Source organism: Pongo abelii, chromosome 2, assembly GCF_028885655.2.
Source record: "Pongo abelii isolate AG06213 chromosome 2, NHGRI_mPonAbe1-v2.0_pri, whole genome shotgun sequence".
Lineage (NCBI taxonomy): Eukaryota > Metazoa > Chordata > Mammalia > Primates > Hominidae > Pongo > Pongo abelii.
The window spans coordinates 190,275,006-190,347,094 of NC_085928.1; the positions used below are offsets into that span (position 1 = coordinate 190,275,006).

The 72,089-nt window shown below is 37.5% G+C and overlaps 1 pseudogene; it reads left to right on the plus strand.

The window, feature by feature from the left end:
• Positions 1–21,278: 21,278 nt before the first annotated feature.
• LOC100462554 (ralA-binding protein 1-like) lies at positions 21,279–47,769 on the plus strand (annotated as a pseudogene).
• Positions 47,770–72,089: the final 24,320 nt, after the last annotated feature.

A 72,089-nucleotide genomic window follows, 5' to 3' on the forward strand; every position in this document is an offset into this window, starting at 1 on the left:
CAGGCCATGGTGGTCTTCTCGTTCATCTTTGAAAAGTCTGTGCTTATTTCCACCATAAGGCCTTTACATTTGTTAGTCCCTCTGCCAGGCACACACTTCCCCAAGGTCTTTGCAGAGTTGATTCCTTTCAATTCATTCCTTCTCACTGTCACATCTTCACAGACATGCTCCTGACTACCAGAAATATTCCTCCTTCGCCTCTCGTCATCTTCTGTTTCCTCCTGCTTATTTTTCTTCACTGCACCTTCACTACCTCACTTCTATTGAATATTCATTTACTTGTAATCTGTCTCCCCTAGTGAACTCCACTGAAGGCAGGGACTTCATTCACTGTTCCACCCCTAATGCTTACAGAGTTCCTGCACAATATTTTCAAGTTATAAAGTAATACTTTATAATTAGAAGTAAAATACATGCTTTTGATTAAGCATGAACCAAAACCCCAATTACAGACTAAGAACACTCTGCAAAGTGCAGATTTAACAAGGGGAAAGAACGAGCTGTCAGGAGAACTGAGAAGTTAAATGAAGAAAGTGAAAGTTGAGCCGAGCTTGACCTGAAACAAGGCATTACAGAAGCTAAGGAGAAGAGGAGAAATAATGAGAGAAGGAAAGTAAGACTGAAATTAAAAATACGAAGTTCACTGAGGCCAGCTTCAGTATCACATAGTACCAGAGAAGAACAAATCCTGTAACTAGCCTTGGAGAGAGGTTTGGTACTGGGCACAGTGCTGCCAAGGTTATTACTTTGTAACTGAGCTTTGGGGACTATTTAATGATGATGGCAGGCAGTATGTTGAAAGGTTGGCTGCAGGGAGCACCTGAGATAGAAAGTGAACAGCAAAGTGCATGAGATAATGTGGCTTATATTTGGTAATTGTACAAGTGAAAGATTGAAATATTTATTGTTTAGAAATTTTAAACAGAACAGGCACATGAGACAGGGACCCAAACTGTTTTTAAAGACCAGGTTTACCAGAATCTAAAATGAGGTTAATTTTAGAATATTCACAAAAAAATTCAAAGACAGATGAACTGGCAAAGGGAGGAGGACAAGACAGGGGGTTCTCATGCATATGCCTACCGACTTGACCATCGCTGTGCAAATGGTGTTGTGAGGGGAAAATAAGGAATCTGAAAATAGAATCAGAAATATTGCTCACTCATCCCCCCAACACACACAAACACAGACTCATACAAACTGCGTGACACAGATGAATATGTCTATATGGAACCAATCAAAGGTCTCTTGATATTCATTTGATAGCCCAGTGAATTCAAAGCCAGAATCCCTGGGTTCTAGAACAGGTCAGATCACCAATTAATTGAGTGGCCTTATGTGTCATTTCACTCCTCTAACCCACTTTCACATGGGTAAAATGAGAGGGTTTAATTAGATCATTCCTAAAGTCCATTCCAATTCTAATAATCCTTGTTCCATAACCAGTGGCACTGATTTGGGATAGGTAAACTAAATTATAACTGTAACATAGCTACTAAAGATTGATTCATTCAGGGCCGGGTGCAGTGGCTCACACCTGTAATCCCAGCACTTTGGGAGGCCAAGGTGGGTGGATCACTTGAGCCCAGGAGTTCGAGACCAGCCTGGGCAAAATGGTGAAACCCCATCTCTACAAAAAAAAATACAAAAAATTTAGTCAGGCAAGGTCATGTAGACCTGTAGTTCTAGCTACTCACAAGGCTGAGGCAGGAGGATAGATTGGGCGTGGGAAGTTGAGGTGGCAGTGAGCCAAGAATGGGCCACTACACTCATCCTGGGTGACAGTGCAAGACCTTGTCTCCAAAAAAAAAAAAAAGATTGACTGTTTGTTCTACTTGTAGTTAATCAAATATCATTTATTCTTCATTCAACAAACATTTATCGAGTAACTACTATATGCCGAGTACCACTCCAGGAGTTTCAACAGGGATTAGGGAAAAGTCCCTGCCCTTAAAGAATTCAGTAATAATCTTGTGTCAAAGTTCAAGACCAGCTTGTGCAATATAGTAAGATCTCATCTCTACAAAATTTTTTTTTAAAAAAAATTAGCTGGGCGTGGTGGTGTGTGCCTCTGGTGCCAGCTACTTGGGAGGCTGAGGTGGGAGGATCACTTGAGTTTGGGAGGCTAAGGTTGCAGTGGGCAGTGATTGCACCACATCACTCTGCCTGGGCAATGGAGTGAGGTACTGTCTCCAAAAAAAAAAAAAAAAAAAAAAAAAAAACACAACAACAACAACTCTGTATCAGAGTTTTGACACTGTTGTTTTTAAAGGTTAATTTGTCTTCAGGGCTTTGATAAGACTCATTTGGTCAACATAAATAGGCTCATTCATTTGCTAAGGTTTATGTGTATGTATTTGTATCTTTGTTCTCATGGAGATCAGGCTGGAATTTTTTTCTGCAAAGTTTGTAGACATATGTACATAAAGTATGTATACACAAATATACATCTCCATGTTTTTGCAAGTCACTGTAGTCTGTCAATTGTGCTAATAATGATAAACACAGTTCATAGCTTAGTCCCACCAGTTGACTCACAGGTCTTTAGCCTCCATTAGGTTCCACACTTGGCCTTGGACCAAGAGAGACTACTGCTTGTGCATACAACTTCAAGAAGTCTCTGCGTGCACATTGAGGTGAGCCTGCTGGGTGGCTCACACTGACCACAGCCTTTTCCCAGCCTTAAACGTGCATTAGCCTCTCTTAGGGGTCTTTAGTTTTGATTCTGATGTCCATTTATTGGAGAATGAGGTCATTTCTCATTCTTTTCTCCCTTTGAGGATGGTCTCCATCACTTAGAGCTTCTTTTAACAGTCCTCTCTGGAAATTTATCTTCTCATTCTACTGATTTGCCACCTATTCTTAGCATTCACTCACTCAGTTTTGCCAAGACTTTATGATTCACTTTGAAGCTTTTATTATCAGAAAGATATCCAAACAAGGCTACTTTGGTTATGGAATTTATGCCTTTTTTTTAAGGAATAGAGAAAGACAGCAAAAAGGGGCCTGTATTATCTTTTTTTTTTTTTTTTTGAGATGGAGTCTCTCTCTGTTGCCCAGGGTGGAGTGCAATGGTACGATCTCAGTTCACTGCAACCTCTGCTTCCTGGGTTCAAGCGATTCCCCTGCCTCAGCCTCCCAAGTAGCTGAGATTACAGGTGTGCACCACCACACTCAGATGATTTTTGTATTTTTAGTAGAGACGGGGTTTCACCATGTTGGCCAGGCTGGTCTCGAACTCCTGACCTCAGGTGATTCACCCACCTCAGCCTCCCAAAGTCCCAAAGTGCTGGGATTACAGGTGTGAGCTACCGGCCCAGCCGGGCTATATTCGTTAACAACAACCTGCTAAAGCAAAAACTCACACTCATTTAGGATCTAGATGGTCATTTCTTCCTCCTTTGTGCTACCTAGTAACCCAGAAATGTGTGTTTTATAGAGAAATCTAAAATAAAATTTTTAAAAATAATTATAATCTGTTTCACTTAAAAATATACAAAAACTAGATAACAGGTGAATTATTATTCCAGTATAAATTATATTTTCCTTATTATTTTGTGAGAGATGCTTAAAATAGCATTCTCTACCGGCAGACATGAAAATGTGCTGCTCAGATCTGCTTTCAAGGAAGGACTTGCTGTCCACTTTCAGGGAATGTGGCCAGCAGACAGCCTCTATCCATTGCCCCTTCAAGATCTGCATCAGCCACAGAGAGCTGAGGCGGTATTATTCCCAGGGCTACCCTTATTCAATGACTGGACAAGATAGGGGTATAAGAGGATGACCTTTTTAGCCCAAGGTGGAACACTCCGATGGGCTCAGAAATGAGGATTCAGGTCATGCTACCAGGTAAGCTGTGGAGAACAGCAGAAGTAGTAGCTGAGAGGACTCTGGGAAGTTGAGTAGAGGAAGGAGATGAGTACCAGCCATTGCCCTGAGACCAACTTTAGCTATGGCAGCTACAGCTTATACTACTACCTTTGCTTTTCTAAGTGTCTCTAAATAAAAGAGGTCCACTAGAGTCCCAGGGGATCTAATACCACAATATATGTAGAGAAGAAGATCCAGGGAGTTTAAGGGGTAGACTGTAATAGAAAATGTGCTACCCAGATCTTCCTTCAAGGAATAAGGATCTGCCCAGCCGCAGGAAGCAACTGATATCAATCAGCCTCCAATCACTGGCTTCTTCAGAGTTTTCCTTAACAGCAGAGAACCAGGGCCTCATTCTTCCTGAGTGGCTGGTATCCAATGACTGAGCAAAGTAGAGCAATATGTGGCTGGCCCTCTCAGCCAAGTGCTGGTCAGTGTTTGCTCTAGAGCTCCCATAGAGTGGACAGAAGCCTTGCCAACCTTGAATCATGGTCTGAACTCTCCTCTTGCCCAATCCTGTTCTTTCCCATTCTCTTCCTGTCATAGACATTTTGCTTGCCTATCTCCATCTCAGCATCTGCTTCCAGGGAACACAATTTGTGACACTCTTCTCTCTCACACATGACAACGCCTCTTACTTTGCCACTTCAACTGTTATCCTAGAGGACCAGGGAATGGGCAGAACACCTGGGCCATCAGCCCAGGTGTCTGACAGTCAGTCTGAGGAGCTGGAAAAGGCAGGAATAAAATTATTTCAATGCTTTTTCACTTTTCATCTCAGTTCCCAGTCAGAGGTACCAACATTGATGGCATGGAAGATTTTGATGGTCTGATGTACGCCTTACTGCTTAAGGTAATAGGCAAATCTTTAATAACAAATCCAATTTTAGATGTTGTGAGGGTACTGGTTGGCTAATTAAATTTTACCGTAAATCCTTTAGTGAAGAAAATAATGGCCTTTTAATCTGTTTTACAAATATAGATTTTCATATCTCAGAATTAAATAAATTATATTTTAAAAAAACTAAAATAAAGTAGCTATTTTGATTAATGCTACCTAGAGACTTAGAAAGGGGACAGTAAGAACGCTACTCTTACCATTATCCAAAAATATGTATATATTTGAATATTTGCACTTCCACTTAACACTCTCTCCACATTGAAGATGACCATTCCTTCCTCTTTTCCAACCTTTAAACCATCCCCCACTCCCATCTCTATCTCTGGCTTCTACTCCTTTTAATCAAGCTTAGTCTTGTCCTCCTTAGACTGACACACAGAATTCTGAAGACTGACTTAGAGTGCTGGCTTTGCCCCAGGATCAGGGCAAGGAGGAGGGCAGCCAAGCTAGCTGGTTCAGCACTTCTGCAGCATAGCTGAGAACCACACAGATGGAGCAGAGCTTCTATCCCTCAGGCCTTTCCACGTGTTCACAAAACATTCCAAGTGAGGGCTGAGAAGTCTTATCTCCTCTCTTCGTGTTTATTCCTTCATCCGTATATTGAGGACATTCATAGGCAAAAGCTTCCTGTGAAGCTTAAATGAGATGGCAAATATAAGAGTCCAGCACAATGCCCAGCACATCAACCTGCTAAAAACAATGGCTATGTGTGTTCATATATATTTGTTCACTCATTTCTGCCCCTCTATCAGGAATGTATATAGGTATAATGAATGCTTTTATTTAAGCCCACATACCTGCTGCAACTAGCACAGTAAAAGAGAGGGCATCCTTTCAGAGGCAGGATTTCCTAATGGACTAAAGCTGTTTCATCCTCACTGCTCTGCAGTAAAACTGTCCCCCACCCCTGGAGGTTCCAAGCTTTCCATTACAATACTCCACGGTGCCCCCAGTTCTACAGGGAGAGTAAAAAGTACTCAAATAGCCCACACTAACTCTCTTTAAATAAAAACCACCACAAAAACAAAAAACCTTCATAGCCTTTGAGAGTTTCGATGGCACCTACTGTAATCAAATACACAAAATAAGAGGTTATCAGTTTGTAAAATCTAGTAACTATATATTTTTATTTGCCATTGATTATTTACTATATGCCAGGAACAGTGCACTTTACATGCATTCTTTCAATTCATCTGCCTTATAACTCTGTGAGGTAAAGGAGTGGATATTTAGAGAAGTTATATAACTAGCACGAACGTAACTGGTCAGCAGCAGACTTACTGTAAAGTTAATAGAGCTTAGGCTCTAGTTCCTTCACTTGCAGGAGTCCCTTCTAAGGCCCTGCAAGAAGCCCTAGCATCATGTTCACATGGTAGTATGTTTGAACTAAATTTGCAAAAGCTAGATATTTTAACAGAAATCAGTGAAGGCTGTTTTCTCTTTTCATTCCAACTTCCTCACCATCACACTCCCCCTCATGGCATTGGAGTGGTTGGTCATGGATATTTTGGGGAGATGACTAAGGGCTAGTTGAATTGAGGATACGTTTAGTTGGGGTTTAGTGGCGTACTTATATTTGGTTAAGTCATCACTAGCCACTCCAGTGTAGGCATTCACTGTGTCAGCTCATCTGGCATCATGGTATGGATGCAGGTCCAGAAGTTGGATCACAAAATGGATCTGACCTGCACAGCCAGCACTGGGAGTATCCAAGTAATAGAGGAAAGACAAGGTTTAAAGTGTGTGGAGTCAAAAGCTAGTCTATGGAAAATGCTCCTTCCAAATCTTACTGTTCACATATAGAGGGAGTTTAACCCAGGTTTTTCCAAATTCTGCAACAATTCTAAAAATCATTACCAATAATGATCTATGGAACCAAAAGACACTTTTCTAAACAGTCATTTTAAAAAGATTATACCAACTATGCTAGAGGAGGGACTGAATCATCTTTCTATTCTTACAATAGAAAATGATATTGCAAAATCGTTGTCATATGAAGAGGTGACTTAAGGATTTGCTGGCAAAAAATGCAGAAAAGAATGCATTATACAAGTTATACAGCATATATAACTGTCAAGCAATTAGTCAATTAAAATATTGTTATTTTTCTGAATATTGGGATATTCTGGGTGTTTGTTAGCTTTTATATTTCTTATAAATTTCATTTTACTTTCTTTTTTTAAAATACAAATTTATATTTGCTCCTAATTTTAGTTTTATATTTTGCATTATTTTTCTTAAAAGAAAGCTTCTAAAATTTGATCAATGCCTGCAGCTAAGTAGCAGAGTCAGAATTCAAACCCAGGACTGTCTGATTTCAAACTACTCCTTGCTACAGTATTTTCTTCTCATTTGTTTGTAGCTTAGTTCTAGTGCTCCCCTATCATCTCTTCCATGATCCTCTGCTCTCCCTTTTCATTGAAATCCCTTCCCAATTGCCAGACAACATTATTCGATTGATTCTTTTTATCTTCTTCACTGAATAAAGTGGTGACCAAGAGGTCACCAATAACAATTCCATTTCCTTGACAATTTTCTCCTCTGGAGGTGATTCCTTATGCCATTTTTCAAAATTCCTAAAACCAGGATAGTAAGTCCCTTGCTTTCGACACCATTCCCATGCACAGCTAACCTCCAGAACAATGTCCTATCTTCTTCAAATATTTTAGCATTTCTCTCATGGGGTCCTTTACAGCTATGTTCCTTAGGAATTTTACCATCTTCCATTCCTGGCCTCATAGGACCTTGACCTTCTCAGTACATATAGCCTTCATCTATACTCCATTTGAGCTCTTCATAGGCATGACTACATCTTGCAACTTGACATCCCTCAAAATAGCTGTGCATCCAAGATCTATAAAACTAAAATTTCCCTTCTCCAAGCCTAGGATCTTTTTCATTCTTCAATTTTCTTAAAGCTAGTGATTACCTACTTAGAAAAGAGCAGTAATCTGGTTCCTCTTGTTCCAGGGTGGGCTCTTGCTACCTCAAATCTATTAAATCCTAAATTTACTTGGCATTTAAAGTCGTATACATTTGTCTACCTATTATATTCTCCAAAGAACTTTTTCTGCATTTTTTCTCTTTCTTAAAAATTGTCCTACTAGTATTCACTTCCTGAAAAAAAATCTTAGCTTCTACTTTACAGGAAACATAGAGGGTGACATTCAGCTGGTCTTGTCTTTCCTTCAGAACAGTTTGACTTCACAAGCTTTCATTTATCCTGTTCATCTCAAAGAAAGACATTCCTTTCCAGGGCATCCCTTTAAGTGTGACCTCATCCCTTCCTGTGCCACTCCACACTTTCTGACACCTTATGCCATCATTATTTTTGTATTTTCTATCATTCTTTCTCCCTGGGTCCTTTCCCTAATCTAGACTGTGCTTTCTATCAGTTACTTGAAATAATTAACCAACTTTCAGTGACATCCTCTAGGATTAAAGGTCTAACTTGGGCCCCATGAATGTCAATTTTTCCAATCTGAATTAAAGATCAAGAGGGATGCATATATGTTAAGGGAGACTTCAACAAAGTTCCAGAGTGCAGAGGAACACAGAAACCTATTTCAATTTCAAGAAAACCTGTACTGGGGTAAGTAGTAGAGATTTCTCCAAGGTAGGGATGGTTGTCTCTACCAATTTTTAGGTTTCAGGGACACATAGCTGGGTCATCAGGAAAGAGGGCACCAAAGCAGCTGCACAATTTCCTCACTGAGAAATATTACCCATGCCTGTTCAGCCAAAGTACATAAACCCCTTTTCAGGAAAAGAGTAGGGGCAGGAACAGGAGCAGCACTATGCACAGGTGTCCCAGACTTAGCAGAATACTCTTGTATTGATATACCATTTTGTAAAAAGGTGAAGAACTGGAAGAACATTTGAGACTTATCTGGTCCAGAAGTGACCATCAACCTATGCTGGTCACAGTTGATAATCCTTCTTTGGCCTGCACTGTGTTTTTTATAAAAGTTGTACCAACACAGAAAAATCTGAAAAGTTCACATAATATGAGATTTCAGTTTTCAGGGAATATTGGGAGACTTGACAATCTGAACTTCAGCATGGGAACCATGGGAACCATTGGTTGGATCTAAGCAATAGCTTCCCATTTAGAAGAGGTGTGTGCTACTCAGTTTATCATCATCCCAATCATTCATTCAGTAGGCACTGGCACCTGAGCTTACAGCTTCTGACTTACTCCAATCTCCTGATGTTATAAATGATAGAACCAAAACCGAGAGGGTTTACATAGTCACTCCAAGGTCCCACTGATAGTCAGATGTTTGACCTGATTCCTAGGGCTGTGCCCCTCTACCCACATTGCTTCTCAAGGTGCTTGAGCTTAACATTTTTGATGTCCAGAAACAATGACCCTAATTTTAATGCAGGTATAGGACACAGGCATCACTTTTTGCCATTATTAGCTTTGGAGCCATCCTTTTGGAATAATGCAATTCGTTCAGGAGGTCTTGTCACTGGGCAGATCAATAGCTCTGACCTACTTGATTATGTAACTTGCAATTGTGTTTTCATTATAAAATTTATTACCCAGTACAGCAAGAAGAAAATCCCTACTTGCCTTTCTTAGATTCTTTTCTCAAATTATATAAGCCAAGGGTCATGACTTCTTACCAGTCTTACAGTAACTTTTTTGGTTTTTGATCAGGCAAGGAAAAAAAAGAGACTATAACTCTGATTCTTTAATTTGTTCTTGTATTAAATATCTTGAATTGACACTTAGCCATATATATGTCATCCTAGGAATTCTTTGTTTCTTTAGCATCTGTATACATTTCATTTATTGCTACCTTGAAAGGCAAAAGAAGAGAGATTTCTCTGTTTCAAATCACAACACAGGTGCCATTCTTCCCTTTTCCTTCCCTTCCTTCCTCCTTCCTCTCTTCCCTTCTCATCTTTTCCTTTCTCTTCCCTTACTTTCCATGCATTTATCTTTCTTTACTTTCTCCCCCTTTTCACTCCTTTTTCCTTCCTTTCTCTTTCTCTTCTCTATTCTTCCCTTTCCTCTTTAATCATTTATTGGTTGTACACCATGTACTGGACATTCTACAAGAAAAGTCCAGGTAAGAATTAATAAAGAGCAAGAGCAGGTGTGTGAATGTGTAGAAGATGATACAGAGGCATGAGACACACACAGCAGACATTGCCACTATCCCACCCTATTTTCTTGGGTCCCCTCGCCATAAACCAGCCTGACTTTCAAAGGCAGTACCTTCATCTTTGTTGGAGGGCTGACCTCAGGCTTCCGGAACCCACTGTGTAAGCCAGAAGTGTCTGTACAGCTATAAAGGTGGCCCATAATCAAAGACTAATCAGTATACAAATATAAATACCCAGATCCCACCTTCTAGGCTGGGGTAATTCTGAGTTCTCAGTTTTCCAGAGTCTGACTGTGGGACAGTAATGATCAGTTACCCACTACAACAGTTGACTTAATAACAAATCTCCTCAGGGCTGCTTTCCCTCTCTATTTGCTTCCTCCCTTATCTACCAGTGTTCCTTGCACCTCTCAAGACTCCTTTACTCAAATCCTTGGTTCAGAGTTTGCTTTGTGGGGAACTTAGGCCAACATAACAAAACGCATGCCTTCCAGAACCTCTTGACCAATGGGGAACAAATAAGACTAAATAATACTAAAGTAATATGGGAACATAGTAGAAAACAATTCCATCTGGCAGAACTGGATAAAGTGTCAATTTAAGAAGTGGCAAGTGCATTGGATCTTGAGAAACAAGAGTTTTTTTAAGTAGAAGTGATGAGATTCAATAATACCAGCAGCTAAACACTTTACATCTGTTTTCTCCTTTGATTCTCACAAAAGGTTTAAAAGGTAGGTCCCTTCTTGTATCTTAATTTTTGCAAATGAGGAAACTGGGATTTGGAGACAGTAATCATTCTGCATAAGGTTATTCTGCCTGTAAATGGCAGGGCTGAGATTGAAACCCAGTCCCATATGCCTCCAAAGTCATAGCTCTTCGTAGCACTCTACTAACATAGGAGAAAGAAAAGAGGCTTTAGAGGCAGACAGACCTGAGCAAATCCACCCTCCCTTAGCTGTAGGTCCTTGAGTAGAAATTAATCTCTAATTCTGTAATCTCAAAGGAAATTGGGGATAATTACTTGGAAGAAGGCTTGTTATAAGCTTTAACTGAAATATTACATGTTAAGTCCTGGTGCAATGCTTGTCATCGAGCAGGCACTGAAAAAATAAAGCAGTAGTTGTTGTGACAAGAATAATGATAATTCCAGGCATGAGCAAATTTTCTGTATGCATCTGAATACCAGCCCCATCACCCTCCAACATGTCAGATTAGTGCCCCAAGAGTGTAGTATTTATGAGGAAATTGATGAGAAATTTGGTCACAATCGAACTTTAGGACCTGATATTTAAATGATATGTATGTGGAGCTCAGGTGTTTGACTTGATCCTGCAGGAAATCACCAAAGGATTTTCTGAAGGAATAAAGATAACATGTTTAGTTGTGCATTTTGGAGTTAGGTAGGGATGGGGTTGACATGCCCAGAAGTGCAGTGTTTCTATTTGTTTGTGTTTGTGTTTGGCACAGGGAGCAGTAACCTGGAGTCACTAAGAACGATAGATTGGAGGACTGTGGGGTAGGCCTGGTGCAGGAAGACTTAGTGAAGCTATTGAGGAATACTGTCAAATTTTTCCCTTTCTCATTGCTTTTTAAAATTTTCAAAGCACAAAAAAGTGTTAAGTTTGAGTGAATTCAGAGATTGTATGTGTATATGTGTGTGTTTGTGTGCATCAGAGAGAGAGAAGGAAAATACCTTGAAACAGCAACTTTCCTTCTTCAGGACTTGAGTTATACAACATGGAACAGACTTTCCAGGTAATACACTTAACTTTACCTACAAACCTCTGTTCTGGAATCTTTCATGGGCTGTAATCTTTTGGTCTAGTTAATTATACTTCTAAAATCTACTCAGTCTGTGGTCTTGGCCTAGTCTGGAGAGTGTCCATTCCAGCCTCAGTTTCCTAATCTGTAAATGGGCAATAATAACTTTTCTGTTCTCCCTATGGAATAAAATGCAATCTGACTGTATATACTCCAGATCACTTACAAACATCTCGCTCTATAGCTTTTAGTGAGACAAAACTGCTTCTCTACTCCAAAAAGTGGAGTCTCCTCCCATTTAATAATTATTTCTATGAGATGAAGTACTGGTTCACAGAAGTACAATCACTGTTCAGCCAAATCATTTTTTACTTAAATTTTGCTATCACTGTTTTCCATTTAATCATGTCGCAGAAGCCTAAAAAGGATTGTAAAGATCATATAATTCCACTATACCTAAACTGCATTAGAAAACAAGTCATTCGATCTTGGTTCCTTTGGATTGTAAGTTTGCCAAATTGGTTACCTTTCTATCTGGTTTTATTACTTTCTAAAAATTATTTCTCAAACAATAACAAGTATTTCTTTTTACAGTCATAACAAGTAAGACAGCAACTTCATCTGACTCATTTAGTTTTCTAGTTTATGTCATTCTGCATCTCTTTTCAAATGCTGAATTTTGTCACCTACAAGATATGAAAGGAGATTAATTCCTTGCCTTAGAGCTTTCGCTTGCATTGTTCCATCTTGACCTATTGACACCCTTTCTACCTTTCAAGGAATTTCCTAAAATAATAGAGGAAAGTGGGTGTGGGGACTATGGGAACTCTCTGTATTATCTTCACAATTTTTCTGTAAATATAAAACTACTCTAAAATTAAAAAGTTTATTTTAAAAAGATTATTTTAATTTGAAAACTATTGTGTGCAAAATTTAGATGTTGATTCTAGTCCTGTGTGTGTCAGTGTGTGTATGTGTGTGTCTGTGGGAGACAGGGAGAGAGAGAAAGATGGAGAAAGATGAAGAGAGAGAGCAAGAAAGGTAACATGAGGCAGGTTGGGCTTGACTAGCCTAAAAAGGAATACATCAAGGTGAAATTGGAAAGCGGGCCAGTCGGTTAACCACAGTGAAGGTGGTCAGTGTTTTCTCTAAGAAAATAAATGTCGAACTATTGTAGTCAACTCCAAGATGGTCTCCAATAATTCACATCCCTTTGTATTCATCGTCTTATGTAGATCCTCTCCCACATTAAATCAGGGCTGTCTTTCTTTTCTTTTTTTTTGAGACAGAGTCTCACTCTGTTGCCAGGCTGGAGTGCAGTGGCGTGATCTCGGCTCACTGCAACCTCTGCCTCCTGGGTTGAAGCGATTCTCCTGCCTCAGCCTCTGGAGTAGCTGGGACTACAGACACGCACCACCATGCCCAGCTAATTATTGTATTTTTAGTAGAGATGGGGTTTCGCCATGTTGGCCAGGCTGGTCGCGATCTCCTGACCTCAAGTGATCCACCCACCTTGGCCTCCCAAAGTGCTGGGATTACAGGCGTGAGCCACCACGCCCAGCCAGGGCTGTCTTTATGTGACCAATAGAATATGGTTGAAATGGTGGTGTGTGACTAGTTTTCACCTTGTCTTAAATTGCTCATTCCAGAAGAAGCCAGCCACCATACCACAAATATACTCAAGCAATTCTGTGGAAAAGACTTCACAGAAACGGAGGCTCACCAGCCAACAATCAGAACCAACCTACTGCTGTACAAGTGAGCCACCTGGGAAGCAAATCCCCCACTTTGTTCAGATGACCACAGCCCCAGCTGACATCTGACTGCAAGTGAATGAGAAACTGTAAGCAAGAATGGCCCAACTGAGACCTTCTTGACTTCTTGATCTACAGAAACCATGAAAAATAATAAGTGATCACTGTTGTCTTAAGCTACTAAGCTTTGGGGGTGATTTATATGCAGCAAAAACTAAAACACTAATTACTGAGTGAGTGCCTACTATGTGCCAGGAATTCTACTAGGTGTTTTTGCAAACATTATTTATTTCTATATTTAGTCTTCTGACATAGGTTTAATTATATCTATTTTATACACTTTTAAAAATTCAAAGTCAAGATAATTTAGGTTACCTGCTTCTGAGCAACCAAGTTTTGAAGCCACCTGACTCCTGTCCAATATTCCTTTCACCAGGCAAGCTCTGACTTGAGAAAACAGCATGAGGAGAGACTGAAAAGGCAGAACTGAATAGGGCACCATGGCAAAGACTACATTTTTAATGTGAGTTTTGGGTGGAGGTGGTGGTAGAAGTAGGAGAGAAGGAAGAAAGTAGGGCAAAGGAAGAAAAGCACTACTTGGATGAGATACAGTGAAGGGATTTCAAGCAAAAGTGGATTTGCACCAAGAGGCATCTGGGAACTGAGTGTCAACTAGCAATTTATTACTGAGGGCTCTCAAACGTCCAGCTCCATTTTGTAAAGGTTAAGAATACTTAAAGAAGCAGTGCTGTGTTGGCATATGTGTGACTGGATTAATTCAGAGAGAAAGCACAGATAACAATGAATCTGCTGGTGTCTAGACTAGGAGGGTGGTTATAGAAATATTTTGAACTGAATTTTATAATCCAAAGAAAGTAGTTTACCACATTTGGGAGTGTAGTCCTTCTTCAAACTTTTACTAAAAAGACCTTCTCTGCCTTTCTTTACCAATAATTCTCATTTATGTTACTTGCAAACCTCCAGGGGTTCATAAATATTCACATACACAAATTGAGTACTGATAGAGTGATACAACTGCATGCATGAGTCAACATCTTGGAATTTATTTCTATAACCTTCAATTTGCAAACCAGAGAACAGTTTGTTTTCTCATCTGCATGGTACAGTTTTAGAAGTATGATTGATTAACTCCTTAAGAAGAGAATCTTGTTTAGAAATCAGGAACAAAGGTGTTTCCAGTTTAAAAAAGAAAATTATAGGACTGAAGAATAAAAGCTTTTTATATTGAGAGTTGTACCATAGCCCATGATTGTATCTCTGGATAGAACTTCTTTTTGATGTATTATCTTCCTTTAATTAGTGGGTATCTGAAGACATCAATCTTTGGAGTTATGAAAGGATACCAGTATATTTTTTCACTATTTGGAGGACTAGCCATGTGTCTTTAAAAAAAATCCATCTTTTTACCAACTGCTTGAAAGTGGTTATCTGTGACCTGATTTTAGAACCATTTCTTAAAGAGGTGTTTATTTTGGCATGCCACTTGGGGATAATGATTGTAAACCTTAGAATTAACATAATGAATTTACCTTATCTTTATTTCCTTTATAATGTATGCCCACAGTTCTGAACTATGTATTTGATTTTCATTGTTAATTGGTCTAAAAAGTCATCAGTGCATAAATTCATCTGACTTGGAAAAAGTTTAGTCAGAAAGCTCTGAGCTTTCTGGGAAGTTACATAATACATAATACCAGTAGAAACAAAATTTTTCTAACTGGAGATTATTGTTAGAAAGTTACATGTAGAGTAGAAAAATACAAGATTAAGAGATTTAAGATACTTTTTAAAATTCTCAGCACTTTTAAACTTATGACGGAACCAGCAGGGCCTTTAATTTCTAGGCAGCAAGTTTAACCAGCTGCATTTGTTAAGGTAATGCTAACTAATATAAAAGATAAATCCCCACATCTCAGAGGCTGGACATGAGAGGAGTTTACTTTTCACTTGGGTAAAATCCTGATTGACAAGCGACTTGCCACCAAATAATTCAAAGACCTAGGGTCTTGTATCCTGTGGCTCTAACAGTTTCATCATGTTGCTTTCAAGGTCACTATGCTCATTTGCATCAAGCCAGAAGGGAAAGGGACAATGAAAATCACCCGTGGGAGGCTTCATAAATTAATTATAAAGGGACTGGTTCACCTTCGCTCTCATTCTATTGGCAAAAGTTCAGTCACATGACATATCTAACTATAAAGGAGGCTGGAAAATATAGTTTACCTGGGTGTACAGAAAGAAAAGATTTGGTGTTATCAGCTAGCAATTTCTGTCACAGCAGCCAATGGCTTTATACCCTTTTAACATCAATTCTAAAACCTAAAACAAATAGAAAATTTCTATTTACCAATATTTTGGGGGAATAAATCACCAGCATTAATTTTTCTAAGTGCTCTGATTTGTCATTGTCCAGTTCAGGGGAATGAGAATGAGACCATTTCTCAAACTTTGTGTTACTATTGACAGAATTATCTGGATTTATTTTCTTAAGTTTGCCTAAGCTGTATAAACATGAGCTCTTTACCTGTAAAGTAGCTTCATGTATCTCACTTTGTCATCATTGACGTAAGTAGAACTCGAGAAGTGGTTTATTAAAATATCTCACTAAGTGGATTGCTGAGGCTCTTGCTTCATCATGACAGCACCAAATTGTGATACACTCCTTCTCCTACCACTTCCTTAAAAAAAAAATCGTTTTGTTTTTTTTAAATAACACTGAAAATCTGTGCTATAATTAAGAGAAGCAGGATTTTCTGGTAATGGGAATCATGGGAGCAGTCTCAGATCAATTTGTTTCTCAGCTCGAGTTTACCGTAAGAACCGCTTTTGGTATGTGGACTCTCAAGAGAAATCAAGACAACCTCAGAAACTTGCTCAGAGTTTCCAGGTTAAGTGGAATGGGAAGGCTGTGACAAGTGGCTGTGCCACCTACAAACTGATGAGCAGCCTGAGGCCCAGAAGCTCATTGCCCCTACACACACACACACACACACACACACACACACACATTTCAACTCAGCCCATTAAAAAGTGAGAATTTTGAATATGCTATTTTATGAAGATGTTAACATTATTGTAGTTTAAAAATCTCATACTTCTCAGATCAGTCTGTCCATACAAGACTTCTTTCTTCTTAGAATTGCAGCAGAACTTATTGTCATAGCACTCACATAGCAGTTTACATATAATGCTCCAGATTAAAGCATTTTTGTACCTTTTCCTTCTCACATTTTCATGATAATTAAGACTTTTTTCCAAAAGAAACACGAACTTTTATCAAATTAGCTATTTCCAATTTTCCAAATTTACTTTCCACTCTTATCTATATGCATTTGGGGTCTTATTGTTATTGTTATGTTCTTATTAATATATTTTAATCTCTTTTTACCTCATTTAGTGTCCTAAATGAATCTAGTTTGGAAAAAAGTTATTATTTAATATTTACTTATTGAGTTCCTACTATGTGCTAGGCACTGTTCTGGGTTATGGGAGACAGTGATAAATGAGATATAAATTTTGCTTCAAGTAGCTTACATTTGAGGAGTGGGGTTAGGGAGATAGACAATAAGATGTAAAGATATAAATCAGATAATGAGATAAATACGCGGTGTTGCTGAGAAGTATGCAGCTGTGTGGAGACTCAGGGGCAGCATGTTCCAAGCAGGAAAACAGCAACTGCAAAAGCAGGTTTGATGAGTTCCAGGCACAGCACAAAGGCCATTGTGGCCAAAGTAAAATGAGTAGGATGACAAGTGGAAAGAGAGAAGGTAAGAAAAATCAACAGGAGGCTTCAGAGTTCTTGCAGATGATATCGAGAAGTCACAAGACGGTATTAAGCAAGGTATGGTAAGATCTTATTTATACTCTGATTGCCCCAGTTACCATGTAGTAGATACATCGAAAGACAGAGGACAAAAGGCTGGGTGGACAGGTAAGAATCTGTTCTTGGACTAGGAACTTTAGTAGGGGAGGTGCTGAGAAATGCTTAGACTCTGAGTGTATTTTGAAGGTAGAAGTTATAGAGTTACTCGTGGGTTAAATGTGTGCCATGGAAGCAAATGTGGAATCAAGGAAGATTCCTATGCAGAGATGGATTTTGGTACCATTTGTTATAACAGAGGTGATTTGATGATATTCATTCATTCAAACATTAAGTAATTATTTTGTGTCATACACTATGCTCAGCACTGTAGACATGGAGAATACCCTACGGAATTCTAATTTAAGCAAGAGGTGACGAGGGCTGGCATTGAGACAGAGGAAAAACAATGAAGAAAAAAGTGACAAAATTAAGAAATATGTGGCAGATGGAATTGGCAGAATATGGTGCCTGATGTTGAGAAAGAAAGATTCTGGAATGATTTGAAAATGTCTGATGCAAGTGGGCAGATGGCAACGGCATTAACAAAGATGGGGAATGTATGAGAAGAAATTGGTTTGTGGAAAAAGTCATTATTACATTAATATTGGCAGTTAATAATTATTGATCACTTCTTATTTACTAGGCACTCTGCTTACTGCTTAATACAAACAGCCTCATTTACCCTCAAACATATATGGAGAAGAATAATATTATCCCTGTTTTTATGGAGGCATAAACTAGGGCTTGCAGAGGTTAAATAACTTGCTCTTAGGAGATATACCTAATGTAAATGATGAGTTAATGGGTGCAGCACACCAACATGGCACATTTATACATATGTAGCAAACCTGCACGTTGTGCACATGTACCCTAGAACTTAAAGTATAATAAAAAAAAAAGAAAAACTTTCTCAATGTCACATATGTAGGAATTAGGAAAGCCAGGCCTTGAATCCACGAAAACAATATTTGCAGATGCTGGGTTTGAGTTGAGTAGACATTCACTTACGGACATTTGGTAGATTTATAAACACGGACTTAGAACTTGGAATGTACCATGCAGGAAAAGATTTGAGAATTACCAGCATAAAGGTGATTGATTGTTCGATTGCATACCCTGTATTGGTGTTTTCTTTCCTTAGTTTTTTCTACCCCTAAGGTGTTTCCTGGGATCATCACTGAAATAAGCTACTTGCACTTGAGTCCTTTTCCCAGAGTCTGCTTCTGAGGAAACCCAAATCTAGACAGAAAGTGATTGAGAAGTAGAAGATGGAGAAGAAAGAGCAAAAAAATTCTTTCTTAGGAGCTTGGCTACGAAAGGAAAGGGAAATGAATAGTGAAGTAATCCCAAGAGAATGTAGGACTACTTTTTAAGAAGGTAAAACAACCATATTAAATGCTGGGAGAAATTAGTTAACAGAAAGCAAAACATTGGAGAGTTCCTGGTAAAAAATGTCTATTGTTTTCTATGAGGTTAAGGGGAAGTTATCTGCTCAGGGAAAGAGGTGAGAGAGAAAAGGTGTCATAGGGTTTAAGGTGGTTGCTGAAGGGTTGAAAACCACAGATTTTTCATGAATTTTACATGATTTTTGTCACGAGAGCTTGGCAATCCAAGAGTAGAAATGGAAAAGATGATTGGAATCATCTTTTTGATTGGAGTCTAGGTTAACATTTTCAGAACTGAATTTCTGAATAATCCAAGTGCTTAGGATAGAAACAACAGTGGTCCGGTGAAAGTGTAAACAGCTCCGATATTACCAGTGCCTCCAGGTCTTGCTGACCTGGCTACAGACAACCTGACTGAGGCTTCCATTCCCCAATCCTCTCTGCTTTGTCTTCTTAAATCTTTGCCTTACCAATTTCTGACCTACAGCTGCCTGGACCTTGAGACTTCATGAATATTCTTTTTCACTTTTTTTTCCAGTAAGATAAAAGGAGTTATGGAGTCACTGAGTTGAAGAAATTTTAAAGCTAGAAATGTTTTTTGCCTACGAAGAAACTGAATTTCAGAGAGGTACTCACTTGCCAAAATTACAAAACAAGTTAGTAAGAAAGCCAAGAGATTACTTTTTATTTTAAAAATTTAAAAATTTTTAAAATTTTTAGTATAGATGCAGGGGGTACATATGCAGGTTTGTTACATGGATATATTGTGCAATTGTGAGATGGTTTTTCCCACCGTACTCAGGTATCTACCATAAGGATAGGGACAAAGAAGCAAAAGCAAAGAGGCAAATGTGCAAAAAGAATATGGACTTCGTCCTTTTAAATGAAAACCAGTTTGAAATTTGCTTTACTTTTTTCTTAATTCTTGCTAAGTATGTTTTCTTGCTTAATTCTTGCTAAGTGATTTATTACTTTGATTTTCATCAGGGATGGAGTATGATGATATAATAACTCTGCTTCTCTTATTGGGGCCATTATCACCTTGTCTTTCAAGGAATGACCTTCCTTTAGCTAAAAAGGATGAAGTGAGGAGGTGGATGAGATCAGATCACTGAGGTCAGCTAAAGAGTGTGGTCCCTACCACTGAGGATTCCTTCCTGTCCCCCAGGGAAGCACATCTGCACCCAGCTCTATCCCAGAAAGCACAAGGAGCAAAAGATCAGGCAGGCTAATTAACTAAGAGCTCCCACTTCGGCTGTGGAAATCATTAATCATAGAGCCGCCACATGGCCACCGGTCTTTTAATGATGATTTTAATTTACATACTAAGCAAACAGTTTAAAGAATGTTGCTTTGGGTAGAATTTGTGAGTCGTGCCTAGGCAGGTTATTTCAAAGTCAATTACACTTTAATACTCTTTCGCCAAAAAGTCATTCTTTCATTTTGACAACTTCATTTTATAAATACCATCACTGGGCTGTCATTAGCTTGATTCTGGGTAAATTAATTCCAACCAAGCATTTATTATTTTAATAAAAGAAAAAATATATAAAAACTGTTTAAAAAATTATAATGGGGCCAAGCATGGTGGCTCACACCTGTAATCCCAGCACTTTGGGAGGCCAAGGAGGGAGGATCATTTGAGGCCAGGGGTTCAAGACCAGCCTGTGCCACATAGCTAGACTCCCCTCCCCTGCAACCCTTGACCTCTATGAGAAATAAAAATAACATAAAATTGTAATAATTGTGAAACAGTCTGGATTTTGGAACTAGGAAGGATTTTAGATATTAACTACTCCAAGTGATTTTCAAATAAAATTAAAATCTAGAGATGTTAAGTGACTTGTCAGAGATCACAGAGCATTTGACTAGAGGAGCCAAACTGGATGAAAAGTCTGATGTTTTTCCCTAAAACTATTAATGAAATAAGACACATGAAGATAACACCGTGTTTCAAAACAATGCACTGTTTTTCCAGAATCAATTAAATCCACATAGTTGAGTGTTCCTGCATTCCAAATTAGACAGCTTGGCTCACAATTGTTGTTGCTGTCAAAAGCCATATCATCTCAAGTTAATTTTCTTAATTTGAAAAGCAAAATCCATTTACTTGTTTTTCATTAAATAATAATACTTGTCTTGAGGTAATGTGGCCAAAAAGTGGCAGTCATGAAAGAAACAGCTTAATTGCACTCAGAACAGTACTTAAAAGAAACAATTATATCTCAAAGACTTCACAGTATAATGTATAGGGAATAAAGCAGCCTACTTCAATAATAAGGGACAAGAGGTTTGAAGTGATTTACAGTTTTACAAGTTATTTCACATCTGGCCTCATATAGTTTTTAAATGACATAGTCAATGATTGTTACTATCTTTTATGACTTAAGGCACAGAGATGTTAAGTGACTTGTTCAAAGTCACACAGATGTTTGGTGGCCTGGCCTAGGTTAGATCCTACTCTCTCGGTTTCCTGGTGCTCAGTTCAGGCTTTCCTCTACACTACACTAATGGCCCTTCATGGAAGTATGCGTGAAACCATCATTTTGTGTTCTTGTTGGACGCTGGCTGACTGACCAGCTGTTCACCCAGTAAATGTAAAGGGCCATGCTAAACTCCTCACTTGAGGCCCTATCTCTGGAAGAACTGGGACAGAAAGCATTGCTTCCTACTTCATCACCGTCCTCTGACTCCAGCACGGACCCTGTGGGTTCTCTGACATACTGTACTCCTGCCCTAACCATCACAGGGTCACATCCACCAAGTGGTACCACACCCCTCTTTGGAAAACACTCTTCCTTCACACTCAGTAGGCAACACCACTATGGGGGAGAAGATGATCACTTAGGATCTGCAGAGACTCGGATAAAACCTTTAAAAAACAGCCACACAGCCTTAAGTAATAATACTTGTCTAGAGGTACTGTGGCTTCTGGATTAAAAGATAAGGAGAGAGGAGGGTACAAATGGAAAGATGCACACAGCCATGAAGGCCACAGCTTGAGAAGTTCTGGAATGTGAGAGAAGAAAGCTGAGCCAAGGATTTTACACTACAGAGGCAGCACGCTTCTGTGCCTGAGGACACTCTCTCATTATACTCCTGTTCAGCACAGCAGGCAAGTTTTAAACACTTTACTCTTACTCTCCATCCCAAGCACTTGAGAAAAGGGAGCTCATTTTCAATTATCTGTAGACTGGTCAATTTCAGCTAATTCTAGGGATCTTCAAACAGTGGCACTTACTTCAGTTGCTTCTATTAGGGCTTCTCCATATTTTACAAACCTGATCATACCCAATCTTTTCTCAAACAGGGTTGTTTCATTATAACAAAAAAGAAGGGGGTAATGCACTTGCTTATTCTTTTCGATATTCACTTGTGTTTTCATGTAGTTTTGTTCTATCTAGATGATCACGCATTCCAGTGTTGTCTTTATAACATTATCAATAACATTCTCTGTCACTCTCAAAATGTCTCTGTTTGTGGCAATACATTATTTGGTCACCATAACCACATTTTGTAAAATGAATTGACAATTTATTTGGATGCATTATATAATTTATATTGGTTTTCTTATGCCACACCTTCAACTCCCAAAAAACATTTATTGAGTACTTGCTACATTCAAAACATTACTGTAGAAGCTGTGAGGAATGCTAAGGTGGAAACATGGTTTCTATTGCCCAGAAACTCATTATCCTGATGAAAATATAGATAACAAAAAATACTGCTGTAAGAGATACAAGTTATAAAAGAGGTTTCAATATTCTGTGGGACAATGAAGAAGAAAACTGGTCCTTGGGATTGGGGAGTTTTGAAGAAGGATAAGACTTGAGCAAGCATTTCAGACAGAGAGAGTAAAGAATAATAATAACACTAACAGCAAACACAATAGCAGTTATAATTTATTAATATCTACTATGTTGTAGGGACAGTGCAAGATGCCTTAGAGATATTTTCAATCACATGCAATTTAATCACATCAATCTTTATTTCTAATAAGTCTAGGATAGATAATTGATATTAGAATCCAAGAAAAGCATATAACTAGGAAGGCTGGATGATGTCTTGCTATGGAGACCTTGAAAATCCAGGTAAGTAGTTGATATTTCAACCTATAGGCAGCAGAAGCCATCTCTGGTTTTCACTTGAGATGGGAATGTGATCAGATGGTAGCAGTGGAAGGATGGTGAGAGGAGAAAGAGGTAGGGGCTTGTTAGGAAACCATGGTAATGGTGCAGATACAATGAATGATCAAAGTAGGTGCAGGACAATGGAAGCTGGGGGACAAATTTGAGATCATTAGCAGGGTAATATTAATGTGATTTTTCAATTTGATAAATATAAGATTTTCTTGTCTTATAAACTCTAAATTTCTAATTTTTAAGATAAACTAATATTGTCTACAGAGGGATGGGATGTTGTATGTGAAATTAACCTGCATTTTTCTCCTTTCCTCCTCCATTACTGCTTAGCCCATTGTGTGTTAAATTACCTTTAACTCACTAGAAAGTTTCAGGAACTTTCTAGAAAAAGAACAGTTACAATTTGTTAATTTATCTCTTGTTTTTTTAAAAAAATATTTTTAAGCTTTGTATAGTGTCATGTAAATGAAATTGAAGAACAAGCTGTCAAAAATGGATTTGCTCACTAGGAAATTTTAAAAATAAAATAAATATTAAGAAAAGAGAATCTGGCTCAAGAGTCAATCTGTGCATGCCACAGTGATATTACTGATCATCATCAGTAGAAAATTCATTTTGAAATATTTTCCTAGTTATGGTATTGGCTTGTGATAACTCCTCAAAATTCTTTTCATTTGTTCCTTGATTAGGATACAGTGTTGTCAAACTCAGAGATCAGACTCCTAACTTCAGTCTCATTAGCAATACCTACAAATCAACAAAAACTGTAGGCTCAGGTAAAGTAAGCACAAGAATAATAAAATGTGAGCAATATTAATTGTCTTATAATTAGGATGTCATTTATTGTATTAATGCTGAAAGAGAAACTTTATTCTAAGAGTTTGTCTCTAGTTTAAGCTAACTGTGGAACTTCCCAAAAGGTATATTCTGTTTTAAAATTATCAAGTACACATTTGAAGGTGACATCCAAGTTCATGCCAGTAGTACAGTCACTCATATTCTATGCTTTCAGAAAAGAAGTCACAACTTAGTACAAAGTGTTCTTGAAGAATGTCTCCAATTTCCTATATTAGCTGCAAACAAGATTCTAAGCGCTAATAATTTATGATGAGCTCCTGTGAATTATGAGTTTGTCTCAGATTGAAAATAGATTCCTAAATCATTTCATTTAAAAGTAGATATTTCCTACCACACTGTATCAAAATGTATTATCTGTCACTTTGAGGATCATTTAACATTTTCTATAAAGTTCACACTAATCAGACCATTTCTGTAACATTGTTCACCTAGAAATGCCCACATGAGGACCTTTTCTATACTTTCTCTTTTAGTCATGGCTAATGCTTCTCTCGTAATCCTATTGTCTCTATTCTTCAGCAAAAGTAATAAAATACTAAGTCTGTAGTGAAAAGAAAATGACTTGGCTGTCTAGAATACATTTGACTAATATATCTGAGGAACAAAAATTTCAGAGGAGCCTTTATTCTCATAAAATTGTTTTTCCTGTTTGTCTTTACAATTAACATCAATGGCAAAAAGGAGATAATTCATTTAAATTGTATAATATTTTATGCTTTACAAACAAAAAAAACCTCTAAGGGAAATATTATTGTTATACCTATTTAAACATGAGAAAACTGAGGCTCGGGAAGAGAATGATCATATAAGCAGCAGATGGTGGGGCCAGAATTTGCATGTTGGTCTGATTCCATATCTAGCTTGACACGATATCCCAAGTATAATGTTTGTGTCAATACCAAGAAATAACAGGAGATTTATATATAAGCTACAGGTATTTTCTAACCAAATGAACATTATACAAAAAGAGGAAGAATTCTTTTTTTTTTTTTTTTTACTGTTTAAATTACTATATCTTTATTTATTTATTTATTTTATTATTAATGGGTGCAGCACACCAACATGGCACATGTATACATATGTAACAAACCTGCACATTGTGCACATGTACCCAAAAACTTAAAGTATAATAATAATAATAAAGAGGAAGAATTCTTACTTTGCTAGTGACTGCTGACTGTTCCCATAATGTATAGGCAGCCCTGGTACTTAGCATAGATATTGAGGTCTTCACCTTGGCAGGACCAGAGCTCTTACACAGCAGCAGAGGAATAGTTGGGAAAAGGGTGGCAGAACTCAGGGCCAGGTGAGGGTAGCTCATTTATAAAGGTTTCAGAGCAGAGGTTCATGTTACAGTATTTGGTGAAATGGTATACACAGAGCCCATCTTCTCCCCAGAGTTGCCATGCTATCTAGGAATTTGAGTAATGTGATGTTCAAGTACTGACTATCATGCCTACCTCAGAACCTCTGCTCCCTTCCAGCTTCCAGAGTCCAGTCTCAGATAAGCAAACCATATTCAAATTCTCTTTTCTTTGGATGGGATATCCACACTTTCCTGGCAATTTGAATTCCATTGAGTCACCTATTCTGGAAGGCATGATGTAAATGCCCCATTTTCTTATGTCAGTCAGCTAATGGAAGTATACAGACAAGAGGGGTACAGTTCAGCTAGCTCAACCCACCAGCCATATCTCATTTCTAGCTTTGGCTTAACCAGACACCCTTGACATTTAGAGGCAGCAATAACAAATAATACTAAATGAAGGATCTGATACAGAGGACAGTGTATATACTGTTTTTAAAATTTGTACAGGATTCATACATTTGCTTTGGAATTTGTGCCCAGATTTAAGTGATTAAGTTTATGTAGAGCAGGTTTGGATATATTTGACTCAAAAAATATGTGTGAAAGTCAAATATTCACCTTTCAAAAATTTATAGGGAAAATATGGCAAAGAAACATACATCCCACCTTCAAAAAAGAAACCCACAAAAAACAATTCTGTCTACTTTCCTGAGAGCAATTCAAGACCACGGATAGGATTTTATATTTCTTATTGTCTTCAGCCCAGCTCATCTAATTCTTAAGACATAATCGGTGTTCAATACACATTTCTTGTATAAATGAATTCTTTTTTTCTTATTACAGGCATCTTCATGTTTTCAAAGTTACTGATTTGCTGACATAGGGAAAGCTGAAGTACTATAGACATTTTAATGTATTTGCTTATCTCAAATTAATTTAACATAACTTAGACTCTTAGATATAAAGGCCTTTTGAGATTGGAGTCTATCATTGACAATGATGCTACCTTCTGACAGTGTATATTTGTAGCCTAATTCTATTGCAAATTGGGGTGGGGGGGGGTAGAAACATCTAACTATTTAATAGAAATTGATGTTTCCTCTTTCTTAGTGGAGAGTCACGGCCGGGAAGAAGCTGCCCAGCTGGTGGTTACTCTACCTACCCTTTGCCTGTAGGTTGGACCATACAAAAAGATATTACCAATGGAAAGGCAGAAGAAGTGTTGTGACTCACTTCCATGCAAGGCTGTCAAGAAGGAAATGTGCCTTCTGCACTGGAGACTGGAGAGGATGGCAGACCTGAATAATGGAACAACCTGCAGTCCTGGAATCATCCTGTAGAAGAAGGCTGCCCTCCAGCCAAGGACATACACAATACAGGAGCATAGGATAACCTTGTATTGTGATAAGTTACTGAAATTTTGGAATTTGTTCAACAGCTAAAGTTACCTAACTATGTATACATTTGTAAACATGTAACCAATAATTGGGGAGAAAAGACCATGCAACAATTTCAGAAACCCTTGCATGCAGTGCTACAGAAATACCAGACACAGCAGGGAGAATATATAAACAGGCTGGGAGAACAGGGATAGGAGGAATTGCAAGGTATCTAAAGGAATCTCTCAAAGCTGTGAAAGAACAGAATAAAAATAATTTGATTTAAAAATATGTGTGGATTGCTAAGTAAGAACTTTCTCTCTTCCTAGAGCTGGACTGCTGGTAAAACATGGTAGTGAGCATAGCATGGCCATGGCCACTAAGTTATGTTTTTTCATCAAAGTGTTTAATGTGAGTCTTCAAGGACATTATTTTTTCCCAACCAAAAAAAATACACTTTAATGTTAAGGAAATATCAAAAATAAGACTCTCTGAATAATGTTTTTAATCTGATCTTACTTAAACTCAGCTATTCTATAAAGTGAAGATTATTTATTACTCAGCCATATGTTAACTGATAATCTGTGTATATGAACTATGGTGTTTAGCTTTATTATTCTTTTGTCCACCAGAAGAAATTCATTTCTAGATTCTTTCCAAAGGATATTTTTGCTATTATCATTATTATTTTCTTTTGGTTAGGAAAACTTAAGGCCTCTCTTGTGAAACTGTGACACACAGTAATACAAAGAGACTTCTGTGATGCCACTTCAAAGACCCAATCATTTCCATGGAGCAAACACCCTCATTTCCATTTGACAGCAGCACTTGCTTATAGTCTTGAAGAAATTCTTCTTCCTAACAACCTTTCTTACAATAGAACCATCCTTTCTCTCTGACTGACCTAATACAGTCAGAACTAGTTTGGTGAAAACATATTTTTAAAATTATGGCCACAAATTTTAGTAATAAACTGACACTTCTCAGATTTTTGCACAAGTTTAAAAATGTGTATCTTTGATTATTTTGCTTTCCCTCCAGTTACGATAGTTTCCTGGAGTCTAATAAATGTGGACTTGTGTGCTGAATGTCAGCTCAGTTGTAGAAAGTTGTTGGAAATTCATTTCTTAAAACATTATACATTATTTCTCACTTCTAGAATATTGAATGGGCCTAAATCCTTTTTATTCATCTACTGTTAGCTAGAGGCTAGCAGAGGGTTATATTTCTAAGTTTAAAACAACATACTCAGCACACCAAGTGGAACCAGTGCTGTTGAATATGACAAATAGTGCAAATATTTAACTTGGGTGTGCTCATTTTCATTTTTGTTTTGCCATCAACAGCATTTTGTTTTCATTCAATTATTATCACATTCACTTTTAATTTCAATCTTGTTGTTATTCAGCTGGAAATCCTGAGATACATTTGCTATATCACCTATGGTTTTTAAAACAGTGCTTAATATACAATAGATTCCCAAAAAATATATTTAACTGTCTTAATTATTAAAATGAAGAAGAATCAAGAAATTAGGGAAATATATTATTTTGTTGCTGTCAACTTAGTTGAAGATTCTGGATTTTTGTAACAAGCTCAAATCAGGATATACCCTGCGGTGATATGATATACTCTGCTGGGAGTTGTGCTTATTCCTTTCAGGCCTGCAGGCAGAAACACCCACACGAAGAGAGCTCAGCACCCAGCTGTCCATGGGATTTCCCTCTGGGCATTGCAGATGCCCTCTTTCTTCTTCCTCTGCATTTCTCCTACAACGGTGACTCACTTAGAACTATGTTAAGGGGCACGCCAACCAGACAAATGCCAAGGATATCAGTTGTTAAGGAATGCTAAGGCATCAACAGAGTAAATGAGGAACAGGTGCCAGTTAACTCAGGTTTCCACCTGCACTTGATGAACAAAATGCAAACTGGTATTGCTCTGCCAAGAGGAAATACAAACAACCCTGCTTGATGGTGCCTATCTATTCTGTTGAATATTCTGAGGAACCTGAAATCAGCAATTACAGCTGAAATTTCTGAAATGAAAGAATGCATGGCACAAGCCTGTTTAAAGTGAATACACAGTTTATTATCCAACTGTTCAACCCTTTAGTGGAGTTCACAGAAAGTTTTCTGGTTCAGAAAATTGACAAAAACCAAAACCAACAACAACAACGATGACAAAAACAGAAGACAGATCTAGAACTATAGGAAATATTTTTCTTATTTTTCATCTTCAGAAGATTGAATCTGCTTAAGTTGGTAGAAGTGCATTTAGTATGTTACCTCTTTTAGTGTATGATGTTATTAACAGGAAATCAGTTTCTCCCTTTATCTCTACGGTTGAATAGATAGTTAAATATTTTTTGTTTGAAGGGGAACAATGTATTAGTACGTCTCAGTTTAGTCCTGAACTATTTCTGTCAACTGGATCTCCATTTTTGTGGGAATCACTGCTGTGCAAACCTGACTCACTTTTGTTCTCTCATTCCAGTCCAAATTCATCTCGCACCTTGAGAATATTCATTTTGGGGACCAGTCTTTAGTGCTGTGTGTGCTCTCTGCTTTAACCAACATGAAAAATAAGAGTACCATCCAGGCTGTCACATAAATAATTGATGCCTAGTGGTGGTAACAGGTAGGCTCAGAGGAGAAAATGGTGCCCAGGGGACACAGAGGCCAAGCCCAGCTGGTATCAGTGACCTGCAGAGAGGGCGACATCCAACGTGAGGTAGTGAGGCATCTTCTCAGTTTTCTAGGCAGAGAAGTCCTAAATAGCATATGTGAACATTATTACTGGGTGTGTGGCTAGAAATTAGAGAAACTTGATAACAGCACCGTAAATGAATAATAGTGTATTTTCGTTACATGCCAAGAAATATGGAGCCAGCTAGCTTCTACACTAGTTAACTACTCAACAACATCACAGACCCAGATTTTCCATCTTTGTGTTCTGCAATTTTTAGCATTTTGGCTTTCACCCTCATGTCCATAGCTCATATTGCAATATGGCAGCTGCTGTTTATTTTCCAAATTCATGTCTAAGCTAGGAAGAAGGAAGAAATGGGAGGGCTCATAACAGAGTGTATCTCTTTCCATCAGGATCAGAAGCCTTCCCAGAACCACTTCAGAGTCAACTGACACTTGGGTCTCATGACCACATTTGGCTATTGAAAAGCTAAGACAGCTGGAAACAAGTCTTCCATAACCAGCATTAACCAATCAACTGCTCATCCCTGTGAATGTGAGAACACTGCCATTCTGAACAAGGTCAGAATTTTGTTAACAAGGGAAAAAGAAAAAACAGTAGATAATGAAAAGGACCTGCTATTGCCACATGTCAATGGGGTGGGAGGTAAGTAGCAAGCAAAAGAGGAAGTAAGCAGTGTCCATCATCTGAGAAGACAGTCTCTGAGAACACACATTAAGCTTTAATTGGAAGTATTCTAAAGAAAAAATGGACAAGAAGACTTTTAGAAGGTGGGTGATCCTCTAATCCTAGAATAATACTGGTCACCAAGACTTTGAATATATTAGTTCTTGACTAATATATAACTCAGGCTATAAAAGAGAAGATAGAAACAAAAACCATTTTACATGAATGTCAGAGAGGAGGCTCTACTTTTATCCATGGCAGGAATAACAGTAACATTTCTTCCTTTCCATCACATTATTGTCTCCTCTTGAGAATTTTCAGTTTCACTTTGTTTTGAACTTTGAATCCAAAGACTGCTGAAAATTTAAGGATACTGAATAGGATACACATTTGAAGGAGTGGGCTATTTGGGAATCAATAGAAAGAAAGAGGAAAGATCCATTTATTGTTTGTAAATTTGGGATAGGAAATACCAAATTTAGAGGATAAAAAGCATAGCCAAGTTTTCTTTTTCTCCTAATATCAGTCACTATCTATAAATACATTTTTTATAACTTGGAACTGTTGATGAAAAGAATGGATATTTGAGAGTTTGGATATTTGTGGGTGAATTCTTTCATAGTTATATGAGGATGTATGTTAATAAAATTAAAAGTAGTTCTGGAATATGAATATTTAATTAGGAATAATTGTACTGATCATCAAGGTTTTTGTTTTACTTTTATCTTCTACTGCCTTACTTTTATCTTCTTCTGCAGCAGTTTCTTGCTGCTTTGAGGTGTATTAGTAAAGACCCTTTGTATTGAACATGACAGAATAACAATTTATATCTTAAGTACAATAAAAAAAAAGGAATTGTAGTGCCCAGTATAAATAGAATGTCAATGGTTTGATCCAGGGTTTATTTTTATCTCTCCGGCTCTCACTTCTCTTTTTCCTGTGTTTTGGCTTAATTTTATCTTCCTTTAGTCACTTCCATGCAGCCACAGAAGATGGCTGTCAGCAGTTCTAGTTTATGGTAGCTTTTGATTTGAGAAGAACAGAGTCACACTTTCTCCCAATGTCCCTGTATCACACCCATTAATAGGGAAGGTTCTGATTGGCCTTGTTTGGATTATGAATCCATCACTGAACCAATAAGCAAGGAGACATGCTATTCTTGTTGAATTAATCTGGATACTGAACTCATACCTGTGGATGAGGGGTGAGGTGGCAGGGTTGAGCCCATCTGATCCATACCAAAAACAAAAACAAAAATTCCCAAAGGGAAGGATACATGTTAGACAAAAATAATGATAATAATAATAATAATCATCATCATCAAAATAATAACAGCAACAAACACATGTCTGCTCATAGGGCAAATTAGTATTTCATGGACTCTAACACTTAAAAATAGGAGGCATTGTTTATCTTTTGCCAGACTTGAGAATATAATTGTAATCATAATCATACCTAGGAAAACTTAGATAACATAAAACACCCTCACTAATTTGGATCATGTTAGTATAATTATAATATCTTCTACTAGCACTGCATGGCACACTGAGCCAGGTATTATATATTTTTCCCCATTTAATTCTGAGAGTAATTACATTTTTCACATGAAGAAGTTAGGGTTATAGAGGTTAAGCTGCTTAAAGCCACACAGCTAACTAATGGTAGAATTCTACTTTAAAGGCTGTTTCATTATATAAAAATTCATTATTATTTACTGGTTGGAATCTGTTTATGTTGTCTGAGATAACCAAAGGATTCTGAAATTGAACTATTGTTTTCAAGGATATAAGCTAACAACTAGAAAAGTGTTATTTAGCAGAAGCCTTTGGTTTCCCTCTTAATTCTATAAATTTTATTTTACATTTTTATTTTATAAATTTAATATATATTTTTCCCTAAACTAATAGGAAAAATATTCATTTTCTGAATAATTTAAATGTTCTCACCTACAATACAAAATTAAAAGGCACCATCTTTGAAGACATATTTGCTAAACTTAAGATCAGTCCTTAACGACATTTTCACGAATTTGAAATTTGTTGAAAGCAAATTAATGTTCTTTTTCTCTATTAAAAAGGCTTAAAAAATTCAGTTTCTTTCTCTATTAGCATGTGTACAGAGAAGTGTTAGTAGAATGCTGGGGGGAGATATTTGAAAAGATCCGAAATAAACTTATAAATTAGTTATAAAGAGCCCAGCATTAATCTGTAAGATATTTTGTTTCTTTCAGAGCACATTTTTTAGGTCATCATTCATCAATCAGTAAACATATTTTGTGTGCTAGCGCAAATATGTTGGGCATTGGTATAGGAGCTGCTAACCCAAGTAAAAATATGGGATTCCTGACTTCAAGGAACTGAGGGTCTAGTATGGGGGACAGGTGAATAGGCACATAACTAAACAGTGTGAGGAGTGTCAGGCAGCATACACACAGTGAGCTCTGGAAATCCATAGATATGTCTTCAGAGACAACTTAGGGGATCAGGGTTGGGTTGGAAAAGTAATGAGGAAAGCTTCTGGGAGGCTCCATGCCTGAAGTGGATTGTGAAAGATAAATATAGGGAACGGATGATGAGAGGAGAAGGATGTGAAAAGGTTTAAAGCAGAAGAGGCAGTGTGTACTAGGTTACCATCACCTATAAGAGTGACAGATAGAAGAAGGGGTAGGGTGGAAGAGGTATTTAGATGTCTAAAAATAGTTTAGTATAATTAAGGGTAGAATGTGGTAAGAAGAGAAGTGGGGAGTGATGGAAAAAGAAGTATTTGTGCCCCATCCCACCACTACTAATAGACAGCATTTTTGAGCCTCACTTGCCTTTAAGTAGAGATATTTTGCCATCCAAAGAAGCAGTGACAGAACAACATGTGATCCAAGAGGCAGGGACCCAAAGGCAGACAAAAGCCATAAAAGGAAGATACTAGCTGATGCCAGGAGGTGCCAAAGGTTGTAAGTAGGAACAGGAAATGACTGAAAACTGGGGGAAGAAAGTTATGTTAATAGCCACACAAGAAACAGTGGCCAAGCATTCTGACCAAGAGTATCAGATAGTTGCTTGACCAGTCTTTCCTTTGGAGGCCGACAGACTCATAAAGGTTTTTTCACCAGATAAAAGACACAGAAGGCATACTACCGTTTGGCTGCCAATGTGGAGAATGACTGCCAACTAAGGCCAGACGGGATTATAGGACCACACTTCCTGAAAAAGGAACAGTATTCTGTATAAGGCCAGGGGCAGGGAAAAGCAGAGCTATTTTAGACTCACTGGCCTTCTCCTTTCTGACAAGAAATAGTGCTAGTGCCCTTAGAAGACTATTAATAACAATCTCTAATGAGGAAGAAAAAACACAGAATCACATATTTTCCTGCTGTACTTAGGGAAGCACAATGCTAATACCCTCTTCATAGAAATAGAACTCTCAGAAATGCAAACTTTCTTGTTTATGGGAGATTGACGAAGAGAATCATATTTCTTTAACATTATGGTCATGTTTAAAATGACTATATTAAATGTTAAGAGAATTTTATTGATATAGGAATATCTAACATGTAAAGAAAGAAATTATGTGGGGGAAAGTATCTGACAATGAGTATTTCCAGATATGTTCCAAGACACTGTTCTCCTTATGTGACTTGCTCCAGAAACATATTTAGGCCCAGCCATAGGAAATTACAACCACTCCCTCCCTGTTGGATTGGCCCAAATCTCCTTCTAGTTCTTCCTGATATTCAATTCAGGCCCACCTTTCTCTGAAAACAAAAGTGGATGTGCTCACCTGACACCCCTTCTTACAAGTGGTTTTGGTACTTGGAGCCTGTCTCACATACCCCACTGCTGGCAATAGAATGAGAGATGACTTTGCTATGGGAGTTATTCTTCATAGGCATAACCCCTTGCTCTTTCTCTCCTTCCTTATGAGACAAATTAGATGATCAGGTATGGACTGAAGATGTCTGATTTCTCCATGATGCCGGTTGAGAGGTGGCATTGATAGACTAAATGGCTACAGAGAGTCTCTGATTCTCAAAAAGATTGAGTTCAAACAAAACATTCTTTAAAGAAACAAATCAATCTGAGTTTGTGCAGACCCAAGGGTCCTATCGTCTGCGAAAGCACCTTGCCCATGTTAATCTCCAATTGATTACAAACAACAAAAAAGTAAGTAAACTTTCTGAGGAAAAAAAAATAAGCTATTCAATATTCCCTTTCAAAGTACACAGATAGGATGTGGAGACAATTCTTGCAAAGTACAAAAAAACACTAACCATGAAGGAAAAAAATTCATGGACTACATTAAAATTAAGTTTCTGTTGATAAAATGACACCATGAAGGGAGTTAAGAAACAAACCACATACTAGAAAAATATATTTCCAAAATATGCAAAGGACTAGTATCCAGAATATATAAAACATCTTCAATAAATCAATCAGTAAAAGATTAATGCAATAAAAAAGTGGGCTCGAGACTAAAACAGCCTCTTTCTAAAAAGAATATCCAAAGAATCAATAAACATGTAAAAAGATGTTCAACTTAGTCATATGAGGAATATAAATTAGAACCAAACAAGATATACACCTTACAGAATGTCTAAAATGAAAATGAATAATGTATTGGTGTGGATCTAGAGGAGATATATACACTGTTGATAAGAATCAAAATTGTACAAACACTCTGGAATGCTATTTGGTAGTACCTATTAAAGTTAAATATAAGCATGCTGAATGATCTAGCATTTCCACTTCTAGAAATGCATCCACTTCTAGAAATGCATCCCACAGAAATGCACACATATGCACGCCAAAAACCATGTGTTAAGAATATCTGTAGTCATATTATTTATGATAGCCCCAAACATCCCCAAAGTCTATGAAAAATAAAGTGAACTTATAAATTGTGGTATATTTACAACAACATGAATAAATTGAACTAATATTGCCAGGTACAAAACAATAATACTAAAATAACCCAAAATGAGAGAAGGTAATCTATGATGGTGGAAATTAGATAATGATTACCTGTGGGAAGAAGAAAGATCAAACTGACTGGGATGTGTGGGATAGATATGAATGAGGCTTCTGGGGTGCTGGTAATATTTTATTTTGAGACTTGGGTGGTGATTACAGGGGGTACTTATTCTGTGATAACTCGTCTAGCTATATACTTCTTTGTGTTTTTTTTGTATCTGTGTTGTACATCAGTAAAAACGTTTATTTTTACTAAGTGCACGGAAGTAATTTGACTTCGGTTGTTATTTAAATAATTCCACACAATTCTGCCATTCAAGGCTCACTTGCCAATATGGTTGTGTTTGCAGTGCTGACAGAACTACAGAAAAAGAGAAGGTCCCTAGAGTTTGACCTGAGGCCACTTGGGACTGTTTGGCCTACAGAGGGAAGGTAATGGTTAGCTATCAAATTAACGTCTATATTTTAAACCTTAACATATAAATTATGCAATATGGCTTAATGATTTTCCTAAATCAAATGGCATGCAATGGCTTGAAAAAGATATGGATGTTGAATCTGTGTAAAATGCAAATTGCTTGACAGTGTTAAAATACATACAATTTTGCTGTGGCATGAAAAATGTCACCATTTCCCAGAACTAAATAGATGAAGGATGTGTGTGATATCAGAGAAATAATTGGGCCCTGGTGGGACTGAGCTATGGACAAGGCAATCAGCCTGCTTCTTAAAATAATTTTCATGTCTCTAAGGTAACATCACACAATCAGTGTTGGTTTTTCCATAGCATGTTTAGCATAGCAAAAGTATAAACAGATTGTTCTGGTTTAAGATGAGACATTTAAAAATCTTAAATTGCCGTCTACTTCTTTAGCTACAAAATCAGAAATTATTAGAATAAAAAGACTGACTTCAGTGGCTATACATTACCGTTTGGGTCAAGTCATACTGCTCAGCATGAAACACAAAGTTCTGCACCATCTGGTTCTTGCAAACTTCTCCATCATCCCACCTTCCTCTCTTCCCACTTGATCCTCTCCTAACCCATTTTATAGCCTAGCAGTTGCTAACTACTTTTAGTTCCTGCATATTTGCTCCTCCAAACTTCTAGGCTTTGTGCATGCTCTTAACTTTCTGGACTGAAAAGCGCTTCCCTAATTATCTCCCTGGAAAATTCCCATCATCCTTCAAAAACCACTTCAGTCTCAAAGATTAATCACACTTTATTATAACCGCAAACTATTTCTATGTTTTCATTATTGATCTCATGACACTATATTTTCCCCTCTCTCCTTTGATATGTAGAATTCCTCAAAGATAGGGATAATATTTTATAAATTTCTATATACCTTGTTCCAATGTCTGGCGCATAGAGAATGCTCAAGAAACAGGAAATGGAAAAATTTGCTCTATCACAAGCAATTTGCCAAGTAACAAATTCAAATGGCCACCAAGAACATTTAAAATTCTCCAATCTCATTAATATTTAAACAACTTAAAGCTGAAATAATAATATACATTATTTTGTTCCTTAAAGTTCCTTTAAAAGTTTAAATATTTTTAAAATTATAATTCAAAGGCTAATGCACTCAGTGGATATTTGTTATCAAGTGCTTCTTTAACGTGTATTAACTTTGACTTATTATGTATGATTAGGTGTCTATTTTCAGGAAACAGTCCAATAATATGGGTCTATATTCAAGCATCAAGATATATGTACAGTGTTATTTATAATAAAGCAAATGAAACTTAAGCAATGGGCCCAATGGTAAGAGGATATTTACATAATGATGATACTTCTTTACAATGGAATATTGTGCTTTGCAGAGTGTTTAATGACATGGGAAAATGCTTATAATATACAACTACCCTAAAAGGTAGGATACCAAATACATGTTATATACAGCATTAATTCAATTCCATAAAGAAAACTGCCTATTAAAAGGAAAATATACCAAAAATATAGCAGTGGTGGCTCTAGGGAATAAATACTTTTTCTGTTTCCTAGAGAAAGAGAGAAATTCTGCAACAGTCTAGTTACCAGGAGAAAAACGGATCTCCCTGTACCCTCAATTGTGCTTTCTTGTATGTAAGTCAAAAACACAAAACAAAACTCTTTTTTATTCAAGTAAACTCTAGATAGGACATGGCTAATTATAAATAATTCTGAAATTTAAAAAAAATTTAACTAGTTTTACATTACTCTCCAGTGACTGGATAACTAAAATTTGTTGCTAAAAGGTGAAGCATTTCCAAGAGAAAGGAAGAAAGGGTATCCTCAAATGTTTCTTGCGAATTGGAACTGGGCAGTGGGCCAAACCCTCTCACATATTGCCTTAAGCTAACCACCATGGCAATATTACAGAGAAGATATTATTATCCACAAGTTGGTGGCTTGTCCAAAGTTACTCCAGTACGTGACGAAGTTGGATTTTGGTCCCGAAACTATCTGCCAAAGAAATTCACATTTTTTCTATTTGTGATTACCTCTTTAAGCAAAATAACAGTTCTGCACAGCCTGCTTTAATGAAGAGACAAAAATTATTTGTATTGATTTATGCAATTTGCTTAAAGTTTTTAATTAAATAAATTAAGTTGGCTCTTGGAATCATAATTTACACAAACAGCAAGAAACAAACACCTTGAAAGCAAAGACAGTGTTATAGGTGTTATGAGTTTTCATTCTGATCCCAGCACCAGGTCAGAAGCAACTGTAGGAGCTCAGTAAGAGCTTGCTGAATTGAATTAATTAGATTCTTCAGCAGGAACTTAAATCTTTCCAAGACCAAGTTATCCCAAATTTCAAATTAGGTCAAACTAAATAAATAAGGTTTCACTGTGTTTCCTCACGTACACTTTTGTATGCACTTTTCCTAACCTTGAGAGTAGGTTTTACTGTCAAAAGACACGTCTCAAGATTTCAGTGCAGCGATTAAAACCCCTCTTTTTCTATTTAAAACCCCTCTATTTCTATTTTTCTGTATTTTTCATAGATCTTTTTCTAGATCTATGAAAAATACATCTTATTTTAGCAGCAAAGATTAAGGGCTATTGCCTTCTGTCTCTTCTAGAAACACTTCATTGATTTTGTGGCCATTACCACAAATATTATCTTGTCAGGGGCCCCCCAGAACTGACAAAGATTTCAAAGAAACAATTCTAGATAAATGTGAGATTTGAGTAATTGCCTCTTTGAGTCAGTTTTGGGTTCTGTGCTGCTTTTGATGAAGATTATTAAAATTAAAGCATTGCTGAAGATAAGATTTGGTGGCCAAGTTCTCTTCAGAATCATTAGTTACTTCATTTCTCTAGGAAAACAAAGCTTTAAGGAATACTTCTAAATGGGAAAGGGGAAATGGCATGTTTTGAGCTTCCACTCTGAACCGGGCACTGTGCATACATTATTGCATCTGGAATTACAAAAACCCTTATGAGGTAGACACCCCTTTTCTCACATTGCAGATAAAGAAACAGATTCTAAATGTTAAAACAATCACTCAAGGATTCACAGCTGACGAAAGGTTGAACAGGGTTTCTGAGAGGTTTCTTTGTTCTTAGAAACCTTCTCTGCCTCTCTCTATCCTGCTCTCCATTGTAGGAACTATAATTCCCAGGTTCCTTTGTGGGTTCCAAGGGGTAGGAGGGTTGGGACCTAGAAGAGACAGGAGGCAAGAAGACAAGATAAGCTATTCCTCCCACTTTTTGCTTTGCCTGGGCTAACCTTTCCAGAAGCAGCTCCAGCTCCTTCCTGGCTCCAGGTCTAATTGGTCTAGCTATAGTTCTAGCTCCCATTAGATGGTCTCAGCTTCAGGGCTCTGATAATCCACCTCCTTCTTGCCACATATGCCTAGAACTTATCATAGCTCCTTGTTCCTGCTAATCTCTGAATTGCCCATACCTGCCTTCTTTTCCATCAGCTTCCTCAGCCCTTTCATCAATGGTGTAAACAATTTTCTGCATTACAATTATTTAGAATTAAAAATAGATAAGAAAAAAGAAAACACCTTGACTGGTTTCTCTGTTCTGACTGATCCTGACTGATAAAGATTCAAATACAAGTCTGATTCTCATGCCTAGCCCTTTCTATTGGTTCATGAGAGCACACTGCCAAAAAAAACGGTGATAGGTTTTTTAAAGCATGAATGTGTACATTATGTGTACTTTAACATATGACAGGAATTTCTGTCTCTGACTCCATTTCATTTGTCCCCTAACTACATGGTGTCTTGTCACTTGATGCATTTCTTTTCTTTTTTTTTTTTTTTTTTTTGAACTGGAAACTATTATTAATACAGCTATGTTCAAAACATGTTTGTGTATAAGTTAGTTCCTGTGGCATGGACTAAATTTTGGCAGAGAAGCATAGCAGTCCAAAATGTATGCCACAAAATCATGGATTTTATTTTATTTTTAAGTTTTAGGGTACATGGGCACAATGTGCAGGTTTGTTACATATGTATACATGTGCCATGTGGGTGTGCTGCACCCATTAACTCGTCATTTAGCATTAGGTATATCTCCTAATGCTATCCCTCCCCGCTCCTCCCACCCCACAACAGTCCCTGGAGTGTGATGTTCCCCTTCCTGTGTCCACGTGTTCTCATTGTTCAATTCCCACCTATGAGTGAGAACATGCAGTGTTTGGTTTTTTGTCCTTGCGAAAGTTTGCTGAGAATGATGGTTTTGTTTCATCCATGTCCCTACAAAGGACATGAACTCTTCATTTTTTATCACTGCATAGTATTCCATGGTGTATATGTGCCACATTTTCTTAATCCAGTCTATCATTGTTGGACATTTGGCTTGGTTCCAAGTCTTTGCTATTGTGAATAGTGCCACAATAAACATACGTGTGCATGTGTCTTTATAGCAGCATGATCCATAATCCTTTGGGTATATACCCAGTAATGGGATGGCTGGGTCAAATTGTATTTCTAGTTCTGGATCCCTGAGGAATCGCCACACTGACTTCCACAATGGTTGAACTAGTTTACAGTCCCACCAACAGTGTAAAAGTGTTCCTATTTCTCCACATCCTCTCCAGCACCTGTTGTTTCCTGACTTTTTAATGATTGCCATTCTAACTGGTGTGAGATGGTATCTCATTGTGGTTTTGATTTGCATTTCTCTGATGGCCAGTGATTAAAAAAAAAAAAAGTTCTTTCTAGCTACATGTGTTCCCCTTTTCCCAGAGATTTTGATAACTCCCCTCACTTTCCCTTCTAGATAATGTGGACTATTTTGTTTTATTTGGCCAATATCTAGTTAAATGATGTAGCTCTGGCCTGTAGAGCCTAGGCCACTTCACTTACAGATCAGTGTAAGTATTGAGGTTGAGATGCCTTTATATATATTCTGGATGCAAGTTCTGCTTTTCAAATGAATGATTTGTGAATTTTTCTTCTAACCAGTAGCTTGTCTTTTCACTATTTTAACAGGATCTTCAGTGAAGCAAAAGTTTTAAATGTTAACTCCAATTTATCAATTTTTAATTTTATATATCAGCTTTTCATGTTATATTTAAGAACTCTGTACATAACTTCTGGACATGAAGATTATCTTCCATGTTTCTTTTAGGTTTTACATTTAGCTCTATGAATCATCTTGGGTTAATCTCTACATAAGATAAGAAATGGAAGACAAAGGCTTTTTTTTTCTATATAGATGTGCTGTTGTTTCTAAATCATTTGTTTAAAAGACCATCCTTTCTTTATTGATTTATTTTTTGTACTTTGATTTATTTTTGTACTTTTGTCAAAAATAAAACGGCCATATTTGTGTGAGTCAAAAAAAAATCATTGATTTTAGTGTTTTATTAAGATTCATTTCCCTTTGGCCACCAGTCCTATAATTTGTCATACTGTCAGCTGCTGAACCTGAAGCTTTTGCTACATATTGTGAAAAGGAAGAAGACTCAACATTCATAATTGTCTGACCACCACGCAGTCTAAAACTATTTTCTCCAAGCTATAGAAAACTTTCAGGTATGTAAAGCTGCTCCAGTTTCCTGAAACAGATGGGATATTATAACCAACTTGTTAAATAAGCTGGACTCATGGGGGTGCCAGTAAAAACCAACCTTATTTTTCCCCCTTTTCCTTCAAAATCACTCACCAGTCTGATTGTTCCCCACTCTTAGGACAATATGTCCTGCAAGTTCCATAGCTTTTTTAGTCACTCTTTTATGATAGAAAGATGCTTCCTTTACTTTTGTACTAAAAAGCCCAATCCGCTCCACTCTAATCATCACAAAATGCTTCCATTAATTAACTTAACAAATATTTATGGAACATCTATTTACCTGTCAGTAGTCTAGGTTCTGGTGTTGCAGTAGTAAACAAATCAGACATAAAACCTTACTTTCATGGAGTTCAAATTCTGGTGGGGAAATGGCAAATCTGACAAGTAAGCAAAATAGAATATTAGTGATGTGATAAGTGCTCAGGGGACTGAATTTTAGATGGCTTGAGGAGGAAAGACCTCATTGAGAAGGGGACCTTTCAAAGTTGCCAATACTTCGTTCTCAGTGGATGACCTTGCTTTCTATTTTCCTGAGAAAATTGAAGCAGCCAGAAGATAACTTCCACAAGCTTCTACCACTACATCTACCTATCAACATCTTGCCACATACTCTGCCTTCTCTCCTGTGAATTTCAAAGAACTCTCTATGCTCTTAGATAAATCCAACCCCTCCACTTGTGTGCCAGATCCAATCGCCTCTTGGTTACTCAAAAAGATTACTTCAGTCACTATTCTCTTTCTTTCCTGTGTCATCAATTTTCTCTTGCTCAGTGGCACGTAAACATCTCTTATCTTAAAAATCCTCCTAGAGTTCACTTCTATCTCCAGCATCTACCCAATTTTTCTTTTCTTTTTCTTTTTTTCTTTTTTTTTTTTGAGACAGAGTCTCGCTCTGTCACCCAGCCTGGAGTGCAGTGGCATGATCTCGGCTCACTGCAACCTCCACCTCCCAGGTTCAAGTGATTCTCCTGCCTCAGCCTACCGAGTAGCTGGGACTACAGGTGCATGCCACCACTTCTGGCTAATTTTTGTAATTTTAGTAGAGAAGGGATTTCACCATATTGGTCAGGCTGGTCTCGAACTCCTAACCGTAGATGATCCACCTGCCTTGGCCTCCCAGAGTGCTGGGATTACAGGCGTGAGCCACTGCGCCTGACCTTCTCTGTTTCTTTTAGAGCGAAACTCCTCTCCTTGCTTATATTCTCTACCCTCAACTACTCTCCCCTCTGCTTCTCTTTACAGCCCAATCAAACCTGGGTTTTGTGCCCACCACTTTACAGAAATGGAAAGGTCACCAACAACCTTCATGTTGTTAAGTATAGTGGTTAGTTTTCCATCCTCATCTTACTTCCCTTTCACTACTGTGTCATAGAGGCCATCAGTCAACCTCCTTGGTGCTCTCCTCAGTTGGCTCCCAGGACACCATTCTAGTCCGCATTTTTCTCCATCTCTCTGCAAGCTCCTTCTCAGTCTCCTCTGTTGTTTTTGCCTCATCTTCCCATCCTCTAAACATTGGAAGGCCCCTGGTCTCAGTCTTTGAACCTCTCCTTTTTTTTCTATTGTTTCCTTGTGATCTCATCCAACCTCATGGGTTTTGATACCACTAATATTCTAAAGACTATTCTAAAGACTTCCAAATATATACTGCCAGCCTTAAATTACATTCATGAATCACCACCTACTCAGTATTTCCACCCAGATATCTCTAACATAACATGTCAATATCAGAGGTCCCTCACCTCTCACAAAATGTTCCTGTTAAAGTTTTCTTCCCTCCAACTACAGGCCTTTTCCAAGATTAAGCTGGACAAGGAGGAGTGGGAAGATGGCAGAAAAAAATCTTCCTCAACCATCATGTATAACATTTGGTACAACATTTTATGATGCATTTTCAAAAAGAAAATCATCAGAGGGTAGAAGAAGAGAAACAGAGAAACCAGTCAAGAAGTTATTTCAATAACTTATGTGAGGAACTAAGGAATATGGGTAGGACAGAAAAAAGTGAACAGGATGGTGAAGGTTTCAGGCAGTAAATTCTCTGGGACTTGGTGATTAATTGGATGTAAAGAATGAAGGAGCGGGAAATGTCACAATGATTTCATGTCTGACTTAGAAGTCTGGGTGGATATTGGTGACATGGAGATAAGGGGCATATGGATAGTATACAATTTTGGATAAAGAGGAATAAGAGGTTCAATTTCAGTCATACCAAAAGCTCATGCCTACCAGATATTAAGTAGAAACTGGATAAAGTGTTTATATAATTTAAGTACACATGATTTTTTAAAATGTGAAATGGAGTATATGAGAATATGCTCATATACTCTAGAGTACTCTTATATACACATAGAGTATGTGAGAAAATTAGTGTGTACACTAATATGGCCAAAGGCCTGAATTTTGCATTGAACCAAACTAAAGGACCAAGAAATACAGAGTGCCTTTGTTTTCCACTCCTAATGGAAGACACACCCTTGACACAAAACAACACATGCCATTCTTAAAACGTTGTCTTTATAGGACTGGGGGAAAAGGAAGTGGGCTAATTTGTATAATATTCTGTTGTGAAAATGATATATGGTGGTCTACCCACGGTTATAACTATTGAACACCGATACAAAGTTTCACGCCCCTCTATAATTCAAACCTTTGCATAAACCTGACACCTTCTCTTTGTAAATTCCATCCACTGCAACCTCATCTTCCCCAACTGACTCCCGACGATAACAGTATGTAATTAGGGCAACATGTCTTCAAGACAACAGAAGCTTTGAGGGGTTTAGGGCCAGTGAAACCACAGGGAGGCTGAGCTGGAGACAGTTTTGCATCATGAATCATTACCAAAATTGTGAGCTAAATTCTGATTGTAAAACCTTTATTACTGTGATATTACAATAATCCAAAAGAACACAGCTGGATTTTCAGATGATAGGTGGAGCATACAATTTCTGGCTGAAGACAACTCAATTTTGTAGTTATAAATTGCGTAAATTTGATGTGGATATCACCGAAAGGGGATATGTGTGGAACCCCACAAGGTTATTATTACAGTGACTCTTTCTGGCAGTAGACTCACTTTTGATTAGAATTTAGGAACATATGGAAACCCTCTATAGGGGGTCATCCCCAAATAGAAACATTCTGAAATTTAATTAGCTTAAATTTACTGAAAGCTTGGGTTTTAATTTTATGGTAAACAACAGCAGCATCAAAACTCTCTATAATTTGGCTGCAGCCTCCATTTCCAATCTTAGCTTTGTACTTTCCTTCCTCAAATTCACACTTCAACCAAAGTGTTCTATTTACTGCCCTCTCACTCTGGAGGGCATTTTTCTCACCCTGCTCTGTCTTTTCTCCTCTCCTGTGCCTTTTGAAATCCAGCTCAATGTCCAGATTCTTCCATAAAACCCTTCTTGACCCCTATAACTTGAAGTGATTTTTACCTCTTCTGAATTTCTATAGCAAATAGCACAAATATGGCAAAGCTTTCTAAACTTGAAGTTTTTTAAGTTTTTTAAACATTAAGCAAATATTTGAAATATTATGACAATATCTCATAATTGGATTGGTAAGTGTTTTCGGTTGATCAACTTTTATTCACCCCACATTTTTGGGTCTATCAAGACTACCCTCAGCTTTCATGATTTGCTGGAAGAACTCACAAAACTCCGAAAAGTGTTATAGTCATGGTGGTGGCTAACTGAAAAGATACAGATACAAATCAGCAAAAGCAAAAGACACATAGGGCAGAGTCCAGGAGAAACCAGGTATGAGAGTATATTTATTCTCTACCAGTGGAGTAGTATAGACAGTACTTAATTCTCCCAGCAACAATGTATGACAACCTATGCAATATATTGCCAAACAGAGAAGCTCACTAGAGCCTTAGTATCTGTATTAGGGTTCTCTAGAGGGACAGAACTAATGGGAGATTATATATATATATATGAGTTTATTAAGTATTAACTCACACAATCCCAAGGTCTCACAATAGGCCTTCTACAGGCTGAGGAGCAAGGAGAGCCAGTCCAAGTTCCAAAACTGAAGAACTTGGAGTCCGATGTTTGAGGGCAGGAAGCATCCAGCACGGGAGAGAGATGTAGGGTGGGAGGCTAGGCCAGTCTTTCTTTTCACATTTTTCTGCCTGCTTATATTCTTTTTTTTTTTTTTTCTCTTTTTTGAGACAGAGAGTCTTGCTCTGTTGCCCAAAATGGACTGTGGACTGCAGTGGCATGATGTCAGCTCACTGCAACCTCTGCCTCCCGGGTTCAAGCAATTCTCCAGCCTCAGCCTCCTGAGTAGCTGGGACTACAGGAGCATACTGCCATGCCCAGCTAATTTTTGTATTTTTAGTAGACACGGGCTTTCATTATGTTGGCCAGGATGACCTCGTGGGTACCTGCCTCCGCCTCCCAAAGTGCTGGGATTACAGGCATGAGCCACCGTGCCCAGCCTCTGCCTGCTTATATTCTAGCCTTGCTGGCAGTTGATTAAATTGTACCCACCCAGATTAAAGGTGGGTCTGCCTTTCCCAGCCCACTGACTCAAATGTTAAGCTCCTTAGGCAACACCCTCACAGACATACCCAGGATCAATACTTTGTATCCTTCAGTGGAATCAAGCTGACACTCAGTATTCACCATCACAGTATCAAAGGGATTTTTTGGTGTGGTCAGTCACAGAGGTATGGAGTCCCTACATGCACCCACATGACTGAATAGCTAGGGTCAATGATGTAGGTGCTGCACTCCATACCTATCTGACTCACCCTAGGTATTCAGTCTCCAACTTTCTCCCCACTTCTAGAGGTCAAACTGACACAGTGGGCTCCAGGGTCCCAGGAGAAAAAAAAAAAAAAAAAGCCCGTTCCATCCCAATCATTGTAAATAGGCGGAGGCTGGGCGGGGTGGGAATGGGGCGCCGGAGGCCGGGCTGGGGCACAGCACAGGAGGTAGCTACAGTGGCTGCAGCAGCAGCAGCCTGAGCGCCAGGAGGCGGCAGCTGCCATGGCGGGGCAGTCGGTTGCATGGTGGCAGGCACAGGTGTAATGGATAGGTAACAGAGAAGACCTCGTCCCTTCCCAGTCAGGGCATTAGCAAGACCGAGTGCTTCCTGCCCCCACCAGCAGCCCCAGTGAACACCGCAGGATGGAGCATGGCAGTGGGCTTACCCAGACCCCCGGCTCTGAAGAGATCAGTCCTACTAAGTTTCCTGGATTGCACCGCACTAGCCAGCCCTCACCTCCTCATGGCATCCTCCATGTGCCTCCTGATATAGTGCCTGATGATGAGAAAGACCATAGGAAGAAAAAAGGAAAATTTAAGAAAAAGGAAAAGAGGACTGAAGGCTATGCAGCCTTTCAGGAAGATAGCTCTGGAGATAAGGCAGAAGTCATCCAAAATGAAGAGGCCCAAGGGAATCCATGTTTTCAAGAAGCCCAGCCTTTCTAAAAAGAAAGGGAAGGATTTTAAAATAAAAGAGAAACCCAAAGAAGAAAAGCATAAAGAAGAAAAGCACAAAGAAGAAAAACATAAAGAGAAGAAGTCAAAAGACTTGACAGCAGCTGATGTTGTTAAACAGTGGAAGGAAAAAGAAAAAGAAAAACCAATTCAGGAGCCAGAGGTGCCTCAGATTGATGTTCCAAATCTCAAACCCATTTTTGGAATTCCTTTGGCTGATGCAGTAGAGAGGACCATAATGTATGATGGCATTCGGCTGCCGGCCGTTTTCTGTGAATGTATAGATCACTCAGAGAAGTATTGCATGAAATGCGAAGGCATCTACAGAGTATCAGGAATTAAATCAAAGGTGGATGAGCTAAAAGCAGCCTAGACCGGGGGGAGTCTACCAACTTGGAAGAATATGAGCCTAACACTGTAGCCAGTTTGCTGAAGCAGTATTTGTGAGACCTTCCAGAGAATTTGGTTACCAAAGAGCTTATGCCAAGATTTGAAGAAGCCTGTGGGAGGACCACGGAGACTGAGAAAGTGCAGGAATTCCAGCGTTTACTCAAATAACTGCCAGAATGTAACTATCTTCTGATTTCTTGGCTCATTGTGCACACGGACCATGTCATCGCAAATGAACTAGAAACAAAAATGAATAAACAGAACATTTCTATAGTGCTCAGCCCAACTGTGCAGATCAGCAATCGAGTCCTGTATGTGTTTTTCACACAAGGGCAAGAACTCTTTGGAAATGTGGTACTAAAGCAAGTGACGAAACCTCTGCGATGGTCTAACGTGGCCACAATGCCCATGCTGCCAGAGACCCAGGCAGGCATCAAGGAGATCAGGAGACAGGGTATTCTTTTGAATTGTTTACATTGATATCTGCAGGGTGGGATAAAGGATTTATCTAAAGAAGAAAGATTATGGAAAGTCCAAAGAATTTTGACAGCCCTCAAAAGAAAACTGAGAGAAGCTTAAAGACAGGAGTGTGAAACCAAGATTGCACAAAAGATAGCCAGTCTTTTAAAAGAGGATGTTTCCAAAGAAGAGATGAATGAAAATGAAGAAGTTATAAATATTCTCCTTGCTCAGGAGAATGAGATCCTGACTGAACGGGAGGAGCTCCTGACCATGGAGCAGTTTCTACACTGGCAGATTTCCTCAGAAAAAGAAGAGATGGGATGCCTCAGAGCCGAGATTGCTGAAATTCAGTCACCAGCAGCACGGCCGAAGTGAGACTGAGGAGTACTCCTCCGAGAGCGAGAGTGCAGATGAGGAGGAGCTGCAGATTATTCTGGAATGTTTACAGAGACAGAACGAAGAGCTGGAAATAAAGAACAATCATTTGAATCAAGCAGTTCAAGAGGAGCGCGAGGTCATCACTGAGCTGCGCGTGCAGCTCCTGCTGCTCCATATGCAGGGAGCCAAGGCTGAGCAGCAGGTGCAGGAGGACCAGGAGCCTGAGTGGCGCGGGGGTGCCGTCCAGCCGCCCAGAGACTGTGTCCTCGGGCCAAAAGAAGCTAAAGAGCAGCCAAAGGCAGGCAAAGAGCCGGTGAAGCCATCGCCCAGCAGGGACAGGAAGGAGACGTCCATCTGAGCAGCTCGCGCGGCCGTCTAGAATCCGCGAGACTGAAAGGACCTGTGCATCTTACTGTAACCCGGGGGCCAGGCCGGCTTTCTTGCTGTACATTCTGTAAAGGTGTCTTCTCTTCTCAGACTCTTCCTCTGTCACACGTCTGACTCCTTCGCGTCAGGCTCAGGTTCCATAAGAGAACGAAGCAGTGGATGCATTGCGGGCTTTAGGGACAGATGAGTTTTTCAGATAGTGTCAGCTTATTTGAAGATTAATTTTCTTTGTTAACTTAAAATAACTATTTTAACCCTCGAGTGGCTTCTTTTTAAACCATAAATTGTCTTGCTTTGCTTTTTTTATCACAGCAGAATCAGGATCTCTTTCTCATTCAAGGGGGGAAACCGCACCAGGTCAGCGCTGCACCTGCTGTGGCCGCTGTGAGCCGCGCCCTCTGGGATTTCTGGTACCTTCACACTTGCTTGTGCCTTCCACACCTTCTCGGTGCAGATCCCTGTGGGGGAGCTGCCTCATGTTCTCTGGCCAGAGCAGCTCCTGGTTGTGTGCCCTGGCCCACCCTCCTAACTCTCTCCTTCTGCAGTTCTAAACCACAGTTGATAAGCCGGAGTCACCAGGACAGCCTAGTCTGGCCACAGACAGAGGCTGCCTGTGGAGCCTGCCCACCCACCCCAGGCAGCATAGACTGGCAGGGAGGAGGCCACCCATTCCCACTGGTTCCTCACTGCGGGGACCAGCAAAGGCCTTCTCACTGGTTTGGCAAAGGTAGTCACCTTGGCCTGGTGCATCCACAGAGGATGTTGCTCAAACTAGAAATCTTTTAAACAACTGATCTTCCTTAAAAACAGAATGACTCCGATTGCTTGCTTGGGCTAAAATGTACATGTCTCCTTGCCTGAATAAGCCACATATATGCTTTTAAACAAAAGTTTGAAATTACCCATATTGTCTCAGTGAATCCGCTGGTGGACTCCCAATTGACAAGACTGAGCAATAAAAAAAATTTTCTTTCCTTTGAGTGATAGCTGTGATTCACCCCACCCCACTTTCTTGTTTCTGGTCCATCTGATGAGACGGATGCTCTGAGGCTTCTGAGAGGCCAGACCCTGGAGGCAATGCGCTGCAGTCACACCGTGTTGAGTAAATAGCACTGCAAGACAGGCCAGGCTCATGGCTTGGAAGACAAACCCCACACGCACTTAAGAGGATGAAAACAAACCCCACAGGAAGGCTCTCTCCTCCTCCTCTTAGGTAGTATTTATTTTCAGCACCTGTTTGAGTAATTTTTAAACCTCTACTTATTGTACTGTTGTGACTTATTGGCCATTGTTTGATTTTTTTACGAAAAAAAAGCTTTGTTATAGAAATCAGCATACTATTTTTTTTTAAATCTGGAGAGAAGATATTCTGGTGACTGGAAGTATGGTCAGGTGTCAGATATAAATGTGCAAATGCCTTTTTGCTGCCCTGTCGGTCTCAGTACATTCACTTTATAGCTGCTGGCAATACTGAAGGTTCCTTTTTTGTTTGTATAAACTCTAATTTCTATCAAGGTGTCATGGATTTTTAAAATTAGTATTTCATTACAAATGTCTCAGCATTGGTTAATTTTCGGCAGGACCATTATTGATCAAGCAAATAAATTCAACAGCCATTTGGGAAAAAGAAAAAGAAAAAAAAACAGATATTCACCACAAATCTCATTGTTAGCATAAACTCTCTGGTGTGGTTCAAGGTCTCCTGTATATAAAGACACTCTTATCAGGCAAGATAGTGCAAAGCCTCAGAGTTTATCTTCCAGGAACGAGTTGACGGACGGTGTTTTCTTTAAAATGTGAAGGGTTGGGGTACCACGAGCCTGCTGAGTTAACCCCTTTAATGCCTCCATTGTGTCATGATATTTAACTGTCCAACCATATTTTATGATCCTTGGGTATCAGTGTAGAGCATGGCCAACATCTTCTTCTTTATTTTTAGTTATTATGCAATATATATTTGAGTTATTTGCATTATTATGTGTCTTCTATTCATCATACTTCATATACTAAATATATTGTTCAACTTTTGTTATAGTTTTTCTCTGCAGAGTAACATAAAGAATATCAATTCTTGGCCAAATTCTCATCTGTGTTACAGTGACATATTTTCATAGATATTTCATCTAAGATTGTGCAGCTAGAGCTATAGAGTGACATTTTTCAAGAGAAAGTGGGGATATGAAATATGTACAATGCCCATTTGCATTGTAAAACTAGAAAAAATAAATCTGAAACCTCAGCTGTTTCTATGAGGTCTGATGAGTCCCCCATCTATTTTGAATAAATTAACTTATTAGGTTGAATGTTGCATATGTTTTATTTGTGTCAAGTGGAAATGTGAAAAAAAAACTCACCCCCATTATAAGCAGCCAGTTGATATTTTTAAAGTAAGAAGAAACCCAGAATGAGCAGTTTTATAGGTATAAATATACAATACACCTTGACTACCAAACCAGTATCAAAGCTGAAGAGCATCTGGAGTGAGGAGCAGACTAGTGTCATGATACGAGCATGGGACTGGGTGTCAGGACTCCTGCTATGGCAGGGACAATGTTGTGTGTTCACATCTGTGGGAAGACCACATTTTCCCAGCTGTCCTGATAGTTAGGTTAAGAACTATTTTTTTTTTTTTTTTGAGATGGAATCTCACTCTGTCACCCAGGCTGGAGTGCAATGATGCAATCTCGGCTCACAGCAACCTCCACCTCCCAGGTTCAAGCGATTCTCACGCCTCAGCCTCCTAAAGTAGCTGGGATTACAGGTATGCACCACCATGCCCACTAATTTTTGTAGAGACAGGGTTTCACCATGTCGGCCAGGCTGATCTTGAACTCCTGACTTCAGGTGATCCACCCACCTCAGTCTCCCAAAGTGCTGGGATTACAGGTGTGAGCCACTGTGCCCAGCCAAGATCATTTGATTAATTCTTTCCAGTGGAATCTAATGCATCAATTCCATCTGAGGCAGTTTAAAGCAGGTGGAGAATAAATACCATGTTCCATAGGGTAGGACTGCCTGACCCCTACTAGACTTTATAAAGAAACAAACAAACCTTTGTTGTATTAAAGCCACTAAGATGTCAGGCTGTTTGTTACTGCAGCCTGGCTTATCCTAGCCTGGCTGTTGTACCTGGGTCATACCTCCAACTCTCCTGTTAGCAGTATAACCAAAGCCACGATACTTTGGCTCTTTAGCTTTTAGTTTACTGAAATTAAAAATGCAGTTTAGGCTAGCTCTCTGTACGTTTCCTCTTAACTATAAATGCTCATGCGGTTGGTTAAAAGCAGGAGCCCTGTAGGTTATTTTCCAGTATACGTCGCTTATTGTCTGTGATGTTAACCTCAATTTTCCTTATCTATAAAGTAAGGATATTAATACCCAAAACAGAGCATCATTTTTAAAATTACACACAAATTACATTTTCCTGGCATATTAAAACAGTTCTAAAAGTCAAAAATAATTATATCCATGATAATAAGTATGCTGTTAAAAGTTCACAAATGAACCATAAATTTTGTTTTCTAAACATCCTTGACTCAACAATGGCATTGCTAATTGAAGTAAGTGCCTATTTACATCTCTCATTCTTAAACTTTTTCCTAACAAAGAAAAGGTAAAAAAAAGTTGGCCCTTACATTATGGTCCTGCAGTCTTGTTTGTGACAACAAAACATAATAAAACATAGTTCACCATAGTTCATGAAACTCTCAGAGCATGAAGCAAAAAGCAAAGAGTGCTCTGTGAAGGTGTTCCATAATGTCAGCACTGACTTTGATGATAAAGAAAGAAAGAAAAAAAAAGTATTATATTTCCCCAGAGTGCTACTCCCAACTGTGAGACAAAGTCATTTTGAATTTCCTTGAATTTATATCTAAATGTGTCTGTTTTCTATCTGAAGAGGATGCTTATTGTATCTTTGAGGCAAACAGATAAATATTTACATAAAAATTGTGTATTACAACTACTTCCAAAAACATTTGAATGATGAATAGATAGTGTGCAAGGTAATCTGTGGTCTACCGGGCATTGTTGCCAGCCCCTCTCTACATTGCCTCTACATCACAGTAAGAAGTCGGAAAAGTCAGAACTGTGTTTCCCAGAATCCTGAACCATCTGAGTAAAATTCTGATGATGTAAATAAGCACTACGGCTTATTTGGAAGGTGAAAGGGAAGAAGCCAGTAGTCTCTAGTGGCAGCACGAGCAGATGCAGGAAGCTAGCAGAGGCCTCTAGACAAACTTCTGAGAATCATCAACTATGAGACCCCAGTGGACATACTTATTCATATCTATTTTTCAAACTGAAACTTGACTCATATAGGTGGTATTAGTAATATAGGGAAGTACCTCAGATTTTCCTAGTACTATTTACAACAGTAGATTAGGAATAAAAAATTAAAATCTATTAAAAGGATCAGCAAATTTTTTAACCGTTCTCTTAAAATCTATTTCAAATTTTACTCAAGAACTTTTATTACAATTTAATTCTCTTTCAATGATATATGATATTCTTTTTCTTTCTCTTTAAGCCTAGTGTTATTTTTGTACTATTATAAAACCTCATAAAATGAAACTGGAAATAATGAATACCCACCAATAGGAAATTGAAATTATCTTTTACAATTGTATTTGACCTGTCTTTACAGACTCTTAAAAGTGCTTTAGTAGAGATGGGATATCATACAGACTAATTTTTCAAGTATTTTCCCAAGGTCCCTTAGATCTTCAAATTAAATCAAGAAACATGTAATGAGCACCTATACTATTTGTGTACTCTAGAAACTTAAAATTCAGTTGGCAAGACAAATACAATCAAAGAAATGTAGAAAACAATAACATAGATTTAACTAATACTTTAAGGCAACAGTAGACAAAGTGTTGCAAAGTAACGGATGATTCATTGCTCACATTATTTACCAAAAGACTCAGAGAAGCTGTATAATCCTCCCATGAACACTTCCCCAGCCTTAATATCATCAGCTCTAAATATCTGACGGCCTATTTTTAAAAATTCTGTTCAGTATTTTGGCACAGGATACCAAAGCCCATCATGCTGGAAGATGCAAAGCCAGGCAGGCTTATAGCATAATTGTTAGTTAATGACATAATCAATTTTTTCTTGCCTAGTTTTCCTCCCTTTCTGCACCTTTTTCATTAAGGTGAACTGCAGGATCTCCAGTTCTTATTTAGTTGTTAATTACAGGCAAAGAAAGGACAGGAAGGAAACCTCAATTATAAACATAAAAGGAAATTAATTTGAGTACATTAGTTTGAGTGTCTTATAGTTCATGAGAAACCATGACTGAGGAGCCATTCTAAAAATTATCTTCAGCTGGTGTGAGATGTTACTAGGAAAGGTCTCCAGGCCTGACAATGAGCTATATATCAATGACAAATTAAGTCAAGATTTTGTTCAAGACCCAGAAACCACCTACCTGTTAATATCCTCTTTTGTAGTTAATTCCTCTTTTACCTTTCATGCTTCTATCTTGGACTTTGGGTGGGTAAGCCTTGACTTTATGGACAAAACTTCACCCATCAGTTGACTGCAGACACCACTCTCATTACATCATAGGCTGAGAAAATGGGTCAAATTAAAAGAGGAGCAAAATAAAGAAGGCTGCAAAACCTGCTCTGGTTACACCAACTCACTTGACCTCCCTTTTTCCATATAGTCAAGGCATTTTTTATCTATTATCTATCGTATGTCTATTTATCTCTTTTAAACCTTAATGATACAAAGTATGCTTAATCACTAGTTGAGTATAACAAGCATATAAGTCCCTTGAGATCTCCCCAGTTCTGTATTCCTTCTACTTGCTAGTTCTATTCTTAAGTTCCAAAATTAATCCAAATTTCAGGAATGAGGGAATTTGACTCAATACCAACCCTCTGGGGCTTGCTATCTGGGAAGTAAATAGTTAAAATAGAAGATTTTCAAGTCATTCCCATCTACAGGACACCTCCAGAGGGAAAAGGAAAAAAGCTGACCTGGTCAAATAGCCATGTAAATAAGCTAAGGATAATACCTCCTAGCAGACAAAATAATGGGTATTTGCTAGCAGCAGTCCTCATCTATAGCAGGATATACCTGTTATAAGACTATTTATGGTAAGCATACCTGGAATCTATGGATTTCTAGACATGGGATCCCAGAAAACGTCGTATAAAGTATGTAACTGAGTATAAAGTAGAGATGTTTCATGATCCAAACAGCTGTTCCTCCATAAATTTCTTAATTGCATAACTCATTAGAGGTCTTATATATTAATCTGGGCCCTGAGCGCATCCTGATGCAGCAAGAAAAGAACCTAGTAAGGTTCACTGACTATTCCAGATTTCTCCTCCTTCACTACGACTCATGATAATTTGTATCCCTGAAATCATGAATAAAGCTTGTTCCTAGGCAAAATCTCAATTCATGTGGGTCTTTATAACCCAATTCTTTGTATTATGTCACCATCCAATCATACGTACCACTTTTTTAACTGTAGTCTTGGTCCATCCTCGAAGAAAAATCTTCTACTTAATTCTCAGGATTTAGTCCCTTCTCTATATTCCAGTTCTGCTAACTAGCTCTTCTCTTCTCTGTTGGCTGAAACTCTTAATGAACATGTTGAGGACCTCAGGCTGTGTAGGACTAAGGCTTGCATTTTTCATACCCATCTCTACCAGGGACCTGAGTCTTGTCTTGAGGCCTAGTACAATGACTGTTTACTTTTGTGTCTGTGGAAAGATCTGACTGGCTTGAATTACAGGCTTGGCTCTAAAAATAGCACCCATTCCCAGAGTTTGTGGGCTCTGCCCCCTCTTTTGTATCCCAAGTTTTACCCACATTGAATCCCCTTATACACTGCATTCTCCAGAGGACTTTGGAGAACTGTGGTGTGGTGTTCTGCTGTCTCCTCAACAGCTGTGGATGGCTTTCTCTGTACCTCAGCGCTAAGAGTAATTTTAGGTTTGTCCTTTCTTATTCTGCCTCTGCCATGCCCTAATATGGGACACAGACTGTATCTAATTATTAATTAACATCTCACCTGGTTCATAAAACACATAATAAATACTCAATAATTGTCTTTGCACAGAGAGCAGATAAAGAATCCATATAATGACTATAAATTACTTACTTGTACTCAGTGTGCATCAGGCACAGTGTAAGAACATTGTTGTACACAATTTTAAATCTTCAACAAATATATTAAAAATGCACCATCATTTTAGTGATGAAGAAAATGAGACAAACATAGTTTTATTCAACTGCATATTGAGAATTCAACAGAAACAAGCAGTGATCTGATTTAGGGCATAAAGAAAGATGCTGCAGTGCTCCTGGAGTCTAGCAGCAATAGAGAAAAGAAAAGCATGTGACAGAAATCATGTCGTATCAATTTTTTTCCTATTTCATCTAAATTCATTGTGAAGAGTTTCTCACCATTGTTCAAACTGCTTTGTTTTCTCTTCACTTTTTTGTAAGACATAACCAAAAAAATTAATTTAATCATTGGCTACGTGGTTTTCATTTGGAAGGTACAAATTAGATGTCACATAGCTCAAGACCCACCTTAAGAAAATTATTTACATTTATTTACACTGTAGTCCTGTCAGTAATGGGTTTTTGCACTTGTACGCATAACCTAATTCATAGGCTACTCAAGTGAGAGATTTTTACACTTAGCCACTGAAGAGAGAGCAAACTTGACAGAACTATCTTCAAAAATGAAAATGAAAATGTACTGATCATTAGTCAAACAAAAACATGACCTTTTAAGCAGACAAATGTAGAAACACATCTACCAAAATCCTTCTGGGGCCTTAAGCAACCTCAAAAGATTACTTATGTCCCTAGACAACACATTTTTGCACCAGATCTTAATCCTCTGAATGATCTCTGTCTGTATTTCAGTGCCCAGGAAATATACAGTAGATGCTTATTAAATGTTTCTTAAAAAATATTTTCAACTAAATTTAAAACAATATCTTTTGCCTGCAGAAGAGGAAAGGAAAAGGATGGAACAGTCAGAGCAGCAATAAAGGTAAGAAATGAACTCTTATAATTTCTCTTTTATTCTGAGTTCCTGTATGAACTATTAGGAACAATTCATTTATTCAACAAACATTTTTTAATACCTGCTTATGTGTTCAGAGGGCAATAAGAGGTGACACGACAGACATTGATCTTTGTCCTTTTGAAACTACTGTGTACTGGGGGAAACAACAAACTCTGATGAAGATTGAGAAGGAAAAGTTCTTTTAATTGTGATGTTAGGGTGTGGATTTTAGATCCTTCCCGCTTTCTGATGTGGGCTATAAATTTAAGGCTATAAATTTCCCTCTAAACACTGCTTTAGCTGTGTCCCACAGATTCTGGCACGTTGTGTCTTTGTTCTCATTGGTTTCAAAGAACTTATTTATTTCTGCCTTAATTTCAAGGATTATATATCATTCTACTATAAAGACACATGCACACGCATGTTTATTGCAGCACTATTTACAATAGCAAAGACTTGGAACCAACCCAAATGCCTATAAATGATATACCAGATAAAGAAATGTGGCACATATACACCGTGGAATACTATGCAGCCATAAAAAATGAGTTCATGTCCTTTTCAAGGACATGGATGAAGCTAGAAACCATCATTCTCAGCAAACTAACACAGGAACAGAAAACCAAACACCGCATGTTCTCACTCATAAGTGGGAGTTGAAAAATGAGAACACACAGACACAGGAAGGGGAACATCACACACCAGGGTCTGCTGGAGGGTGGGAGGGTAAGGGGAGGGATAGCATTAGGATAAATACCTAATGCATGGGGGGCTTAGAACCTAGATGATGGGTTGATGGGTGCAGCAAACTACCAAGGCACATGTATACCTATGTAACAAACCTGCACCTTCTGCACACGTATCCAAGAACTTAAAGTATAATAAAAAAATAGAAAATAAAAAATAATTTTAAAATTTAAAAAAAGAAAAGGAAAAGTTTTGCCTAGGAAAAGCAATGGATGCTATGAGACCATCTAACAGATGGACCTAACCTAACATGGAGAGTTTGGGAAGTCAGCATTAGGATGTGACATTTAAGCTGAAAAAAGAGATTTATCCAGACCTCAAAATTTGGTAGTGAGCCTGAATGAGGATTCAATAAACAAAATGCAATTAATGTGAGTAACTTTCATGAATAGCAGTTTCACTATTTATTCTTAATCTAAAGAAAATGAAAATTGACACAACTATTGAACTCTTCTTAATAAATTTGTTTTAGAGGTATAGTACTTCTGAGAATTTTTTGCATATTGTAGAATTAAGTAACTAAGTAAACATACTGATATTCTTAAGAACCAAGTCTCTCACTGTAGAAGGATAAAACAAAGGGAATATAGATAGTAAAGGAAGAATCCTGTGAAGTTTGGGTTGTAATGGGAAATCCCGATATAAATTTGTGTGTGTGTCCCAGCTTTCTTTATTTAAAGGAAGCAATAAAGACCATTAACCAGGAGCACTACTAGCACCCAAATCTATTTCTAACTACTACAACAAAAAGATCCAGAGCTCCCTGGAAAATCAAAAAGTGCTCATATGAGGACAAGACAAAGGGACCCAGCAGCCACCTTAAAGAGGCACCCCTGGTTACATCTGGGACAATATAAGCATCAAAATAAATAGACAATAACTCATTGAGTAATTTAAGAATCCATGACTACATACTGATTTTATACATTTATATACACACAGATTACATATATCAATAGATAGATAGATGATGATAGATAGATCTATAGATAGAAGGAAAAGCTGTGCCTTACAATAGAATGCCAGCAAATAAATATAGAGGAAACTATGGAGTTAGAAAATAACTATTTCTACTTTCATAATATATGTAAAAAGTTGATTCAGGCAAAAATAATTACTGGCTGCTAAATGTAAAGCCCTTGAAGTTAAGGGTTTCTACAAACAACCAGCACAGATCAGGAGAGATTCCCAAAAATGGGATTAGTGGGCTTGGAGGTATAAACATTTTTATGACAACTAAAACATCTTGCCAAAACCTTTCCAGAAAGATTGTTACTAACTTACAATGCCACAAAAGCATGCATGAGATCATCAGTTTCACCATGCCTTCATTAGCACTGAATATCACAATAAAAAGTGCTAATAGTTGGGAATTAGTAAGTAAGAGTAGTATTTTTTTTGTCATTTTAATTTCAATTTCATGAATACTACCAATGATGAACAACCTTTTCAGTTTTTAAAATACTAGTTAGTTTTCTTTTTTGAATTGTGTATTTTGGCACAATTAAATGCCCACTACTAAAAAAAAAAAAAAAAAAAAGTTAATATATTTGTAGAATTTAAACATCTCTCAAATGCCTCGGCAAGAATGCCTTTGATTTCCATGCACAGGAGAAGGAATGCGCCTATCTTCCTATGCCATGCTGCAGTGCAGACCCAGTTGCCAAGTTCTGAGAATGACCATTTGTTCCTTTTCACAATATAGGCACAAAGCCCAGGGCCTGTGAACTTTTCAGGGGCTTACACAAACACTGGAGACATGAAAAACATGTGTAAATTGGCTTCAAAATAGGAAAAGCACCAAAGTCTAAATCAATAAATATTCAATTAAATATTTAAATAACATATAACCTGTCAACCTCATTCTTAGTATCACAAACATTGTCTTTATACTTGAAAACAATTGAAGTTAGACTTTCTCATTTTGTAACTAGTGCAACCTCTTATTAGGTTTCTGTTTTTGTTTAACCTTTATTTTAAATTGAGAGGTACAAGTGCAGGTTTGTTACATAGGTAAAGTTGTGTCATGGGGGTTTGTTGTACAGATTATTTCATCACGCAGTTATTAAGCCTAGTACCCATTAGGTTTTTTTTTTTCCTGATCCTCCCCCTCCTCCCTCTGAAAGGCCACAGTGTGTGTTGTTCCCCTCTGTGCATCATCATTTAGCTCCTGTTATTTAGCTCTCTCATTATAAGTGAGAACATGCGGCATTTGGTTTTCTGGTCCTGTGTTAGTTTGATAATGACCTCCAGCTCCACCTCGTATGTATAATCATTGTGAAGAAATAAAAACTGATCTTATTTATTTTTTTTGAGATAGGGTCTCTCTCTGTCACACAGGCTGGAGTGCAGTGGCCCAATCTTGGCTCACTGCAACCTCCATCTTCCTGGGCTCAAGGAATCCTCCTGCCTTAGCTTCCCTAGTAGCTGAGACTATAGGCACAGGCCACCATGCCTGGCTAATTTTTACATTTGTTGTGGAGACAGAGTTTCACCACGTTGCCCAGGCTGGTCTTGAACTCCTGGGCTCAACTGACCCACCTGCCTTGGCCTCTTACAGTGCTGGGATTACCGGTGTGAGCCACCGTGCCCAGCCAAAACTGATTTTATGTAAATGAGTTACTTAAAACTCTTGACTGTCTTCTACCACCTCCTTTGGGGTTTCCTGCTATACAATGATGGTATCAGTTAAGATATATGAGGTACCATGGATAAACATTTCATTTATGCACAGCCAAGTCATTAGAAAATACATGCCTAGCCAGCAAAAGTTTCCAAGCCCACAGGCCCCAATTTAGCCCCTATATAATGTCCCAAATTCTTACTGTAATCCATTGCGGCCAAAACTCCTCCCCAAAGCCCAAGATCTTCCCGCCGGGTTGGGGCTGGGGAGTGGTTCATGTGTGATTCCATGTTTAATTACTAATTTATTTTCATAAGGTCATTTCTCTTTATAAAAGTGTTATGATATATGGTATAATTACTAAGTTAATCAGAAGGGGTATTGTGTAGCTTACTCTTAGATCTTCTCCTCCATTGGGTCAAAATCCAACTGTGTTCTTGGCTTACTCTTCTTTCAAAGGCAAGAACACTACATTTTCCATTTTTTTCTCCACATTTTGTATGGTGTTAACAAGATATTTCCAACCTATACAATTTTTTCTTGAATTTACTAAAAATGCATTTTATTTTACCTAGCAAGCCTTGATATCCTTCTCTTCTTCAATGCAATACATTTATTTCTGATCAATTCTGCCATTCAATAGTAGTCAAATAATTTCAAAATCATATTTTAAATGTTATTTTAATCTTGCCAATAGAATTATATTTAATGGCATCTGAGTATATGTTGTTATTTTGATATTACTCAGGTGTGGGCCTCTAAAGTAAGAGTGCCTAGGACATATGAAGGTCTTTAAATAGCCTCGAAGCTAAGGAATGAGCTAGAGAGTTTATACACTCACTTAGCAATTAGTTAACAGACTATTATATGCCAGAAATTCTATTAGGTGTTACTGGGCATATAAATGACTATAAAACACTAGTTATATCCCTTAGGAATTAACAATATAATTAGGGAGGGTGGAACTGACTAATTGTTCACTGATCTTTGCTCTCTCTATTTTTTTTTAATATTCTGCTAAGCTACTATCAGAGTTCCCCTACAATTAGGTGAGCCATAGGACTGAGTGTGGCCAATTGGAGTATGAGCAGAATGCATATCACCTCCATATGTGGCCACCAAAAGCTTACATGAGTGTCCTCACTCTCTTTATTTTTTCTTAAACTGTTGACCGGATATGGAGGATCCATTGCAGGCTTTTGAAGTCCTAGGGAATAGTGATTACAGTAAACGGAGTAAGCCTGGATCACTGAATAACTGCATGGGACAGAGTTCTCCTCAACCCCCATGCCTATATAATGTAAGATGAGCAAGAATTAAACTTTGGTTGTTTGTACCATTTAGATTTTGAAATACTTTGTTACATCAGTTAGCACACCCTGAATAATACTGAGTGACTAAACTTAATCACCCATGACTTCAGCTTTGAAAAACTGCTAAAATAATACATAAATTTTGAAGTGGTAGGAATAATTTCTGTTAGGTTATGTGAGGGATCTTCTCTCTAACTATGAACAGCACCTGAGGCAATTGTTGATGGAATGTCACAGTCCCCACCAAACACAAATCTTCCTCTTATTACTTCTCTCTTGTCCTTGTCTTTGATGTGCACATTCCCATTACATTTTTCTTTCCTTTTAGCCTTAGTTTTCCAACTGTCTGAAAATTAGCTCCATATACTACCTATTTTTGTCTACCCCTTTAGGTTTGAATTTTCAAAATTTATATTCATCTCTTTATGCATAGGATATCATTCTGTTAATTACATATTAGTCCCATCTATTCTCCACTGTTAAAACAAGTCCTTTAGGGCTTATAAATTTTGGTTACCATGTATTGTTATTTTTAAGTATTTCCAAGGCAGACATTTATTAAACACTGACTTTCTACCAAGTAGCAATCTAAGGGAGGGATAGATTGTAGAAATTTAACAGTTAAGGACATGAGTTCCCAGATAACATTTATTTGGGACTTAAACCCATGCTTGATCACTTACTACATGATCTTGGCTACATTATTTGGGCCTCAATTTTCCTATTCTAAAGTGGAAATAATGACACCTGCTTCATAGAGTTGGTATATGTATATGGCTTAAATGAGATAATACACATGAAACAACTTTATAGTGGGGACTTAATGGATGGCAGTTACCAATATTATTATTACCATGGTTGTAATTAGTATTCATATCTGAATTTTTAAAAATTCTGCCCACAAGGGGCTCAGCGTCTAGTAATGGCCCTTTAATTGGCCATAATCAGTGAAACATCATTATTTTTATTTCTTGACTACATAGACCTTCTCCTTTAAAAGTTCTCTGTAATCTGAGAGCAAATTAATCAAGTTGAAAGAATTTGTTTGTATTTAGTTCAATTTATTTAAGCTTGTAATTTTACAATATTTTTTGTAGCTCTATTGTATTTTTCTTTTTGGTGACATTGTGATTTCAAGTGAGGAACTGCAGTGGAATGACATTTTTATCATTGTCTCTTATAGGTAATAAGCATGATAGGCATAAATAGATTAACACTGTACTGTGCTTAAGAATGCTTAACTGAAAATATATCAATCACTTAGTGTATTCTGGCCAGAAATTTGGAAAAATGTATCTCCTGATTCTGAATACTAATTAAAGGCTTAAATTACAATGATAATTCTTAGATGGTCTCCCTGCCCTCTTCCAATCCATCCTTCTACTACCTTCTCAGTGATCGTTAAAAAGGCAAATCTGGTCATATGACTCCCTGATAACCTTTCCCTCCTCATTATTATAAATTACCCCATGACTTCATATATCATATAAGGTCCCTCATTAGGTAATCCCTCACCTTTCCAGTTTCATTTATGCAGCTCCTCCATATTCACCCTAAGCCTAAACCAGATGGAACTATTTTCAGTTCCCAGAATATACAATACTTTTGTTCAAACTGTTTCCCCTGCCTAGAGGCCTTTTCCACTTGTTTCCCAAACACCTACATGGACTGGGGGACTCAAACCTCTTCTTTTGGAATTCTTTCTGTATACTTCCACTGCTTTCACCAAATAGAATTGAGCTCTGACTCATTTGTGCCCAAATGTTACCTGTAATACTTTATGGTACACCCTTGTGTTTATATCTGTCTTGCCTATTGGCTCTATGAAGGCAAAGTAGGGATTACTTCAGTGAATGAGCCCTGTAGACCCTGTCCACATGATCATCTCATAAATCTAAACCACATCTCTAGCTTACCATGCTTAATATGGAACAGCAAGGGGAAGAGACGTGGTGATTAAGGAAGCGGTCTTGGAATTAGTTTGAAATTAGTCATTTATTGAGTGACCTTTGCCAAATTATTTAAACTTTCCATACTTTATCTTCTCATCTATTAAACAGAGATGATAATAATAATAAATGTCTCATGGGATTCTAGGTAGGATTAAATGAGTTTAGTGCTTACCATTCAGTAAATAGTGTATTATTGTTATCCTATATAAACTTATACAGTTTTTTTAGAAAGGTAAGATAATGTGCATCTTGTTTAAAAAAATGACACATAAATCCATTTTGGAAAGTAAATTTTCTCATTTTAAATGTAGCAGAGGAATACTTAGAAATCTAACTGATCATCTTTTTTAATGAGAGGAGTTAGATTTATTTATATGGGCTTAAAGTAAGGCATATCTATACTCGTCATTAGTTTCATGTAAATTTAGATTATGAAGCATATTCATATACCAAATGCTGTACTTCCAGTCTACTAAATTGGTCATTTCAAGACATATTCCTTTTTTTCTCTCTCTCTCTCTTCTGACTATCTCTATGTTCCTGCCATATGGAACTGCTATAATTCCCTAAATGTGGCCTACCAATCACCCACCTAAGCTTCCACAAAGCTTCCCTTTGTCTAAATTATCTTTCCCCCATAGCTAACACTCCAACTCCAAATTCAGCTCAGTGGTTATTTCAGCTAAGATATTTTTCCACCATCTCCATCATTCTGATTTTTTCTCCCTTCCCTGTGTTACCAAAGCACCACATGTATACTCCCAACATGGAATTTATTATTGCTTTGAAATTATCTGTTTATTTTCTGTCTCTCTAACTAGACCACCTACTCCTAGGGGCAGGAATCTTCATATTTCTGGTCCTACGACATTGATGTTTGATACAGGTGTTAAATAATATAATTAGAATAAATTGATATAATCAAGGATAAATAAATGAATACAGCTTAAAAAAAGGCTATCCATAATCAAATATCCACCAATAGTAGCATGGATAAGTAAATCATGGTATTTTCACACATGGCATACTCTATAGCAGTGGTTCTCAAGATGTAGTCCCCAGGCCAGTAGCATCAGTATCACTCACGGACTTGTTAGAAAGGCAAATGCTTGGGCTTCGCCCCAGTTCTACTGAAACTGAAACTCTGGGGGTAAAGCTCAGAAATCTGGTTTATCAAGCCCTCCAGATGCTTCTGAAGCACACTAAAGCCTAAAAATAAGTGGTCTACAATAGAGAGAGTTAATAATCTATAAATACACACAATAATATAGAATAATCTATAAATACCCACAATAATATAGACATATTTCACAAATTCATGAAATTTGTGAATTGTTGAGTGAAAGAAGCCAGACACAGGAAAAGTATATACTATATATATAAATACATTTATATATAGTCTAAAAACAGACAAAATTAATCATTGTTGTTAGAATGCACTGTGTTACCCTTTGTCAATCTGGCTACATAATTTGCAAGGCCCAATAGAAAATGAAAACGCAGAAATCCTTGTTAATGCTTTAAAAAATCTAGCCCTTCAAATGCTTTCCATATATCTTAGGTTCTAGAATTTTTACTCTCACAATTGTTTCCTTAAGATATATAGACTGTATCTTTAGCATCAGAAATTTTTTGAGATGCATGGGAAGAATCTGATATCAGAACAAAATCTGATCCTTGAATAAGAAAGAATTTGGTAGAAACTAACAAGAGCTTAATATAAATGATAAGTCTTGTTTTATTTGAAACAACAGAACATAATTTATTCAGAAACACATGAAGTACTTGAAGCCCCCTTGATTTTCTGCTATTATTATATAGCATAATATATTATATTTTTTATTCAAAGTTTAATAGATATGGCCTTGTCACCGTGCCAGCCATCTAGGACAAACAGAAACTTCAAGAATCGAAATCCTGTGTAAGAAAGGTAGTAAGAAATACAGTCACTTTTCTAGTAGAAAATGTGTTAGGCATCAGTAATTTCCAGAGAATAGGTTTTGTAAGGGAGAAGAAGGGAGAGCACATCAGCCTGGGCATCTTTCGAGGGTAAAAGAAGATGGCCAAAGGAGAAAAAAAGGACACAGAACAACTTCTTCTATTTTATACTCTTGCACAGGCCGTTCTGCATTTAAGTGTACTAGTATGCCCTAGACTCAAAGGGTAACTTATTTTGGAAGTCATAAACATTGATAGCTGTTTGCATCTGAGAGAAGCCAGTCATGGCAATTTGAGGAGTGACATCTTTGCTGAGATTGGTGCTCTCTCAGAGGAATAAAAAGATGTCATAGTTGTAACAATTAAGAAGACACCAGTCTCTTTTTGAACAGACAGCTCCTGGTTGGCTCCTGGGGTAAGTAGAAGAAACACTCATATTCAATTTTTAGGATTCTTGAACTGTAAAACATATTGATTATAGGAGGTGTCTATTCTTTTGTATTGCACTTAGGCCTCTTATTGTTTAAGAGCTCTTACAAAAAAGGGCATGTGACTGAGCAAGTAATGCCTATACTTTTCAATCTAAATTGAAAATATAATTAAAAGATGCCCATTAAGTCGTGTATTTTAGAAAATGTTGCTTCTATCATCCTATGAGCTGGATCAGCTTCTTCTACTTCATAATTTTGCACCAGGTCTTTCCAGATTCAAGTGCACTAATATGCCTCAGGCTCAAACATGGCTCAAACACATGCCCATCAACATAGTTCAATAACATCTTTCTTAATCATTGTCATCATCATTATCTACCCAGCAAGTGGTGCATTTTGCAAATACAATTGTTCCCTTTAAGAAGGTGCACATCTCCATAGACAAGATAAAGACACAGAAAATCTCAAATACTTCAAACGCTGAACAACCAAATTAATTTATACTAATAATTACGAAAACGAAATGTCACAATTCCTGCCCTTCTCCATCTGTGGGGTAAGGTATTTGCATTCTAACAAATGCACGTAATTCTGTGAAAAAGAAGTCATCAGTAAAATAAAATGCAGCATATCTCAATTTTTATGGTAGAGAATATTTCTCACTGTTAGAAAAAAAAAACAAAACTCTTTGAAGCACTAATGTGGACAGTTTTTTGCAGCATCAGGTTTATGTTAATTAATTCAAAAAATCTCCAAGGCCCTTTCTGCACCAGTGAAAAACTTATAACTATTTGTACTTTAGTGTTTCATTTATTAAAATCATGTATCTGACGGACAAAACTTTGAAAACCAACTTTTCCTTTTATTTTTTAAATTGACATAATAATTACACATATTTATGGGATACACAGTGGTGTTGCAATACATACAAAGTATAGTGATCAGATCAGGATAATTAGCATATCTATCATCATTTATTATTTCTTGGTGTTGGGAACATTCAATATCCTCCTTCTACCTATATAAAACTATGTATTGTTAACTGTAGTCATCCTACAGTGGAAGAACACCAGAATTTATTTCTTCTATTTGACTGTAATTTTGTATCCTTTAATCTCTCCCTATCCCTGCCTTCTCACCACCCTTCCCAGCCTCTAGTATCCTCTGGTCTACTTTTTATTTCTATGAGATCAACCTTTTTTTAGCTTCTACATATGAGTGAGAACATGTGATGTTTAATTCTCTGTACCTTGTGAATTACACTTAACATAACGTCCTCCAGTTCCATCCATGTTACCATGAATGACAGAATTTCTTTCTTTTCAAAAGTTGAGGCCGGTCGCGGTGGCTCACGCCTGTAATCCCAGCACTTTGGGAGGCCAAGGAGGGCGGATCACAAGGTCAAGAGATTGAGACCATCCTGGCCAACATGGTAAAATATATATATATGAAATTGAAGAGGATACAAACAATGGAAACACACACAACACACATGTACAAACACACACATATATCACATTTTCTTTTTCTATTCATCTGTTGTTGGACACCTAGGTTGATTTCATAACTTGGCTACTGTCAATAGTGCTACAATAAATGCAGAAGTGAAGATGTCTCTTTTATATACTGATTCCTTTTCTTTGGATAAATGCCAAGTAGTGGGATTTCAGGATCATATGGTAGTTCTGTTTGTAGTTTTTTGTGGACCCTCCATACTGTCTTCCATAGTGGATATACTAGTTTACATTCCTACCAACAGTGTGTAAGAGTTCTATTTTCTCCATACCTCACCAGCATTTGTTTTTTTTGTTTGTTTTTGTTTTTGTTTTTTATTATAGCCACCCTAACTGGGGTGAGATGATACTTCATTGTGGTTTTGTTTTGTATTTCTCTGGTGATTAGTCATGTTCAGTATGTTTTTGATATATTTGTTGGCCATTGTATGCCTTTTGAGAAATGTCTGTTCTGATCACTTTCCCATTTTTAATTAGAGTTGGTTAGTTTTTGCTGTTGATAAGTTTGAGTTCTTTGTATATTCTGGATATTAATCCCCTGGCAGATGAATAGTTTTCAAATATTTTCTCCTATTCTGTAGGTTGCCTTTTCACTCATGATTGTTTCCTTTGCTGGCAGATTTTTAGTTTGATAAAATACCATTTGTTTATTTTTACTTTTGTTGCCTATGCTTTGAGATCTTATTCATAAAATCTTTTCCCAGGCCAATGTTCTGAAGTGTTTTCCTTGTGTTTTCTTCCAGTAGCTTTATAGTTTTGGGTCTTATAGTTAGACATTTAATCAATTTCATGTTGATTTTTGCATAGGGTGAGAGGTGGTAGTCTAATATTATTCTGCATATGGATAATCAGTTTTCCAGTACCATTTATTGAAGAGACTGTCCTTTCTCCAACAAATGTTGTTGGCAACTTTGTCAAAAATAAGTTGGCTGTAGGTAAGTAGATTAATTTATGGATTCTCTATTCTGTTTCATTGTTCTGCTTGTCTTTTTATGCCAGTACAATGCTGTTTTGGTTACTACATCTTTGCAGTATATTTTGATTGCTGGTAGTGTAATTTCTCTAACTTTGTTCTTTTGGTTCAGAATTGCTTTGACTATTCTGGTTGTTTTGTGTTTCCATACAAAGTTTAAGATTTTCTATTTCTGTTAAGACTGTCAATGGTATTTTGATAGGGATTGTATTGAATCTGTAATTGCTTTGGGTAGTATGGTCATTTTAACAATACTAATCCTCTGATCCATGAACGTGGGATGGGTTTCCATTTGTTTGTATCCCCTTCCATTTCTTTCATCAGTGTTTTTCCTGTAGAGATCTTTCCCTTGTTTTCCCTGTAGAGATCTTTCACTTCCTTGGTTAGATTTATTCCTAGGTATTTCTTTTTTTTGGTAGCTACTTAAATGGGATTGTCTTCTTGATTTTTTTTCAGCTAGTTCAATGTTGGTATATAGAAATGCTACTATTTTTTGTATATTGATTTTGTATCCTGTAACTCTGCTGAATTTATTTTTCAGTTTTGGTAGACTATTTAGGTTTTTCTATATATAAGATAGTTTCGTCTGCAAACAGAGACATTTGACTCCTTCTTTCCAATTTGAATGCCCTGCCTAATTGCTCTGGCCAGGACCTTCAATACTATGTTGAATAAAAGTGGTGAGAGTGGACATCCTTGTTTTATTACAGTTCTTAGAGGAAAAGCTTTCAGTCTTTCCTCAATCAGTATAATGTTAACTGTGGGTTTGTCATATACGGCCTTTATCATGTTAAGGTACTTTCCTTCTATACCTAATTTGTTGGAAGTTTTTATCATGAAGGGATGTTGAATTTTATCAAATGATATCTATTGAGATGATCATATGGTTTTTGTGTCCTTCATTCTGTTGATGTGATGTATCACATTTATTTATTTGCATATGTTGAACCATCCTTACATTATTGGGATAAATCCCACTTGATCATGGTGCATTATTGTTTCAATGTATTGTTGGATTTAGTTTTCTAGTGTTTTGTTGAGGATTTTTACATCAATGGTCAGAGGGATACTGGCCTGTAGTTTTCTTTTTTTGTTGTTGTGTTCTTGTCTAATTTGGGTATCAGGGTTATGCTGGCCTCATAGAAGAGTTAGGAAAAGTCCCCTCCACTTCAATCTTTTGGAATGGTTTGAGAAGGATTGATATTAATTCTTTAAAGTTTCAGTAGAATTCAGTGGTGAAGCCATCTGGTCCTGGACTTCTTTTTTCGTTGGGAGATTTTTTATTACTGATTCAATCTCATTACTTGTTATTGGTCAGTTCAGGATTTCTGTTTCTACTTGGGTCAATCTTGATAGGTTGTATGTGTCCAGGAATTTATACACTTCCTCTAGATTTTCAAATTTATTGGCCCAGAGTTGTTCACAGTGATCTCTAATGATTCTTTATCTTTCTCTGGTGTCCATTGTGCCATCTCTTTTTGGTTTCTGATTTTATTTATTTGGGTCTTCTCACTTTTTTCTTAGTCTAGTTCATGGTTTGTTGATTTTATCTTTTAAAAAACAACTTTCTCTTTCATTGATCTTTTGTATTTTTTAGTTGCAATTTCATTTCTTTCTGCTCTGATTTTTATTATATCTTTCCTTTTACTAATTTGCAGTTGGTTTGTTCTTGTTTTTCTAATTCCTTGAGATGCATCAAGTTGTCCATTTAAAATCTTTCTAGTTTTTTTATGTAAAAACCATTTTTGAGCATTTAAACACTGATTACAGATTTGATTGTTTTTGTACAAAATTGCAATTACAATTTAGCATGACTAATACTTTTGTATAGGTAAAATCTCTGTACACCACGCAAAACACACATAAAGGCAATGGTTACAAAGTGTGTTAGCAAGCATACATTTACACTTAATCTATGAACACCATGAATTTGATTTATTTCCTTACTGTACATGTTTTTAAATCTTCCTAGGATTAGTACCATACTACTGTAATATCTTCTCAGGGTTTTTACTTATCTTGACACCTTCTCAAGTTTGCTATAGTCTCACCAGAACAATGAAGTGTACAGGTTTTTGATGGATTGTTTATTAAGTCAAGAAACTTAATTTCTTTTCTCAATTTCCTCTCTTCTCTCCAAATCTTAAAAATTCATACCTTTCATAGAGGTTTTACTTTTGTGCAACCTGATGTCTTTTCCTAAAAAAATTCTTAAAATTTTTTATTATGAAAATTTCCAGAGACAAAAATGTAGTAAAGTATAAAATGTTCTCCATCAACATTTCACCTAATAGTTCTAGCACCCATTAATTCCTCTTTCTCTCTCTCTGAAAATATTGATTCCTAACAATGTTAGAAATTGATTTTTTCTATAATATAAATATACTTTCATTAATAATACAAATACTAACTGTAGGTTAAGATTTTTTTGCACTTCAGAGTCTACAGTCAAATGTCACATTTTAAGATCAGTTACAGTAATTATTTTCTCTGGTTGGTTATGTTACAAGATAATACTTTTAAATTATGACAAGATTTACCATATCACATGGTTTGTTCTAAGATATAGACCTGTGTTGTTAATATTTTAACATTTTTATATATTTATCATTATTATTTTTATTAATAGGGCTATCTCGAGGTTGTGTCTCCTGAGAGACTGGGAACAACCGAGTCTCAGCCATTATCTGTCTTTTAGCTCATTTGGCTAATTTATCATCTTGAGCACACTGTCAAGCCTCTATTCTCTTTGGTTATTTTGTGTATTCACTGATGCTGAATCCAAGCTCAATTCCCTTCCTGACTGCTACTTTTATCAGAACTGTACTTATAGTTCCCTGTGTTTGGATGGTGTATTAGTCTGTTCTCAGGCTGCTAATAAAGACATACCTGAGACTGGGTAATTTATAAAGGAAAGAGGTTTAATTGACTTACAGTTCAGCATGGCTGAAGGCTTCAGGAAACAAATACTCATAGCAGAAGGGGAAGTAAACATGTCCTTCTTCACATGGCAGCAACAAGGAGAAGTGCCGAGCAAAAGGGGGAAACCTTTATAAAACCATCAGATGTCCTGAGAACTCACTCACTAGCATGAGGGTAACTGTCCCCATGATTAAATTACCTCTCACCAGGTCCCTCCCACAACACATGGGGATTATGGGAACTACAATTCAAGATGAGATTTAAGTGGGGACACAGCCAAACCATATCAGAGGTACATAAGTACCTATCAATACTTCCTAAACAGATGTATGTTAAATAGAAGTAACAACATACCTACATATATTAGCATTCCCATTTATTTAAATAAATACAACTAAGCATGCCCTATTCTATTCACCATTCTTTTATGGTTATGAGTATGTCTTGTATACTTCATATTATTATGAAATACTGGCCTTATATAGACTCAATATATTCCAATTAGCCACAATTATCATCATTATTATTTTGATGCTTAAATCCTCACAACTTTGTCCTTTGAAGAGTGCCCCAAAATCCTTTAAAATGTCCCTGTTCTCTGACAATAATTATTTCCAAATCTATCTGCATTGTCCTTGCCCTAAGACTTGGAATAAGCTATCTACAGAGTTTTGATTTCTTTTAAAGAAGAATAATATTTGTATGGGATACAGTATTTGCCCCATCCCTTCTCTTCACCTTCCTATTTCAGTTCTCACTGGCATGTTTTCAAATGCTAGTGTCTGCTTCTTTTTTCCTGAGGTTTTTTTGCCCAGGGTCTGGGTTCCACTTCTTGACTGACAGGCTGGAAGTTCCAGGGAATTGGTGACACCTGAGAGCAGCCCTCAACCAATGACTCAAGGAAGTTGGATATAAATATTCCAACTCCCTCACTTGCAGGTGGGATAGTTCTGAGGCTGCATTTCACTCTGAATCCCAGAGCTCTAAGTTACCAGCAGTGGCAACTTGCAAGAAAATGTAACCTCCATCAGTTTCTTTCCCTTTCCTCTCTCATTTTTCCACTCTTCTATTTGTATTGTAATCCTTGCCTCAGTATCTGCTTCTGGGAAAACCTAGATTACATATTAGAGATCAAAACCTGGGTATTAGTAATCCCAGCACTTTGGAAGGCCAAGGCAGGCAGATCACCTATGGTCAGGAGTTCGAGACCAGCCTGGCCAAAATGGTGAAACCCCGTCTCTACTAAAAATACAAAAACTAGCTGGGCGTGGTGGCAAGTGCCTGCAGTCCCAGCTACTTGAGAGGCTGAGGCAGGAGAATCAATTGAGCCTGGGAGGCAGAGGTTGCAGTGAGTTGAGATCACACCATTGCACTGCAGCCTGGGAACAAGAGTGAAACTTTGTCTCAAAAACAAAAACAAAAAAAACCTGGGCATTAGAAATCCTGCTGCTGCTATAGTGACAGAGCTGGAAAATGCATGTTCTTTTCACAGATTAACACTGATTTTTTCAGTTTAAACTCTTACATTGCAAGACCCTGTCTTTCGTATAATATGTGGTTTCACTGACAAGACTTTCTTCTACTTTGACAAAGGGTTAATAAGTATCGGGTTATGATAATAACAGAGGTAATACCTTTGATCTAAAATACCGAACTTTTTCAAAGAATTCATTTGAAGTCAACTAGCATTTATTAGACATTTATGTGTCAAGCACTGGGCTAAGAGCTAGGAACACAAAAGCAAAAAAGGTGGCAGTAAATAAATTCGACATTTTCCTGTCAGAAATTTGGAGAATTAAAAAGACCATGTTTTGACATTTATAATCCTATA